The 57,712-nt window shown below is 35.3% G+C and overlaps 4 protein-coding genes and 2 long non-coding RNA genes across 13 annotated transcripts; 2 read left to right on the forward strand and 4 right to left on the reverse strand.

Moving 5' to 3' along the window:
* The first annotated feature begins 4,705 nt into the window (after window positions 1-4,705).
* Window positions 4,706-7,054, forward strand: LOC133697651 (uncharacterized). The gene is made up of 2 exons (XM_062120398.1): window positions 4,706-4,960; window positions 5,159-7,054. The coding sequence occupies exon 2, from the start codon at window positions 5,173-5,175 to the stop codon at window positions 6,847-6,849; it is 1,677 nt and encodes a 558-aa protein (XP_061976382.1). The 5' UTR covers window positions 4,706-4,960; window positions 5,159-5,172; the 3' UTR covers window positions 6,850-7,054.
* Window positions 7,055-7,913: 859 nt separating this feature from the next.
* LOC133697726 (cytokinin riboside 5'-monophosphate phosphoribohydrolase LOG8-like) lies at window positions 7,914-15,434 on the reverse strand. Its single transcript, XM_062120513.1, has 7 exons — window positions 15,288-15,434; window positions 15,106-15,203; window positions 14,950-14,980; window positions 14,779-14,878; window positions 14,576-14,646; window positions 8,314-8,457; window positions 7,914-8,235 (listed from the first exon to the last, which is right to left on the reverse strand). The coding sequence occupies exons 1-7, from the start codon at window positions 15,381-15,383 to the stop codon at window positions 8,161-8,163; spliced, it is 615 nt and encodes a 204-aa protein (XP_061976497.1). The 5' UTR covers window positions 15,384-15,434; the 3' UTR covers window positions 7,914-8,160.
* Window positions 15,435-21,639: 6,205 nt separating this feature from the next.
* Window positions 21,640-25,523, reverse strand: LOC133697804 (uncharacterized). Of its 2 annotated transcripts, XR_009842935.1 has the most exons (6): window positions 25,333-25,523; window positions 24,590-24,717; window positions 23,603-23,908; window positions 22,479-22,719; window positions 22,065-22,209; window positions 21,640-21,990 (listed from the first exon to the last, which is right to left on the reverse strand). It is a non-coding gene; the product is annotated as an uncharacterized LOC133697804 (long non-coding RNA). The 2 variants fall into 2 exon arrangements; XR_009842945.1 differs by lacking the exon at window positions 22,479-22,719 and having other exon boundaries at window positions 25,333-25,517.
* A 4,593-nt stretch (window positions 25,524-30,116) lies between these two features.
* On the forward strand, window positions 30,117-37,712 carry LOC133698056 (uncharacterized). 5 transcript variants are annotated; one of them, XR_009843038.1, is made up of 5 exons: window positions 30,117-30,397; window positions 32,898-33,018; window positions 34,617-34,673; window positions 35,794-36,343; window positions 36,990-37,712. It is a non-coding gene; the product is annotated as an uncharacterized LOC133698056 (long non-coding RNA). The 5 variants fall into 5 exon arrangements; XR_009843023.1 differs by lacking the exon at window positions 34,617-34,673 and having other exon boundaries at window positions 30,119-30,397; window positions 35,794-36,112; window positions 36,227-36,343; XR_009843027.1 differs by lacking the exon at window positions 34,617-34,673 and having other exon boundaries at window positions 30,119-30,397; window positions 35,794-36,112; window positions 36,242-36,343.
* LOC133697975 (transcription repressor MYB5-like) lies at window positions 35,480-37,271 on the reverse strand. Its single transcript, XM_062120857.1, has 2 exons — window positions 36,979-37,271; window positions 35,480-36,413 (listed from the first exon to the last, which is right to left on the reverse strand). The coding sequence occupies exons 1-2, from the start codon at window positions 37,269-37,271 to the stop codon at window positions 35,765-35,767; spliced, it is 942 nt and encodes a 313-aa protein (XP_061976841.1). The 3' UTR covers window positions 35,480-35,764.
* A 2,141-nt stretch (window positions 37,713-39,853) lies between the features above and the next one.
* On the reverse strand, window positions 39,854-42,314 carry LOC133697929 (peptidyl-tRNA hydrolase, mitochondrial). Of its 3 annotated transcripts, none has more exons than XM_062120764.1 (9): window positions 41,719-42,314; window positions 41,552-41,636; window positions 41,376-41,443; window positions 41,141-41,191; window positions 40,981-41,054; window positions 40,596-40,631; window positions 40,443-40,501; window positions 40,287-40,363; window positions 39,854-40,141 (listed from the first exon to the last, which is right to left on the reverse strand). In XM_062120764.1, the coding sequence occupies exons 1-9, from the start codon at window positions 41,839-41,841 to the stop codon at window positions 40,010-40,012; spliced, it is 705 nt and encodes a 234-aa protein (XP_061976748.1). In that variant the 5' UTR covers window positions 41,842-42,314; the 3' UTR covers window positions 39,854-40,009. The 3 variants fall into 3 exon arrangements, with proteins under 3 accessions (XP_061976748.1, XP_061976764.1, XP_061976756.1); XM_062120780.1 differs by having other exon boundaries at window positions 41,715-41,852; XM_062120772.1 differs by lacking the exon at window positions 40,596-40,631 and having other exon boundaries at window positions 41,719-42,304.
* Window positions 42,315-57,712: the final 15,398 nt, after the last annotated feature.

Below are 57,712 nucleotides of genomic sequence, written 5' to 3' on the forward strand. Positions count from 1 at the left end.
TCTCCATAATCTTTTTAGCTCTCTTCACATTACACCAATTATTTTTGAAAAAAATGAATATATTAAAAGAGCTAAAGTCAAAAGTAAGAAATAAAGAAAATAAAGAGAAAAAAATAGAATAAGATATAAACAAAAAACAGATAATAAAAAATAAAAAGTCAACAAATACATATCAGATAAAAAATATCACGACTGAAAAAGTTGATGCACCACACTTAAAGGTTTCATTTGATATTGTTAGACTAATTTATAATGCATTCAGACCGTATAAGTAAATATGTTTTAATAATCATAAAAAATTTATTTGAAAACTTGAGCTAATTCAAGAGATAATATAAAATAAAGATAAAGCTATCTTTGAAGTTTTAATTTCATAAATTCTATCTCGTTTATAAACTATTTAACTTCTATTTTCAATGTGATGAGCTCTTCTTTAACAACTCCATCACCTTATTTCAAATCTTTAATACCCATTTTGTTTTTAACATTCTTTTTTTTTTATTACCATTAAAATAATAGAAATAATATTTTTATCATCTGAATAGTTATAAAATTAGTTTTGAAGTTAAAAATTTGGTAAATGGACACTTTGACTGTTGAGAAATTAATCTAATACTGATATGGTTCTTTCAATAGAAGTACAAGTGGAGATAAAAGTATAATTATTGAGACTTCATTAATTAAATTTCTTATATTAAGACTATAGTTAATTAAATGAAAGTGAATGTATAAGTGGTAGAGAGAAATATAAGGAATAAGATTTTATTTATTTCTAAACAATCAAAGGAATCAGCTTGCGTTCATCCCACTAATTATAATTATTATATTAATCCATTTCTTTTAAGAAGTTGTTTTCAGCACAACTGATGTGCTTCGTTTGGACCATGTAATATAATAAAGGTACATTTTGACCTCTGACCTAGAACAGAAAATTTGATTTGGATTTTCTTAGACATGTGCAGCACAAACACTGTAATATAATAAAGGTTAAATTTTATTTTTTCAAGGTTTTTTTTTTGTTTTTTTTATAATTTTTATAATTAGAGTTGTAGAGCCCATTTGTTTTTGTATTTTAAAAATGCTTTTAAAAAATTTAAAAATTCTTTTTATTTTTTTTGTTTCAAATTAATTTTTTTCTTTAAATTATTATAATATATTAATATCAAAAATAATTTATTAAAACAATATTATTTTAATAAATTTTTAAATTAAAAATACTTTTAAAAAAACCAAATTAAAGAAATGATTTTGGAATGGTGCGGTGATTTGTTAGCCAGGAAAGTGTCCAATAAATAAATGTGTGTGACACGTGTTTCAAGGTGGATTCAACACTATCTTAGCCCTTTTTTGCGAGGTTAAATTTTATAGCCATGAATGGCTAGATTGTTGTTTTTTGGGCTGCTTGATGGGCTCATATTGGGCCTGGCTGCGCTGCGTATTTGAAGCTTCGAGTATAGTCCCAAGATCACAGTAGCTGTATCTGCAGCCCAACTTTCTCTTGCAAAACGGTGGACAAATATAGGCCTAATCTAAATATGTAAACAATCTTGAAGGAGTTTTGATGCTCTGTTTGATTAATCACTGAATGATAAAAAAAAATAAAAAAAAAAGATGTTTTTTATTAGAAAGACAGAGTCATAAACATACAAAGGATAGAGAGATGTTATTCCACAACAATAGTGAAATGCCATATAAAAATTATTTGTTTGTTTACTACTGTGGTGGATAATATTATTTAAAAGTGTTTTTTATTTAAAAATATATTGAAATAATTATTTTTTTATTTTTAATATTAAAACTATTTAAAAATAATAATAATAAAATAATAATTTGATACTTTTCCTAAATAAAACATACTTTTAAAATACAAAAAATAAATAAGTACTTTATAAGGTATAATCAAGCATGTGGTATAGCGATTGATGATGTCCCATTGGCAAGCCAATTTGTGAATAAGTTTGCTGTCAATTTCACTCTCAACGACCTAGAGAGGCACTCGCCAACAACAATTACACCTTTATATATTTAAATTTGCCCTTATATTAAGAAATAATAGTGGATTATCTTTCCTTTTCGTACTGGATCGGTCCATCTTGGATAATTTACTAACTTTAGAAATAAAATCTCGTACTCACGATAGTTTGAGAGGGTTTTTTTTTTTTTTTAATCTCTAATGAAATTCTTAGTTACAGTAATTTCCTCTTAACATCCTATCTAAGTTGGAGATATTATGATTTCATACTTCTACATGTGAATGTTATTAACATTTGATATGTTTAAATAGTCGGAAAATGAATTGTTTCACATTACAAATTTAGTCATTAGTCTTCTTAGTCTTCTTAATTTTGACAAGGAGCAACTAAACTTTTTTATTTATTTAATAATTTTTATTTGGTTGGGTTAATTGATAATAGATGTGACTTCTTTTTATGATTCTAATTTATATTATTATGTGATGATGTTGCGAAATACGGTATGCTTGCGAGTGAAGTTTTTTGGTGTTTGGACAATGAATAATCTATGTTCATGTTAATATTTAATTTTCTAAAACTTTGAAAGTGGATGGCTGGTGATTTAAAGTCTAACACCTGTAAAATAATCTTTTTTTATTGGGTTTAGGAACCCTCGGATGATTAAGTCAATAACTTTTAAGAGAAATTGTAAAAAAATAATAATAAGCTTTAAATTTTCATAACAAAAGTGTTTGTTCTTGTTTTGATATAATAAATGCTTTGGGATTAAAAAGTATTATTGTCTAGAGAATAAAAATTGTTAACCACTTTACATGGGTGGTTCAGAAGGTATTTATAGCCCACGAACCTTATTGTTTTGTTGGAGTTGAGGGGCCAAAGAGTCATTTTCTTCTAATAGCATTAATGAAAAATAAATATCCTTTACGCAATATTATTGAGGTGGAAATAATATAGGTCATACTAATGGATAAAGGGAGACAGATAAATATCTTTTACACAATATTAATATGGTGAAAATAAGGTAGGTTATGGGGAGAATTTTTATATACATTGGGTGTAGGGAGACAAATAAATATCTCTTATACAATATTAATAAGAGATAAATATCTTTTATACAATATTAATGAGATGGAAATAAGTTAAGTCTTTGAAATATTTTTTATAAACCTATGGGTGTAAAGAGACATATATCTTAAACATTAACATTAACATTTTATGTTAAAAGTTATAAAGATAAATAAACGGAGCCTTATGAGTTATGGCCCAACATAGGGCTTATAATGATCTACAGACCTTTAGTCCTTTACACTTAGCACTCTGCCAAGCTCAAGGTCAATGAGTATGGCAATGAGCTAAATTCATGCCTTGTTGGGCTCGCCGCTTAGCCAAGCCGAGGAGTTATGAGTTTGGCAGTTCACTAGACTCATGTCTAACTAGGCTCAGCACGCAACTAAGTCTAGGGACGATGATTTTGATAGTTCTCTAGATCCATGCCTAATAGGGCTCGACGAGCAGCCAGCCCAAGGGTGTTGGGTCTGGCAGCTCGTCAGATCCATATCCACTTGAGCTTGGCATGATGTTAAGCGTACTGGGGGTGAGTCTAGTAACTTGCCAGATCTATGTCCGCTTGAGCTTAACAAGTAGTTGAATCTAAAGAAATTGAGTCTAACAGCTTGCCAAACTTATATTTACATGTTCGTTTGGATTCAACATATAGTTGAACCTAAGGATGTTGAGTCTAACAACTTGCTAAATCCACGTTTGCTCAGGCTCAACACGCAGTTGAATCATGAGGATATTGGGTCTTGTAACTCGCCAAACCTATATCCGTTTGGGGTCGACACATAACTGAATCCAAGAACATTATGTATGACAACTCATCAGACCTATGCCCACTTGGGCTCGGCTCATAGCCACACTTAAAAGCGAGCTATACCTATATCATCTGAACCTGATATTCTTCCAAGCCTAAAGATATTAAGTATGGATGTAAGCTTATTCACTTATCATTAAATCATCACCCTGCCTTTAAACCTTTTAAAAAAAGACTTAGACTCAAACTTAATTTTTTAAAATATATTCATCCATTATTGTGGTTTTATTGTGTTTGAAGAGTTTATTAGTTGATGAAGAGTTTATTAGTTGATTTATGTACGATAATATAGTTAAAATGACAAGTTTAATTTTACAAGGATTGAAGTGTTTTTACTTAATTATTTTTCCTCAAATTATCATAGATTTATTTTTAAATATATATTTTTTCAAATAGTATCATAGATCTATTATTAAAAAAACTTATTTAAATTTTTTTCTCTACTTTTATCCTTAAAAACATTTTAGATTACTTTTAAATAGAAGTGTGAGTATTCCTAAAATCTCATTTATTATAATAAATATAAACTTATTTTTTTTATAATATAGATTTCTCTTTCTTTCTACTTAGACTCATAAAGTTTCTTTCAGTTTTATAATACAAAATAGATGACATGTTTTTTTATTAATTTAAAATATTTAGATCTTATTTGTTTACATTAAAATAATATCTTTTAAATTATAAATTATGGTTAAAAATTAAAATTATTGTTTTGACTAATTTTTATTTAAATTGTAATTTACAATGCAATATATCTAGTAAATAAACTTGTTTTCAATAATTTTAGTGATTGATTTTCCCCCAAGGCGGTTGAGTAAGAACCAATAGGTACAAATCTTTGATTCTAACAAGGCACCTCTAATCTAATCTTTAACTTGTAAAACGCAAGAGCCTGTCCTCCTGGCTACAACTCACTCTTGTCTGAGTTCACTTTCAGACAAGGACACCCACAGTTGACAACAGAGTCTCTTGCTTTCCTTGTAACCAAAGCTTTACACTTTCAACACAAACACTCCATCCTCTCTTCCTCTCCATTAAAGTTCATAACTTTATGCTGAATTCCCATTAGATCTCACCAAGTTTCACTGCTTTCATTCTCTCTATTTCATTTCAAGTAAGTAAAACCTTATTTAGAGCTTTCCTTCTGGCTTTCTTTTCCTATTTTTCCATTTACTTGATTCAGTACTTAGTTCAAAAAGGATTGGATTTTGAACCAAACCCATTATTGGATTTGGTTTAAGAAAACTTAGGTTGGTTTTATTTTCCTGTTTGAGTTCAAGATCTGAGTAAATTTTGGATTTGGGTTTTATAGGTTAGAGAAAACCCATGAAAGAAACTAATCCTGGAGCTGATCCTATAGGGCAGAACCTGATAAAGCTGATAAGTAATGTATGTTTCTCAGTGTTTGTGTTCTCAGTTTTGATATTTACTGTTATTGCAATCACTTACCAACCACCAGATCCATGGCTGGAATCAGCTCCGGCTTTAACAAAACTCTTTACACAAACTGAGAATGCTACTTTTAAAATTGATGATACTGTTGCCAAAACTGGCGAGGATTTGCAAACTGAGATTGCCCGTGCAGTTTCTCCCACTGCGGATATTAAACCAATTACCGAGGAGGTGATTGAGAAAGAGGAGGTGGAAGTGAGCAACATGACCCTCAAATCATCTGGCTGTGAGGATTTGGAGGTAGTGAATTGTTCAGACCCGAGGGTTTTGATTACGGTTGAGAAGTTCAATTTGAGGCTGTTTAAGTCAATTGTGTTTTTGGATTATCAAACTCCTGTTAATGGATCGAAGCAGGACGAGTGTGATGTATCATGGAGGTTTAGGAATAAGAAGGAGAAGTCGTGGAGGAAATATAGGGATTTTAGGAGGTTTAAGTTTGCAATTGGAGAGAATTGTTCTTACAAAATTGTGCATGCTGGTGGTTGGCATTCTGGTATTAATGCCAGGAGGATGAGGATTAGAGTTAATTCCACTAGGAGTGGTGGAAATAATCCGAGAGCTGCACCATTGGTTCGGGATGATGAGATTAATGACACAATCCCAAGCTTGGGATCGGAAACGAACTTTAGAAAAGGAAAGTACTTGTATTATTCAAGAGGAGGGGATTATTGTAAGGGAATGAATCATTACATGTGGAGTTTCTTGTGTGGGTTGGGGGAGGCTATGTATTTGAACAGGACATTTGTCATGGACTTGAGTATATGCTTGGCAGGTAATTATAATCCGGATGGGAAGGACCAGGAGGGGAAGGATTTTAGGTTTTATTTTGATTTTGAGCATCTTAAGGAGGAGGCGTCAATTGTTGAAGAGGGTGAATTTTTGAGAGATTGGAAGAAATGGGATCGCTCACATAAGAAGAAAGTTCCAGTTAAGAAGGTCGTGACCCATAAGATGACACCGATGCAACTAAGGAAAGACAAGAGCACAATCATATGGAGGCAGTTTGATGGTCAGGAGCCAGAAAACTATTGGTATAGGGTGTGTGAAGGGCAAGCTGCAAAGTACATTCAGAGGCCATGGTATGCACTTTGGAAATCAAAGAGATTGATGAATATAGTTACAGACATCAGTGGGAGAATGGACTGGGATTTTGATGCGGTTCATGTGATTCGTGGGGAGAAAGCGCAGAATAAAGTGCTCTGGCCACATTTGGATGCTGATACATCACCTGATGCACTCGTTGCAAAGCTTCAAGGGATGATTCAGCCTTGGAGGAATCTGTATATAGCAACCAATGAACCATTCTACAATTACTTCGATAAACTGAGGTCTCACTTCAAGGTCCATTTACTTGATGATTACAAGGAATTATGGGGAAATACAAGTGATTGGTACAATGAGACAATGCTTTTGAACAGTGGTCGTCCTGTTGAGTTTGACGGATACATGAGAGTTGCTGTGGATACTGAGGTTCTTTACAGAGGAAAGACTCGTGTGGAGACATTTTATAATTTAACCAGTGACTGCAAGGATGGAATCAATACATGCTGATGAGGTTGGATGCTACTTTTTTCTTTTCCGAAAATTGATTCATGTCACTTGTATTCTTGATTCAGTTACAGAATGATACAAATTCAGCTCCTTTTATTTTTATTTTTCCATTTGGTTCTTTTATTCTATTGGCCATTGGCATTTTCCTGTTTGATCACGACAACCCTATATCTGTAAAATATAAGTTCAATTTTTGTGGCGTTCATTTGCTCTGTGCTCGTTTCTCAAAGTGAATGAATGTCCTCTTCATCTCATCATACCTATGAAGTGTTGCTGTATGTGCATCCGTGTTCAATTTGTTATCCCTTAATTAGCTTCTGAAGAAGTGAACAAATGTTGATTTTTTTCTGGGATAAATTTGATGATGATTTTGAAGTAAAATGTACTGGATCTCTTATAAATGGTTGATGAAAGGTCGAGGGAGAGCTCCTTTAGGTTTTCCTTAATTCCTCTGAAATCGGGTTGCATGTTGTACCTCCTACTGCTCAAAGAAGATCTGAAACAGGAGAGACCAGCTTTTAAGCTAATCTGAAACTGAATTGGAGCGAAAATCTTATCCTTTTTTCTTAGTGTGAGCTTCATGAGGCTTTCCTGCTCCTCCTCTTGCTCCTGCATGCAGTGTTGACAATGTACCATTCCAGCAGTATAAGGTAGCTCCTGCTCATGAAAATTACAGGAAATTTTGAGACGAGTTTCACAAGAGATTATTGAGATGCTTATGGCCATAAGCCGACTTTCATTTGTGTGGTTTTATCAGTGGTAGAATTACGAGTGGTTTTTTACATCAGCATGCTTAAATCAGTTGATATTTTGTTGCTTTTGTCATGCAATCAACTCTGTTTTGAGAATTCAGGCATGGTTCTGAGTTCCAGAATCATCGCCAAGGGTCCTCCATCAATTTGATTTTTTTACGACTGATTTCCAAGTCATTTTGATGTGTGCTTTCAATAGGGGCTTTTCTTTGCCGATGCCTGTTTGCTAAGCATATCCTATGCTTTTCACAAAAGCATATGCAACCATTGATTCTTCTGAGGAGTTAAGAAGAAAAACTAACAAAAGCTAGATTGCACTTCGCATCCAAGTTATATGCTCTTTCTGAAGTGAGAAATATAGCCCACAACCACATCAGGGTTTTCGCTTACACAAATACCAGTTCATCCTATTCAACACAATTTTTATGCATCATGTCCTCTACTTTTGGGAGGCTTGCACACGCAATGAAAATAATCAATTGTAAAGATAGCATCACAGGAATAAAAAAGAAAAAAGAAATATTTTTCCTCTTTGAAGATCATCAGGAGCAGCAAACAACTAAAAATTTGCATTGCACTCTTCTACATTGCAGCTTTGACTTGATGTCACTTGTTCATGGACAGGTATATAATCCTACATAGAACACATGAAACAAGAGTTAAGGCATCAGAACTGACATATACTTTTGAGATGATGAGTGCATGTCAGTACCTCCATTCTCTGGATTAGCTCTCTAGCAGTCCTTGCAGACACGACAATGTTCCTTGCAGAAGGATTAACAAATCCTTCTTCTACACTTTTGTCAAATAATCCAAGCAAGCTATCATAGTACCCATCAACATTTAACAGACCCACCTGCATGTTTTTTTCCCCAACCAATTTGAGAACGAGGAAGAGAGAGGTTAAGAATGCAGATGAAAGAAATGGCAGACATTCAGCAAAATATGGGAAATCCCTTGCTGCTATCCTACTTTAATCTCATGAATATTCATTGTCTTCCCTTTTCCCTATTTCGTTTCTTGGCAGATAAATGTACAAATACATTTGAGTTCCATACATTGCATCTCATATGGATTGCTGTGACAATGAACAAACACACTGAAAAAGTGAAAACAACACTTTAGAAACCAAAGCTTAAGTTTTAATTATGGGCCTAAAAATGGGTGTCAAGTCTAATTCATGGCCATCCATCTAACCCCCTCAGTATTTGGACGGCTGTCAAGGTTACTGCCAATATATATCTATAGCCAGATCGGACTGCTAACCGCAAACTGCTTTCCAATGTCCTTGCCGATTTGATGGTTTTTTTAATAGCTTTTGATATTAACAATGTTTATATATATATATAACTCTATTTTAACTTGACAAAATAATATTATATAATATAATTTTTTTTTAAAATAGCATAATTTGATATCGTGTCACATTTTAAAATGCTCATAGTGGAAAACACAATATTTCAAAAAATATTATAAAAAAAAAGGACCTAAGATATATCAATTCCAATTACGGTATCATTGACATCACAAAGAATTGTTTTTACCCATGATATTGGCCAATATTCTTTTCAAGTAGTGTTAATAAACTAAAATACTCGTTAACAATGCGATTACAAGATTCGAAGAGTGATTAAAAATACATATTTTTCAAATTATTATTATTATTATAATCATTATCATCATAACAAAATGCATATTTATAATTAAAAGTTGATCAGCTCTCCAGCTAGCTACCAAGCTTGAATCTTACTTGAATCCTCTCAGTACTGTACCAATGTTAACATCCCACCCTCTTGCAAGACACGATTGCATTTTCAGTGGCTCCTTTGCATGTTTGTTTTTCTTTTGGAAAGAAGTTATGTCCAATATAGGCAATAGCTCCTCCTCCTCCTCCTCAGAGGGAGGGAGTGTAGGGAATTCCGATCGGTGATGTTCTGATATTTGCCCATTGGAGGCTAAGCACACTGACACAATATTTAACGTGGTTCGGCAAACCGCCTACATCCATGGGAGAAGCCATTGCATTATATAGGGAGAGAACAAGATTTACAACAATAGAGGAGGAGGAATCATCCCCTCTTTGGCAACTCTCAACCTCACTCTATTTCTCTCTTTTCAGTGCTGAAATGGCAGCTACTGCTGGATGCTTTGGCAGCCCACTCTCTCTTACATCTCTCACATCTTTGGCTCTACTTTCCTTCTCTTTACTCTCTTATTTTGCTCTCTAATGTATGCCTCTATTTATAGGCATCCATGACAGCCCCTCTTGCTCTTTTGTCAACAATGGTGGCTGCCAAACTTACCAAACTTTGACATTAGACAATGGTTGTTGGCTGCCACCAACAACCCACCATTGCAGCCATCTTCTTTGACAATGACAGCCACATAATTGGCAATATTTTAACAATCACCCCCTTTGCCATTTATGTGGGCAATTGTTCTCTTGCTTCTTTAGCACACGCTTGCATCCTGCAGCTCTTCCAAGCTTACCATTCCGAGAGCGTCTTTGGCCAAGTTTCCAGGTACTTGCCAAACCTTTCAATCACCAGAGTCATCCAAGCACCCCTTTGCTCACTCCAAAGGATCACTTCAACCAGATGGTTTGTCATATCTCATCTGAAGAGTGTTTAATGTTTGTCTCTGGAACAACATCCCCCTTCAAGCATATCAACCATGCTTGGCCCGGAATGATTTATCAAGCCTTACACCAAGGCTTACAACACCCCCCTCAAACGGATATTTCCAAGTGCGACAGTCATTGAGTATTTTAATGTGATCTCGAGCTCACCACTCTTCCAAGAGTCTACTCATCCCAGAGTTGCGTCTGCCCTCTGTTCCTCCCTAGGAACCACGCCTTACTTCTCCGTGAGTCTCCAGCTCTTAGTCTCAAGAGTCCAGGTAGCTCTTCACCTTTAACCATGGGGACAGCCCATTAAAGGTTGATCCATCTCTATCTTCATACTCTGAGTATTACAATGTCATTACTAAGCTCACCACCTTGACAAGAGTCAACTTGTTCCCGGAACCTGCGCATGCCATCTGCTTCTTCATAGCAGCTGCGTCTTAATGCTCCACAAGTCACCCACTTATTGTTCAAGGCAAATGTCTTCTAGCTCATTGATCTTTAGCATGGGGGCAATATCCATGAAAGTCAATCCTGCATTTGTCTCCATACTCATCATAGCCTCTTCATTGGCTATACATTTGTCCACTTATACCAGCCATCACATTGGCTCTGGGGCATTCTGTAATTGGGCTCCTATCATGGCCCTCACACCTTCTCCTGAGGTGTCTTTGCCTGTCGTCATGAGACGGTCTGAACTTGGACTCATATCATGGTCCTCACACCTTCCATCCGAAGTGTCTCCGCCTGTCGTCATGAGACGGTCTGAACTTGGACTCATATCATGGTCCGCACACCTTCTCCTGAGGTGTCTCTGCCTGTCATCATGAGACGGTCTGAACTTGGACTCATATCATGGCCCTCACACCTTCCATCCGAAGTGTCTCCGCCTGTCGTCATGAGACGGTCTGAACTTGGACTCATATCATGGTCCGCACACCTTCTCCTGAGGTGTCTCTGCCTGTCGTCATGAGACGGTTTGAACTTGGGCTAGTTTCATGGCCCACACACCTTCTGCCTGAGGTGTCTCCGCTCATCGTCATGTGGCGGTCTGTACTTGGGCTCGTTTCATGGCCCACACACCTTCTGTCTAAGGTGTCTCCACTCGTCGTCATGCGACGGTTTGTACTTGGGCTAGTTTCATGGCCCACACACCTTCTGCCTGAGGTGTCTCCGCTCATCGTCATGTGGCGGTCTGTACTTGGGCTCGTTTCATGGCCCACACACCTTCTTGCCTGAGGTGTCTCCGTCCATCATGAAGCGGTCACATCCTCCTTCATCGGGGATGTCTCCAGCGACTCTAAGATTCTCTACCACCATATGGACTTGGGAGAGATCAATGTCACTGATCACATAGAAAGAGAGTTGCGGTGCACTCTTCGCAATCTTCCATCTCATTTTCTATGTTTGGAGCTTCTATGCCTTTCTGCTTGATAGCTCCACCCACACCAACTCTCTTTGGTGTCTTCGCCTTTCATCGGCGGTCGCACCCCCTTAATTAAGTGCTTCTGCAACAGCTCATCTTTCCATCATTGCATGCATTGGAAAGGTCCTCGCTTGTTGCCTTTATCAAGAGCACAAGAGACTTCCTGTTGTACAACTTTTTCATACAGTCTCTACTCTGAGCTTCATCTAGGAACTCTTCTTCTCCTTGCACCTATCGCCTCATTACAGTACCTCGTTGGATCCTACGAGTACTCCTGCACAATCTCCGTGTGCTCTCGTGCAATTTCGGTTCTCCAGATTTCTCCCTATTCTTTGCTTTTATGTTTAACAGCAGCTCATCCTGTCACAACATTTATCCAAGTCAAAATAGGGTGCCAATCTTTATCCCTTGTTGTATTTCTCTTCCATTATCAGGGTCTTCATTAATTCTCCCTTCGAGAAATTACAGTCGCCGAATCTAACTTCTTTGGAGAAATCACCACTCCATCAGATCCTTGAACATACGGAACCCAACTGTTCCTTTGTGCCGTCATCTTGCTAGTCTTCAACAGTTTCATTACAAACTGTTACATATACAAAAATAGTACTGTGTGGATGATCCTTCAACTAAGCAAGTTCTCAGGAAAGATTTGGAGGGGTCACACTGGTCCCGCTTAAAACTCAATCTCCTAGACAGAACTTCTTAGAACGTATCTATCCACCGTACTGCGTTTTTGTATATACAACCATTTGCTAGCTTTGTTGCGGCTTTCCTTTACAAGTGATCTGGGGTATCCCGGTTTTATACCTGATTTCTCAACATCTGGCGAGACTACCAGTTCTTAGATTCGTCAAGATTGGTCTTCATCAATTTCCACTCTCCACCTCACATCGTCCACATGATCGGGTGTCCAGAGTATCCCAATTTTGCCTTCCTTCAAGGCAATTAAAATTTCTCCGCACTTAGCAGTTCAGCACATGTAATTGGGCAAACATGTGCACTTTCTCCTTCTTCATCTCTATCGACCACCATGATGACCTTCAGATGCCTCTTCATCGGGCAATCTCTTTCAATAATTCACCACTACCATTTTCGATCTCAAATCTCAATGATCGGACCATATCATTGCATCCGGAACGATCAATTTAGCTGGAAACAAGTCTGAACTCGTCCAAATCGCATTTCAGACGGCTAAGATTTGATCAAAACAATTTTGGCCTGATGAACGGCTCAGATTCAATCTCAGATCCAGTTGCACATAGGATCAGCTACGCTTGATCCTATCCCTCGGCTCGCGGCTCGGCTCGACTCCATTCGGCTTGACTCAACTCAGCTCGGCTCGCGGCTGATGACGTGGCAGGTGGTCCCACTGTGCTGACGTGGCTGCTGATTGGGCACTGACATGGCATGCTACTATATATGCTGATATCACAATTACAGCAGGATGACGTCATCCCTATCATGTCTACTGTACATGCTGACATCATCTTTATCCGGGTCAGTCACATGGATCGGGTCAACTGGTATTCGGGTCGAGTCAACCCATCCGGGCGAAGAAGACGCGTGGCATAAGTTTTCGACGTTCGATTTCGACGCCGTTTTCACCAGTGGCTTCGTCTCTTCCTCCTCTACACGGTGGTATGGTCAAAACATAATTTTGACAACTTTTATTTTTGAGCAAAAATCAAACACCACTTCAAACCATATGCTCTGATACCAATTGTAGGGAATTCCGATCGGTGATGTTCTGATATTTGCCCATTGGAGGCTAAGCACACTGACACAATATTTAACGTGGTTCGGCAAACCGCCTACATCCATGGGAGAAGCCATTGCATTATATAGGGAGAGAACAAGATTTACAACAATAGAGGAGGAGGAATCATCCCCTCTTTAGCAACTCTCAACCTCACTCTATTTCTCTCTTTTCAGTGCTGAAATGGCAGCTACTGCTGGATGCCTTGGCAGCCCACTCTCTCCTACATCTCTCACATCTTTGGCTCTACTTTCCTTCTCTTTACTCTCTCATTTTGCTCTCTAATGTATGCCTCTATTTATAGGCATCCATGGCAGCCCCTCTTGCTCTTTTGTCAACAATGGTGGCTGCCAAACTTACCAAACTTTGACATTAGACAATGGTTGTTGGCTGCCACCAACAACCCACCATTGTAGCCATCTTCTTTGACAATGACAGCCACATAATTGACAATATTCCAACAGGGAGGGATTGTGGAGAATCATAAATCAATTTCGTGACTCTTATTTAATAGGAATATTAATTCAATTCAATTACACATAATATTATTGTATTGAAACAATATATATATATATATATATATATATATAGTAGAAATAAAATGAGCATGTTTCTTTTCACCTTTAATTTTAAAATAATATAAATTTAATTTAAAATTGTTTCAGATCGAAACATATTTATTCTATCAAATATATTTTTATTATTTTTATATATGTTTTTTCTTTATCCAAAAACACTAACCAAACATAACATAGCTGATCAAATCCTAATTATATATCTTGGTATTATAAAGCATGAATATTAATTTTGATGATTCCATTTATCATGTAATTAATGCTATTTAGCTTAATCATATTTTACAATTCAGCCCTTCTCTCCAATCATAATATCAAAATATTATGACGACTGTACTGCATCGATCATCATTCATTCTTTTTATAAAAATGTTATCATTGGCCACACTAAGGTTTTATAATATCATCCAAGATTGTTTACAAAATTTTCTTTTTCCTTCGAAGATGAGGGTGCCGAATTGTTAGCTTAATTATTTCCGAGTATAGATGTTTTGAGAAAATCACAAAATATTTACAAGTTTTACGTGGATTTTCTATATGTAGCACGAAGGAAAATCATATGGAGATCAAAAGAAACGCAAATTAATAACTCACTGGCTTGTTATGGATTCCAAGCTGAGACCAAGTTATCATCTCAAGCAACTCCTCGAAGGTTCCATACCCTCCTTCATTAACACACAGAATAAAAGGGAGCAATCAATAGCCAACAATATATCTTGTTGAGGCAGGCATGTTCTTGTCTTTTCAACATTAAAAGTAATGCCTGAAGGCTTGTGAAAATGTGATCGTGTAAATACCAGGAAGAGCAATGAAAGCATCAGCTCTCCGAGCCATCTCTGCCTTCCTTTCATGCATATCGGATACAATTAATACTTCTCCAACAGTTTCACCTGAAATCTGAGAAGAAATCATTCATGCATGTCCATGAGAGGAGAGGGTGATGTGAGAGGAGATGAAGCCTCACATACCTCAATTGGTACAAGAGCTGTTGGTATAATTCTATCCAAAAGAAACAAAAAACTGAAGTGAATTAAGATTATAATATGACTACGTACATGATGATATTCATGTATGCAGACACACAAAGATTAGCATAATAGAACAAAAAGAAAAAGATTTCTTACCCTAAAACATGACTCCCGCCATCATAAACTGTTTGAGAAACAAGCCCCATCAATCCAACACTCCCTCCTCCATACACTAAATCCATCTTCCTCTCAACCTGAGAATTCCCTTCTTCATATAAAAAACCCTCCAAATTCTGATCAAAAGTTGAAAGAAAGAGAGTGAGGATTAGTATACTAACCAGTTGTCTTCCAAGATCAAGGGCTGCATCACTGAATATCTTTTTATTCCCTGACTTGCTTCCACAAAAGACACAAACCCTTGTGAACTTTCCCATGATTAGCTTCTCTATTCACTTCCAAAGAATACTAGAATTGATCACACTATACAGAACTCCTCTAACTAACAAGTCTACACATTTTTGTGTATTATATATGTAGTCTAAAGAAGTGCTTAAAAAATCAAGAGTAAATTATTGTTTAGACCTTAGGTTTTCATCACAGTTGTAACTTAGTCCTTCATATTTGAAAACCTAAACGTAAGTAGTCTTTCAACTCTCATTGACCATTTTTTTTATTTAAAACACCTATTTGGGATTTTTCTTAATCCTATGTCCGATGCACCATTTAACAATTTAAGCTCTTGGAGAAGAATCAATATTATGGTCGGGTTTTAGAGAATGGTCAACAAGAGTCAAGGGACTAATTTATAGATTTTTAAACATAAAAGACCGAGTTATAGCCACATTCAAAACCCAGGAACTAAGAGTAATTCACTAATCAATGAGCTATTTTTTGTACAGGATTATTAGGCCAATCACACGTGAGCCATGATTGATGCTTCATGCCCCACACGATGAATAATAATGCAAGTGTGTTTGAGTCAAAGCTGATTCCAGCTTTCTTTCTAATCTTTTGTTTTGTTATCCGGTGGGTGCACCAATAATATATACTGTTCATTTTTTAAAATTATAGAGATGTTCATCCTACTTTAGATTGAAAAATCCCATTCGGGTTTATGTTTGGTGGATAGTTTGTATCACAGAAACAAAGTCATATCGTATTTCCCTGTTTCGAGATAGAAAATATAAAAATAGTAAAAAGAAGTTTGGTTTTTAAAGGATAAAAATAATCCTTAAAACTATTTCAAAGATAATTTTATTTTATATATTTATTTTTATCCTTTCAATTAAATTATGTTTCTATCATTTATATATATTTATCCTTTTTATTTTAAGATATTAATCAAACATGATTAATTGTAAAGCCCTATTGTGCTGGTTGAACATTGAAAGCACTAGGGTATGTATAATTTCTTGTCTTTACCATCCATGCATGTTTTTGCCAAGATTTCTTCTTGAGGAGGGATCAACTTGGAATCATTGAGAAATTCATGGAAAGGATGGTTAAAGTAATTAACCTTTTATCCTTAATTTCTTGTCTTTTCAAACTTTATCAAGAATGTAATCAAAATTAAGCAAGCTATACTTCATCAATTATGGATGTTTTGATGTTGACACGGGTACTTCACAATATCTTCACTGATCGGTGACAATGAAAGCTTTGCTATAAAGATTTACTAAGGAGTAGAAATTTCAGTGTTGAAGAACACCTAGCAAATGGAAGGAGGCTGCGCGGCATTTGACTTCGAGGAGGTTATTTCATGTAATAATAATTTATTGATTTAATTAATTCAAGTTTTCTATTTCCTTTCTTATAAGAATTTTTTTAAAAAAATGTTGTCTTATCATACAAGAAATTAAATAAAATAAGGTTAGGTCAAAAGAAGCAACAAAAATGGTTGTCAACATCCATATCTTTCTTTTATGAAGAAGACTTGGTTTCAATCTTCTTTTCTATTCTATTTCCTTTGAATTCTTCAATGGCATCGATCGGCCATTCGGCCTGCTTAGCCCTTATTTAATGATCATCTATATTATGTTGAACCTCCCTTTGATCTCGAGAACACAAATTAATGTACGTAATCACAATTCATTATTTAATAGAAACAATTAAATTACATAATCACAATCATTACTTAATTACTAATATAAAGAATCCCTTCTTAATCTTCTTTTAATGCAATTGAAGTGGAATCTTTTTTAAAAAACATGCTAGCAATAAGGATGTTTTTAAATCGATTTTCATGATTACAGATTAATTAAGTGCTTCTCGATCGGATCTTTAATTGGCTGCCTATCACTAATTTGTTCCTCCACAAACGTGCACGCACAAGAGATGATATATATAAGAAAATAAATGATTGGAGAAAAGAGTGAGATCCTCTTATGCCAGCAAAATCTCTTGAATATAACATATGCTATTTGTTGGTGCTCTTGGAAATTAATGGGTTCCACACCTATAGGGAAGCAACGTTGATAAGCAAAAAGATCAGCCTGGTATTAAGAAGGGTCCAAGCGTGCATTAAAGATGATGATGCTTTAGTGGCCACAGTAAACCCATCACTGATTTACTGGAAAGATATTGCATGCTCTAGCTATATCATGAATATTGCTTGATAATCATGGCACTGGCCACGCTATTGGTGATCTACAAGCTAGCCCTAATATTTTAAAAGTCTATTTCATTAATTTCTTCTTCTAGCCAGGTTTGGTGTTGTTGTTCCTATATATATAGCTATAGATCATGAAAATAAGGATCCCTAAACATATTATATGTGCTTTTCGGACCTCCTTTCTGCGCATATCGTCGACCAATCTTGAACTAGAAGGAAGGCTATTTTCATGCTCAAAACCTTATTTTCCTTGCGGGTTAATTAATTTGGTGTTAGTTTAGCTGAAGAACATAATGTGTAATTAATTAAAGAGGATGTTAGGGACAGTTTTACATCTGTTGTGGTTGTCGCATCTGGGCCGGGACCATTTATATATGATTCAATAAGAACTCGTCTATATATATATATATATGAGATAGAACAACATAGGATGTCAACCTAGGTAGTATATACTGGAACTGTTTGTTACACATTTATAAAGGGATGTAGGCTACCAACAAACGTGAGATTATTGTTTTAAGATTGAAGAGATCATGTAAATAATTGAAATATAAAAAATATGTTTTTTTTTTTATCTTTTAAGTGTTTTAAAATGATAAAAATTTCTTTCAAAACTGTTTCATAAAGAAGTTTATTTTTATAACTATATCTTTTTTCTCTTCAAATAATCGGTATATTGGTTTCCTCTGTTTTATAACACTATATAACTAGCCCGAAAACTAGTTGATGAACAAATGTAAGGTTATATCATGGTACTCCATTGACTCTTGTTGACTAATATATATTGTCTTGTTAAAACATATTGTTTGCTTTTTTTGTTTTTTACAAGCTCTCATTATATTGGTTTTTATCTAAGAATTTAAATTTTCAAATATTTACCTTGGAGTTTTAAGGAGAAACAACTATAATAGGATGTCAAGCAAGAGTAAAGAGACTATGTTCTATGTGTTTTCAAATACTTAGGACTAAGTTATAATCAGGTTCAAAACCAGGACCAAAGTAGAATTTACTCAACATAAAGTTACTTAATTACTTTACTTTTACTATTAGGCACATGATTCATCCAATTTAAGCTTTATTATATAGTAATATTTGGCATATAATTCGTTTGATGGTTTCCAAATGATTCATCCAATTTAAGCTTTATTATATAGTAATATTTGGCATATAATTCGTTTGATGGTTTTCAATTGTTAACTGAAACAAATTATTATATTATACAATATACTAAAAGGACTCAATGTTCCTGTCACTGTTTACCTAGACATAAAACATTGTGGATTTGAGCAGTGTAATGACGGAGCTGCCTTTGCCAAAGAGAGTTGGAAAAACTGTAGGGGAGGGTGGATTTGTCTTTTTCACTAGGATACATGTAACATTGAATGGATGGCTATGGAAAAAATAGTCAGCTCCAGTTTTGATGAGGTCGCAGACACTTGGCACTGGGGTTGACAAGCCCTGGACGCCCGCGAGTCAAGTGGGGCTGCAAGCTCAGGCTGCAGACATATGGCACTGAGGCCAGACCCGTGTGCATGGCTGCAGACTCAGACGAGTGGGTCTGAAGACCCGCTCAGGATGCCTTAGCCTTGGGTCCGACGTCGGGACGCACTACTCTTGGGTCCTGCATCGGGATCCATTTCGCTTGGGTCCTTTGTAGAACCCAATTCTATTGGGTCCTATATCAGGACTCAAGGTTCTTGGGTCTTGGCTTTCTTAATATAATTATTTGTGTTATAAATATTATTATTTTTCTTATAATTCAGAGTATTCATATTAAAAATATTATTATTTGTCTTATAAATATTATTATTTTTATTGTAATTCTAAGTATTGATATAAAAAATATTATAATTTGTGGTATAAATATTATTATTTTTATTATAATTCAAACTATTCATCTCAAAAATATAATTATTTGTGTTATAAATATAATTATTTTTCTTATAATTCAAAAAAGGGCTCAATTCCCCTATTACGGTTTACCTAGACACAAAACACTGTGGATTGAAGTAGTGTAATGACAGAGTTGCCCTTGCCACAAAGAGTTAGAAAGAATGCAGGGGGAGGGTGGGATTGTCTTTTCACTGTGATGCACATGGCATTGAAGGGATGGTTCAGGAGAAAATGGTCAACTCTAGTTTTGGTGAGGTTGCAGACACCTGGTGTTGGGACTGGCAAGCCCTGGGTGCTCGCGCGCCGAGTGGGGCTGCAAGCCTCGGGCTACAGACACATGGCTCTGGGGCTGCTCTAGGCGCTAAGGCTAGACCCACATGCATTGCTGCAAACCCAGGCAAACAAGTCTTCAGGACGCCTTAGCCTTTGGTCCTGCGTCATGATCCAATTCTGTTGGGTCCGCGTCAGGACCCATTGTTGTTGGGTCCTGCGTCGAGACCCAATTCTATTGGGTATTGGGTTTATTAATATAATTATTTGTGTTATAAATATTATTATTTTTCTTATAATTCAAAGTATTCATCTCAAAAATATAATTATATTTGTGTTATAAATATTATTATTTTTATTATAACTAATAATATTAATATTAAAAATAGTATTATTTGTACTATAAATATTATTATATTTATCTTGGGTCCTGCGTCAGTCCTCAAGGCTAATGGGTCATGCGTCATAACTCAATGCTCTTGGGTTTGACATCTAGACCCAATCCTCTTGGATCCTGCGTCATGACCCAATGCTCTTGGGTTTAGCGTCAAGACCAAATCCTTTTGGGTCTTGCATTAGAACCCAGGTCTCTTAGGTCTTACATTACGACCCAATTATCTTGGGTCATTTGTCAGGACTCAATGTTTTTGGATCTTGAGTTTCTAAATATAATTATTTGTGTTATAAATATTATTTTTATTTTTATTATAATTAAAAGTATTCGTGTACAAAATATTATTATTTGTGTTATCAATATTATTATTTTTATTATAATTAAAATTATTAATATCAAAAATAGTATTATTTGTGTTATAAATATTATTATTTTTATTATAATTAATAGTATTAATATTAAAAATAGTACTATTTGTGCTATGAATATTATTGTTTTTATTATATTTAATAGTATTAATATTATAAATAGTATTATTTGTGTTATAAATATTTTTTTTATTATAATTCATAGTATTTATATTAAAAATAGTATTATTTGTACTTTAAATATTATTGTTTTTATTATATTTCTCTTGGGTCATCATTAATAAATTTTAAAAAATTATTATTACTATAAAAGAAAAACCGTAATTTTTTTTAAAGATTAAAAAGTATAAAAATTTAGACAAACAAGTTAAATTTTATTATTAATATTATAATTTTTATTATTGGATCCGTCGTTACAGACATTCCCAACACTTTTCTGTCTTAGATTTTAATAATATTTTTTAAGAAAATAAAAAACGACGGGCACCTAACTATTGTATTCTAAAAGTAAAGAAACTAGTCAATAAAGAAACTAGTCAATTATCTGCCTCAAAAACTATTTCCTATAATTGATTGTTCATGAACCAGTTCAAGTAACGTCAATTGTCAAAATCAAACCTCAATGTTGTCGATATATAAGGTAGAAAAAGGGTTGTTTACTTTAAACAGGAATCCACTTCCTTCCTGTTAGTAGATTTGATGTCGGTCATGTGTTCAAGAAAATAAGATGCTGGCTTCTATGTTCTCTAATTTGTCTCTGCTAGGCAATTGCGGCATGTGAGTGTTACGGCTCTTTTAACTTCTTGTATACCTTGAACATGGCATGTGTGCCAATCTTTTTGCTAATTTGTATGATTGCCACTTTGATTGATTACGGGCATGGAGCCGACAAAGAATTGCTGTCAGGGGCCATCAGAGCCTTAAGATCCAGAGAGTCAAAATGATGAGCATCACCACAGTGTTCTACAGGAACTTTTACAAGAACCAACAACAGGATGTCAAACTCGGGTTGGTTGTTTGGTAAATCGCAGCACGCCATCTTGAATGTCAACCCCACATTTGTATAATTACTTGCGATTCACGGTTAGGAAGATTGGACTCAGGATTTTCAACTTGGACTAGTAATTATAGAACCATTGAAAGAACCCAGAAGATGTCTACTATCAAACAGTAGAAACACTTGCTATGATTGCAACCAATGACTCCACGAGGGGTTCACAAGATGAGGTGCTGAATCCTTCATGCTCATCAACAAATATAATCAAACGGTTATCTTTTCTAGCACAAGGGTAAAAGTATCCACCATTTGTTAAGAAGCTCCATGAGAAACTTACTTTGGATATCAGATGTAGGGCTCTGCCAACATCCAGTAAAAAAGAAAAAAAACATCGTTCTTTGAAAGGAAAATACTTAACATGCCACCAAACAACACCAGACACAGAATGTTTCTCACAGACTCTGGAGTGGCAACTGAGTTGAAGCAAATTTTTCCCAAAGCAGCATTCCTGCAAAAACAGCTAAAGTTAAAGATGGCAAGTTTAAAACTTCGTGACTAACAAAAGAAACCATATCTGTTTACCTCAGCATACTTTGGAATGATCTGATAAAAGGCCTACCAAATCATGGCTGCCTTTTAATGTGTAGCAAACGCAAAGATATAATTTACAATATAATGCCTTCACAGATCTGTGGGTCTATAACTGAAGCCTGAAGACCAACAACTTCTGCATAATGACCAGAAAACAAAGATGCAAAAATTATGATCACCATGAGTTTCCAAGCATTCATCTCACTGTATTTAACTAAAATGGCAGTCCATATAATTTTTGCTCAGACATTTATTCTCGGCAAATAAAAACTGTGTTGCTATGACATCTAAAAGTACTGACAGACAAGCATATATAACTAAAATAAGCAGCAAACATTTGCTAAAAATAACAAGGAAAAACCAAAGGATTCATCTACATAACCAAAACATCAAAAAGATGATTACCTCCTATGGAATTGCATAGGAAGAAAGCCTCATCTTTGACTACATCGACACAGGAGTCATATAGCTGAGTAGCCCATGTCTCAAATGTACAAAAGGATTTATCTCCAAATTCACAAGGTTTTGATGAGAGAATCCATAACCAATGACATCAATTGAATATACTCTTATGTGATTTTGCAAGAACTGGGATAGTTTTTTTCCAATGGTCAGTGCAAGGAAGAAGTGAGTTGTCAGTCATGACCTATACATATTAAGTTCAAAAACAAAGAGATTAGAGAAGAAAACTAATACAAAATCATCACCAAGTATATCACGAGACATGCATTATTCTGTTAAATTTCTTTCTTTCCTATGGCAGCCTTTGGATTTCAAGATAATCTTAGAAGCTCGTATCTCTATTAAAGCAGAATTGCAAACAATCCTTCTATAATACGAGTTCTGAATCATGGTTTATAGCAGCTCTATTCTGGAATGAAAAGGACTGCAATAGCTAAAAAGGAGATATTTTTCAAGCTCAGACATTTACAATACACTAGATTTGGCTCCTTGTATGAGAATATGACTCCAGTTTCTCAATCTCGAAGGTAGCAGCTCTCTGGCAGTTACTTCATGATAAACACTCTTTTGACCTCAAATTCCCTATTCTATATCTATGCTAAATGTTTACAGACTAACACGGTAAAATAAGTTCAGCCTCTTTGCTTACATCATATGCTAGAGAAACACATTCAAGACCAAACAGAAACATAACTTCAGTTTTATTGCCATATTGTGTACAAGACAGAAAGAATACTGACACCTATTAGCCTCTGAAAAGGTGTACCAGCCAGCATTAACTGTTACCATAGCAACAATTCCATATAAATGTTCAGTCAACCTGATGAGAACCAAGGATTTCTATGATGTGGAAGAATTCAATTTGAAATCAGAAACAGAAACTGACAGGAATAGGCTCTCTACTTAAGGAATTCTGAGTTCTGAAGGAGTTATCTAGCTTAGATTAGAATTATTTTTATTAGTGTTGCAATTTTCTTTTTATCAGAATTCTAGTTAGGCTATAATGTAAGGCTATAAATAGCTTTCATAAAAAAAAAGCAATAAGCAATAAGCAATATATCACACACCTTTGAGAAACTTTTCTGAACCTATCTTTCTCTTCTTGAGTTTCCATAATTGATGCTTTCATTGAGAGAACCAAGCATGGCATCCCACATCCAAACTCTGAAGGGGAGCGTTTGATGAGAACCAGCCAGGAGAAGCTACGGCAGAAATCAAGAGGAAACAGCAGCAAAGATTCGGCAGCAGGAGGAAGTTTCCAGCAGCAGGTCGGTGCTGGAAGTCCTTGCGGGAGGTGGATTTGTTGCTGGAATAAGTTGGCAAGAGATGGCAGTTTCCAAGCAACAACTGGAGAGGAAGAAAGAGGAAGTGTCCTACAAGAAGGAAAGTCAAGAATAAAAAAGCTTTATATGTGGCAGAAACAGCCTTGAAGTCAGCAACTCAACCTGACAGAACTAGATCTCTGAGTTGAGGAGTTCTAGGTTTTGACTTGAGTTCTGAGTTTTAATTTGTTAAAACTATCTTAAATTATATTGGGATTATTTTATTAGTTATTTTCCAGCAAGTAGAATCCTTCTTAGGCTAGGCTAGGATGTAAGACTATATAAATAGCCAAAAGTGTATTGAACATTCAATCAAGAATTAAGCAATAAGAAAATACCAAACACCTTAAGAAACTTTTATGAATATATTATCATGTATGGTCTACATAGTTATTTGAGCTACGAAAAGATTCTGCATGGCAATGCCTTGAGATTTTTGCAACCAAGAATACGAAGACAGTGAGCGAGGTTGAATCCATGCTTCCAAAAGTTCTGGCATAAAATTAGAATACTAAAAACATACAAGACTAGAAAGTTTAAGTCTTGATCTAAATAAAACATAACCCAGTCCCATAGCATGCCAAGTTAAAAACAGAATGAAACTTATGAAACGTATATGCAACAGGCAATGCGAAAATAAATGAAACATGACAATATGGAGAATTTGGTACATTTAATACCTATATCAATTAGTTGTCTGCTAATGGGAAGCAAAATGTCGATGATGTTTACCTGTTTGCTCCAAAACCATGAGCTAAAACTAGAGAGGGGCCACTGTTCCCAGCATTCTGATAGCGGATCGAATAACCCTTCCAATTCCATATTGCAATGATAAGAAAGACAGAGTCCTTGAGTTCAAGCTAACACCAACAATTACAAAGTTATCAAACAATATAGCAAAACCGTGCATAACAGGTTCATAGACAAAAAGATTTGGCAAAAATGATGAACATTTCTACTATGGAAACTCCCTTCACATTATTTGAATTCAATAATTTGAGGGGGAAGACTCAAATAAAACAGTTACATTCGCTCCGATGCTCCTTTCAATCGGATAATCAAGGAGGTGAGCCACTTCACCCTGCCTTTAGATTCCATGTTTCCGGCCAGAAAGATGAGGACATAGAATAAGGAATTAAAGGCTGTTAAACTTTGTTTGCTACAGTAATGATCTACGGTCTGATGCTTTCCATTGTGAATCACTCCATCTTAATGCTAAATCCTAGAGTATGTTCAAAGATTGAAGCTCTATAGATGTCATTGGACAATTGCAGAGAAGCAATTAACTACTCCAAATTAATCAAATGCAAAAAAAAAAAAAAACTACTGTAAAAATAATGATAAAATACAGCTTCCTAATCACTCAAAATCAACCAAATTACTGCATAAAGCAACATAATCAACAACATTCATCAATCCCTTGAAACATAAATTGAAAAGATCATCACTTCAAAGTTTTGAAGAAATGAACAAACCAATTTGATGAACTGCTGTTCTTCACACCAATCTGACTGTTATTAACTGAATAATCACTTGAAAAAGAATGTACAAAAAACCCATTTCAAAGTTTTGAACTTTATTGAGAAGCAGTGCTGAAGACTGAAGTTATTGTGAAAAGGGAAATTACAGGTGAAAGGGAGAGAGAGGAGCTTTAGAGATGACACTGTTGTCCATTAAAATAATATTTTTTTATTTTTAAAAAATTATTTTTAATATTATCACATTAAATTAATTTAATAATATTAAAAATTAAATTTTAAATAAAAATTTTAAATTTTAAAAAGTACAGCACCGCTGCCAAAAAAAAAACAACGAGTCAAGGATAGTCGTAAATATTATGGTAATAAAATATGTTAAAATAATATTTTTTTATTTTTTAAAATTTATTTTTAACATTATGACATTAAATTAATTTAATAATATCAAAAATTAAATTTAAAATAAAATAAATAAATTTTAAAAAATACAGCACTGCTGCAAAAAAACAAACAATACGTTAGAATTGAAAATTCTAGTGTAGTTAAGGATAGTCATAAATATTATGGTAATAAAATATGTTAAAATAATATATTTTTATTTTTTAAATTTTATTTTTAATATTATCATATTAAATTAATTCAATAACATTAAAAATAAAAATAAATAAATTCTTAAAACATTGCAGAAAAAAACACTACGTTAAGAGAGAGATTTCAAACACATGTAGACGAGAGTGGAACCATTTCCTGTTTCATGTGTATTTTGTCTTTATACACGTCGTCAGACATTCTGTTGTCTTAAGTTTTAAGCCTCTTATTATCTAAATTGATTTGGAATAAAATTTAGGTAATTGATTTTTCGAGTGAATTTATATATTATTTATTGATTAAAGTTAGTTATTTTTATTAAAATATTCTCATTTTATATTTTTTTCAAATCCTATAATTCATCTCTCAAATTTGAATTAAATTTGAAAATTAATATTTAATTTAATTTAAACATGAGCTTTAAATTACATATTTTTTAAACGAACTTATCAGTAGGGAATATTATGGTCTAGATTCTCTAAATTAGACGTTTTCTCTTTCTTTTTTTTTTGGAATATAAAATAAGTTTAAAGGAAATACGTGTATTAAATATAAACTACCAATTAACTTACATATAACTTATAAGATTAATTAAAATACGTAAACTGTTAAATATTCATATTAATTAAAAAATATATAGACACACAAACTAGCTTCAGTAGGGTCTCCTAATGCCTGCGCCTCTGTGCTCGGACCCACTGCCCCATCAAAAGGTTTGTATTTACAAGGAGAGGAGGGGGAATTGGTACGAGCAAATAATTATTGCCTTTTGCATTATCGATCTTAACAACAGAGAAAGGCCATCTGCACATGTTGTGCCATTTGAAGCACGTGCATTCTTCACATGTTTAAAGGACACGTTCGGAAATTGGGCATTTTGGCATCCAGGCTTGACTCGTGGATCACATGGGTAGCTAAGCACACATGGAGGTGTTTGATGTAGTGTTTTTTTTTTTTTCAGTTGAAAAAATTTACAATTTAAGGTTGGAGCTTTAAGTTATGGTTTGAATTCTAGATTTAGTTTTAGATCTATTCATGTAATTCTAAATTTATATTACAGATTTATACAAGTATTAATATAATTAAATCAATTTCCACATGGATAGCAATTCAACTAAAAAATAACTAAATAATTAAAATAACTTGAATATAAATTAAACTCAATAACTTAGAATAGAAAATGAATACTTACATGACAAGTTATATTTCCTAAGCGTGCAAGGGTAGGTTTTCCACTTCCACACGATGAATGTTCCTCGTTAACCCTAAAACATGATGAACAAAAAAAATAAGATTTTAAGGAAATAAAGACATGGTGTTGTTCACAATCATTTATAGAACAAGAATCAAAGGTTTGTTGACATTAATTAACATTCAGCAAACATGATTTTGTCAAGAATAGATTTCGGTTCGAAACCAAAACCTTAAAATTAAAATTTACTAAAGCATGTTATTGATGCATAAAAATCCTAAATTATTGAATAATAATCGCATGCCAACTTGCACAAACCATCACCGAATCAAAACGGGTTCTAAAACTAGTACCTAAAGTCATGTTCATATGCTGAATATTATGACCATAAACCCAGGAAGAAGACAAACAGACTAAAAACCCAGAAAACATGCATTCAACCTCTATAACATGTATCTTTAACCCTAACAAAACACATCATCAAAACTAAACCTATTTGGATCTTAAATAAACAAAAGAACAACATAAAATCATTATTATTTATACACGAAATGAAAACTTCAAAGCTGCCAAGTCAAAACAAAGATTCATTATGCAAAACATGGATCCAAACCAAGTATTTCAACATCACACAAAAACTCAAACACAACCAGGAGCAAAAACATGCTTCAAAGAAAACTTAAAATCAATGTAACAATACCCACCCGAAATTAGCATGTAGAGAATTCACCTCTCCATTTCGTTAAGGATTCTTTTTTTTCTCTCTCTCTTTTATGTTAGTTTTCCTTGTTTTTAGGTCCCTAACAAACTATGGGAGCTTTTAGAAAGGTTGGCAAAAAGATCTGAAACTAGTCCAGATAATGGCTAACTGAAGGTGTCCCTTATTTGATTTAAGTGTGGTTGATGAGTTGTTATTGGAGTAAAATCGATCATAGATGTTGTAGAGGAGATGTTTCCCTCCAACTAGAATCAAACCACACTTCATTTGTAGACTTGTAGCTCTTTTGCCATTGATTCAAAATTGGACAAAAAATAATCAAAATTTCTAAACGAGTCAAAGCTAACTTGGTACAAGAAGTTGAAGGCTTCCCAATGGCAGGTTATGTACAAATGTCGAACAAGGGTGGCACCACCTTGAAGAGAGGAAACTCTTCTATCGATCGGTGGTGGTTGGAGCCCAAGAGGTGGTCGAAATTTTCATATTTATTCGCTCAAAAATATCTACTCAATCAGCCAAAATTGAAGAAAGAGGATGCATAGTGCCCTGAATGATGTCGTTCTGCTAAACCCTATGAGTTAGGGTTCTGTTAAATTAGGATTTGGAAAATTTCAAATTAAGTCCTTATCATTTTGATTTCATTATTTATGCCCTCAATTAGCCTTTAAAGTTTTAATTTAATTTGTGCAATCGTGTCCCTGAGAAATTCAAATTACCTCCTCTTATTCGAGCATTTTTTTTCAAACTAGTCCTTGGTTTTTAAATTGTTCAATTTGATCACTAACAAATGTCAAGCTTTTAATTTCTTTCAAATTGGTCCCTACCTTGATCAAGTTAGGTCCCTAGCATTGCGCATGTTTTACAAATTGGTTCTTGGTCATGAAATTTTTCAATTTTAACCTCCAACAACCATTAAAATTTTAATTTTTTACAATTGAACCCCTGATTGTATCAATTTAGCCCCTCAAAGTATCAATGAAGCCCCGATTCTTTCAATTTATGTGAATTGACTCAAATTAAGCCCTAAGAAATTGATTTTTTTTATCAATTAAGTCCTTGATTTGAAGCCTTGAAACCTGTTAGAAATTTAATTGAGTCCTTGAACTCAATTAGTTCTTCCAATCTTGGCCAAATTGACCTTTAAAATTATTTGTTTTTCAATAACTCCTTAATTGAATCAAACCAACCTATTAAAAGTTTAATTAAGTTTTTAAACTTAATTAATTCTTATAATTTTAGTAAAAAAAAATGATTCCAATCTTACTTTGTCTCAAATCCAGTATTTCTTCACCCTATTCTTAAAATATCCCAATATTGTCATCTTTCGAACTTCTTGATCTTCTGTGGTTTATAAGTTGTCTCCTTGTGTTCCGAATTGTTGTTATTATTAATTATTATTAATGCATATTTTTTTTCTGAATGAATTAAAGTAAAATAGTAAAAAGGTGTGTATACATGAGAAGAGATAATTTTGGGATCCTAAAACTGAGTTATGACAACATCCACGAATTGAAACTCTTGAATAATGAAATATCTTTTTGATTTTTTTTGGTTTATGAGATTAAAAATGCAAGCCTATTGATTACAAAAAAAATTTCAAACCTACTTGATTATCATCTATTATTATATCATTTGCAGAGTTATCCCCTAAGAACTTAATAGAACTGCAATGTAGTGATTTAAGGTTTTTTTATTGAATTGTTGATGATGATCTTCCCTGCAATCCGTCTTATATAGTAACGTCAATTGCTGATTTCCCATCACCTTTCAGGGTTCTCCACTAATTGCATGTTAACTGCTGATAATCTCTTGTCTGTAATTTAGAGTTTTTTCCACGATCTCATGTTCATAATAAATGGCTTGTTATACATGATTGTAGAATTAATTATGTATTCATGGTAGTAACTCTTATTTTCTGAGTTTCTTTCAATTAATCTAATTATCATATAGTTATCGTATAAATCTATTTCCCATTAATATCTATAGTATAACATAAGGTACGCCAAACGTTTGTCCATGGAGGATGCTCAGGGATATTAACAGACACTGGTTTCAAAATAGCAGGCCATTGACCCTTTGGCTGACACGCATTAGGGAATGTATCGTGATGGCAAGGAAAGGTTGGTTTGTCCAACAAAATCTGACCATTTCACCATAGAACGTTTGGTTAGTCCCTATTGTCAATTACCTGCTTAGCCAGTACGCCCACCAAAATTATTCACAAATCTACTGGTCAAATTCAGCCGAGACATACCAATTTCCCATCGTATAAGGCCCCTTTTGCCTGGCTTGTAGACATGGAAACCTACAGGTGTACCAGTACTGTGCTTCATTCTTCATACAAAATGAGAATATTTAATTTGAAAATCAGAACTCTGATACTTTCTCACATGGAAATTAAAACGCAAGAATTCTCAGCCTCTTCTTTCTCTACATAAAAACATTTTCATCATGCATGATCCCATTTGATCGTTCTTCCATCCTTTACCAAAATGCATTTCACAAAAAGCTTCGGATCTTTCCATTGACTTCATTTAAATGGTCGATTTTCACGGTATACCCAGGTAAGCCACTCCTTCCTAGCTAGCACCTCCTAATTATCTCTTGTTATTGTTCTTGGTCCATTTCTTGCTTTTTCTCTTGCTTGTCTCGGTTGTTATCAACGAAATTAAATCAGTTAACAAATATCAATGGAACTGTTTTGTAATTTTGATAGCTATACATGGATGTTATATTTCATGAAGAATTTGCTTATTTCATGTGTTTTCTCATATATATAGCCTTCCTTGTTTCTGATAGAGGCAGCTTCGTTTTCCATGTTAAATCACTCTTGCCCAGGGGGTCTGTCATGACATAAATGAAGGCATGAACATGAACATGTTGGTGCTTTGTTTCTTTTCATCTTGATATATATTAAACCATCAACTTCTGGGGAAAAAAGAGCTCGAATCATCAAAATAATGTTGCACTAATCAATTGAAGAAGGAAGATTAGCAAAACTATTATGATGATCAAACTTTTATCTAGTTTAACCGATTGTATTATAATAAGCTTTGTTGGAGTAGATGGTATTGTACATAGATGGCCAAGAAGGCTAGGTTGCAGAAGCCCAATATATAGGTCTACTCCATGCCTGTGTACCGTATGATTTAAGTTAGTATATTTGAGTTTACGGTTTGAAAAATAAAATAATTCCCTATATATCTTGTACGACATTAGAAATTTTATGTGGGACATAATTAATTTTTCCTATCAGAAAATTTAAAAAATGTATCCAAAACCATGCGCAGGCCCCCCAAAACCACCCCATATATATATATATATATATATATATAAGAACACCCACTATAACAAAAAAAAGAACAAAAAAAAAAAAAAGAACACCCACTATACATGTCTGCGCCCGCGCGTGTATACATACATGTATATATACATAACTAATATTGCTGGGTTTCCTTGTAAAGTTTGGATAACAGAAGTTATAAAAGGAAACATAAGGGTCAACCTCTGCATATGCTTCGTAACTCGCTTTTAACTCATGTTGGGGCAACAAGTCAACCAGCCAGCTACCAATCCGATGCTGTACTAGAAGACTGGTAGTTAGAGTGGAGGGTCAGATATGAGTCTTGTGGATATCAGGTCAGATGATTTTGGCCTGAAGATCTAACAATAACTGCTATAAATTAAGCTCTTGTAGCTATTCAAATTTAGCAAAGGTATGCTGTGTGTGTGTGTGTGTGTGTGTGTGTGTTCTTCTTCTGCCTATATTTTATAAATATGTAAATTAAAGTCAATATCATCTTTGAGGTATCTTGAAGTCACAATATGCAATCGACCAAAAGTTTGAACATGGTCCCCTCGGAATTTTTCAATTTCTCATTATAGTATTTAATTCTTAACTTATTTAATTTTTGTTTATTTTTATTTTTAAAGTGTTCCGGAATGTAATAATGGTTGTTTTTTACAGTATTTTTCGCTTAAAAATACATTAAAATAATATTTTTTATATATACTTAAAAATCATTTATAACATCAACATGTAAAAAGGATCCAAAATTAAATAAAAAAATTTAAATTTAACAAAAATACTATTTGAAATTCAATTTCCAACAGTATCTTTCACGTATCCCTAAAAAAATATTTGTGTTTTATTAAACTCCCATCTACTTTGTCACCCAAGAAAGTAATTTACTCACCCTCGGCCACTATTTTATGGACAGTTTTTAATTAACATAATCGGTATTGTCCATGTCTTTTTTTTTTCTTTTTTTTTAAGGGAAGTTCATCTTGGAGTTGTGGATGCTGTGCTGTACTAGCTAGTGGATATTAATGCAAGGTTGTTAGAGTAATATAATTGCTAATGGTTCTGACTGTTAGTTATATGCATCTTCCTAGCTATAAATATTTAAAATGGAGAGGCTAAGTCGTCCATTTGTTGGTGTGTTATAAGAAAATTATGTTTAAAGTCGACGGATCGAGAGGGGGTAGGAATATGAATCAAACTATCAGTCAAGATCGATTGAGTTTCTCACACAACCGGTTCAATGCAGAAGGTTAAACTATTTATTGTGTGAGGTGGAATTCTAATTAAGAATGTTTTTATATTATTCTTTAATGTATATTTTTAAATAAAAATCTTTTGGGGTGGAGATTTGCGATCGTAATTATTTATTGTCAAAGTTTTTATATTATTTCTTGGGTGAAATTCGAAACCTAGTTTGAATGTTAGAAGAGAGAAGACTCAGAAACTGACCTTGGGATTGGTTGTTAGCTAGGAAACAAATGAGATTTCGGTTCAGCTCGGACTGGAAAAAAAGACCCATATCCTCGAGCCCATGACAATCCAAGAGAGGTGGACTACAGACTGCTGGCCCTATTACAAATCTAAGTTCAGTGTTGGGTACTTGGTTTGTTTTTAATGCATGAAATTTACTTGACTAAAACCCCTTGAGAAAACAGACATGCATGGCTGCATCATATATTAATTGCCTGAATTCTTACAATCTTTTTACCTGCGACTGCAGCTAGGTTTCTTGATGCTCTTACTTTCTTGATGTTTTTCAGGAGGCTGAATTTGCAACCACATGTGATGTACTGTCGAGACAATTGAACGTAGAGGGCAACGTTTATGCAGCATGTCTGTCTACCCCATGCATGTACTCAAATCTCATCCAATGTGCGACTAGTAAGTGTTTTCTGCACCCAAGATAGTTATTTATATTATGAAAAATAACGTGTAGGGATATTTTCCTAACAATATTTAAATTAAGTATCTTCAATCTCTTTAAGAAATCTCAAAGATATCATCAAGACATTTATAATAAGATCTCGTGTATTTATATGATCCAAGATTTAAGTTATTCAATGTTGGCATGCAGCTACGTCAACATTCCCAAACATGTCCTCATTGATCTTTGGCAATATTACAAACCCAAATTATATTTCCCTCATTTATATATATATATATATATATATATATATATATATATATATATATATTACATTCAACTGAACAACTAATCACATGTATGTTAATTAAAGGATGCATAATTTAAATTTGTAGCCTTAAAGCCCTCGTTTTCATTTAATTGTTGGCAAATTAGTGCTCGTATATGAAATCTGAATGAGTTAGACAGTATATAAGACATAGGAAAGTTTAGAATGCCTAGAGAATATCAAACAATCAAAATTAACATGTTAATTCTTAATTTTCGTAGAAACAATTACGTGGTATGTACAATAGTATATGGCATATGCAGGTAGTAATCTTAAATACATGTTAATTATATATAGGCCACATGTATAATGTACACACTATATGCCTCATGTGCATGCACAGAACGTCAAGCAATTTTCAGATACAATCAGACTGAAGTAGGATATGTCAAATTAAGGTGCGTAGAAAGTAGAGGATCGCATGAGTAGTCTGCATGCATGGGAAGCCCAATCACCATTCATTTAACTTTTGCGAGTTGCAAGCGTACAATATTACACATTTATAGCATCAGAACGTAGTTGATAGGTGAGCAGAAAGTCTGATTGCATGCATAAATGTATAATGCTGCGATGTCACTGATCAACTTGATCTGAAATAGAAGCTGGCTAGCTAGCTAGAGCCTTCTGATCGATTACGTTCACAATAAACTTTGTAGTCTTGCTTTTCATGATCCTAAAACAGTCCATTCCAAATTAGTTTCAAAATTCCAAAACTTGTGTTTGATTCTTGTATAAAACAAAAATGAAAATATAAAATAAAATTCCCAAATTAACATTTTGAAGTTAATCTATCTTTTCTACTCTAAAACAATAAATAAAAGAATTACAAAACAATAAATACAAGAAATTAAATGCTACCCAAGTGATGGGACGAATCTAATAACAAGTGGTAGATCTTACATATACATGACTCTAAACTTTGGTAATATTCTTAAATGGGAGACTATCGTGTGCGTGCTCTCATAGTGATATTAATTACTCGAGCGAGAATAATGGTCTTTTCTTCCATCATATTAATTAACAATCATCGTCTTGTAACCACCAAAACAAAGAAAAAACAATCATCTTTTCCCTTTTTGGAGTCTTCATGTTCTTAGCATTAGGTGAACTCAATTGCTAGCTCATGCTTTTTAATCTGTCCACATCTTTGCATTACCTTTCATCAACCGTTGTAGATGGTACTGATCAATAAACAACCTCAAAGTTACGAGGTGTTAAAACTTATTGATGTATCTTTGTTGAACAAAACACCAACAAAGTGTTCTTGATAATCTGTGACCATGCTAGCATGGAAAGCGCTCCAAACACCAGGTTCTCTCTCAAGCTCTCATCATTCCAGAGAAGGTAACAGCTTTAATTACTATCATTGAGCATCTCATAGTAATTACTTATAGTGTCCAACATTCGCTTATGGTTCTATCATTGAATCAACATGCAAAAAAGTTCAAGTATATATCTTAGTAACTTGTTTGGAGGTTGGATTTGTGAACCTAATTACAGTTTTTTATGAGAGATTGGGAGTTTCAAGGTTCAAATACCTAGATTCCTGTTTAAATGAAGCTCGATCGAGCTACGTGATTGATTTAACAATATTAATTAAATGTATAAATCATTATATATATATATATATATATATATATATATATATATATATACACTTCTATTTTCACATGCATATACGAAGGGATAGATGCTGTGGTGATTAATATTCTTGAAAATATAAATACACTCCCTCCCTTAATTCTCCAATATAAATTTAGTTACTGCATTTGAAATTATGGCATGTTTATTTTTATTTTTTATCCATCTATCTGTGAATCAACAAAAAATTAATGTCTAAAAATCAGGAAATGGAAAATATTACAATATAAAATCCTCCCATATTTAGCATAGCATCTAAGAAGTAGGATCCATGGATAATGAAAATATTTCTTTGACGTGCGTACCTTTTATTTTCTTTGATTTGAACAATAATTGCTAGAACAACCTAGTGTCCGTTTGACAAAACAGTGCACTACGTACGGTTGCACCTAGCTATGTTTCACCAGAGTATATTTTTTTATACTATCTCTATTTGATTTCAAGAGAGATTTGATACAAGCTGACTTGCAATCATAAGAACTATAATTATGAAATGAAAGATATCCACATGCACACAAATCTATAATATCATACATTGTTAATTTGGCCAAGATTTTGGATACGTACAAGAACAAATTATTCATTCATGTTCTTACAAATACAACACAACAGCAAAAGATAAACAGGATGCTGATGTAGAACAATAACAGTAGATAGAGTTAATACATAATTAACAAACCAAATCCTGGCATTTTTTTTTTATGTTTTTGTAAACTGATTACCAAATGTAATTTCATAGCTTAATAGAAGCATAGATGACTATGATAGACTACTCAACATGGTCATGATAAACCCTATTTGGAATCATTTTTGTTAAAAGCAGAAGACATGAGAGTAGATTCCCAGCCAGTTCCGAGTCCAAATGTTGTGGCAGCAATTGAAACAAAAGGATCTGAACTGGGTGGTGCACAATTCACATTAGGCACATTAAGGATTTGATGTTGTTGCAAAGCCTCCTCATTTATGAGCGAATTGAGGAACGAAAACACATCGTCGGTGCCGGAATTGATATCTTGATCAGCTTCTCCAATACCAAGACTTTGATCGCCTCTCAAATCCATCCCAGAAGTACCATCATAATTCAGCAAACTTGTATAGCCATGACTTGCAATAAAATGGTCGGCGTGATACTGATCATCCAGGTGGGAATTAATGTTGTTTTGAAAATACGCATTCTCTCTGTTGATTATGCGAGTACTGCCACTAGTAGCTTCTTCCAAACCAGAAGAAACAATATTCTTAATAGGTTCTTTTAGGCGTGCTTGGTGCAGATTCGCCTTCGACAAAGAAGGTTTTGATTGATCAAAAGATTGAGGATTGAGAGGCTTATGGGTTCTTGGATCAATTCCTTGGTTTATCAGCTTCTTACTCAGGTGCGTGTTCCAGTAATTCTTTATTTCATTATCTGTACGCCCTGGAATTCTCCCAGCTATCAATGACCACCTAAAGAAACAACCCATTGACCAAATCAACACAAGTAGCTAGTCCAAGCTAAGATCGATCTAGCTAAAATTTGTTCAAAGTAAAGTGATATACATTAATTTCCTTTCTAGCTCAAATCTTCAACGAAGAAGAAGGTGGAATTTAAGAACACTGATCGTTTACAAGATTCAAGCACATGATTCATTGTGAAGCAGATTCATGCAGGTTAAATTCGAGCTAAACTAGCTATAAACTAATTGAAGAGTTCACGTAAATTATATATGGATCAAAACCAGCTAGAAGGTTAATTGACCAAACTCTAATAAGAAAAACAAGAGTGAAGGAAATCTCTTTCACGAGCAATCCACAACATATATACAGTGAAACCCTAAACCTAGCTAGCTAGACTAACTAAACCAAAAAAACAAAACCCTAAAAGAAAGAGACCCAATTCAGAAAAAAGGAATTTAAGACAAACCCAGAAAAAGACTGTATTAAAAAAGACTAAAAACAAAATTAACCGGTGCAAATATTTGTATTTGTGTTAATTCCTGTGTGTGGGATATATAGTATATGTAATTATTACCTATTGCCTAGGAGTCGATGGAGGCGGAGAATGAGATCTTCTTCATCATCGGCGATCTGGCCACGTTTAACAGAAGGGCGGAGGTAGTTCATCCAGCGGAGACGGCAGCTCTTGCCACAGCGGAGGAGACCGGCTTTCTTGGGTAAAGTTCGCCACCGACCTTCACCTTCTTTCTTGATATAGTTAACAAGGAGTTCATCTTCTTCTGGTGTCCACGGTCCTCTCTTTAACCCTACCTTGATGCAGCATGGGGTGGTACTCTTTGCTGCTGTAGCTGAAGCTGGCTTTCTCATCTTGATTAATAATGTATTGGAAGTACTCGATATGTCGATGGGTTCAATTACTAAGCTTTAGCTTACCTACCTTTTTCTTGTTTTCTTTCTACATTTGTTTTTTGAGTTGTAGTAATATCTAGGATCGATGTTGTGTATGTGTATATGTAGAATGTCGTGTAATGATGAGCTTGAGGTTTGATGGATAGAAAGGATGAGGATGAGGATGAGGATGAGGATGAGGATGAGGGTAGGGGACTCTCCTCTCTCTTCTTCTTCTTCTTCTTCTTCTTCTTTCGTGTTGGTGTACTTTCTTCTTGGGATCAGACGGTGTGAGGTTTGTTGGGTTTAATGTGGAATAGGAAAGATACTGATAAATAGGCAATCGCCTTCTAAGGGGAGTGCATGTGACGACACCCTAATATCCATCCATCTATATATAGAATTATCAGTCATTTGATATGATTTAATTTTCAATTTAATTATATTTATGTGTGTGCTTGCATGTTAGTTAATATAATCAATTAACAAATTAAATGGGATATTTGTTTTGACGTGCTGGCTGGATTATTAGGGTTAAAAAAAATAAAAAAAAAATATTAATTAATAAGCTAGAGGATATATATATATATATATATATATATATATATATATATATATATATGAATTTAAATTTCTTATTAATTGGAGATGGAAAGTTTTTTATTTAAATTATGAATGGATAAAGATTTTAGAAACGAATGGATACTATTTGCTATTGTACTATATGTGAGATTATTACTACTATCCACTTTGAACAAATTCAAGAGTATGTCGTATGGATTGTACAGAAAATATATGGCAGAGAACATATATATATATATATATATATATATATATATATATATATATAGAGAGAGAGAGAGAGAGAGAGAGAGAGAGAGATAGAGTTGTCACCAACCATGCATTGTTATGAACAGAGGAGTCCGAAAGCTCCTCTCCATGACATATTTTCTTTTGACTAAGTAACAACTATAAAAGCTAGCAGATTCTTTTCTTGGATAGAACAAGGAGAGAGGGGAGAGAATAAAACACTGAAATTAATGAGAGGATTATTTTTGAAAAAATTGAGCTTTTTTGTTTGTTTTCCGTAGCATCGAGAGTCGGAGAGAGTGGATGTGCATGTGCGAGTGGGACTGTAATAGTTCCAAGAAGTAGGAAGTAGAGCCGAGAATGGAGCCCGCACAGGCTCACCCATCTTGAGGAGTTAGGAATGAGGTGCGCACGTGATAACCACTCTTCTCCTTTGTGTTTCTGCCACAGAAGTTCTGGTAGCTCACTAATTGAGTGATGCTTGCATCTACATAAATTTAGGTTACCATGAACATCCTTCTTCTAACCATAGTTGCTGGCCAGGGTTTGTCTGCTAAAGGGTTTGGGGTTGATGTTTTTTCTTTTTTTATCAAAACATTGTATTTTATTTTTATTTTTTAATATATATATATATATATATATATATATATATATATATATATATATTATCCAGTCATGTTAGAACCAAATTAATTAGATAATGGATGAACCTGCTATGTCATATAAATTTGATTTGGTCAATATCAAAATCAAATTCAAACAATGTAAGTGAAAAGATCGACACTGCTAGATGAATTTCTAAGACTAATTTTACATTCCAATTAATGACTCCACAGGTTTCTATCAAGTTGTGGGCTGCAATATTAGGACGGGGCTCTGCCCTGGTTTAAGAAGCTGCATTAATTTGTTTGTTGCACGCATGCTACCTACGACAAGAGTTTTTGCACCATGGGAAACCTGTTAAAGGTCATATATATTTTGTAACCAGCTAGCTTTTTTAAATTTCTGACAAGCACGACAATTTCTACTACAAAGGCCGGTGACTCGAGAGCTGAAAACTACAAGAAATTATCCAGTTACGCTTTTCCAAAGAAATTATATAAGATAAGAAGCCCAACTTTGAAATTTTCTGCCGACAAACATTCAAAATGAAGCACCCTTTTTTCTCTTAGACCTAACCTAGGAGTTCACCTGGCGGGCAAGTTAACCCACGGGTCATCAATCAACACCAACTATATTTTTTTTAAAAAAAAAAAACTTAAAATGATTTTATTGTGATTAAAAAACAAAACAGTTTTTTTTTAACAGTTTTAAATAAATCTCAACTCAAATTAGACTTCGAGGTCAAGGATTGACCCTCGGTTTTCTGACTGCTCTTTTCCTTTCTCAAGATGGCCTAATTTCAGTTTCAAAAGTCGGGAGAGTTGGTCCAGCTATATATTGAACCCGTCCTCCTATCAAACAAAAATATTGGGCCTACCCGACACAAGAAAAGGGCACTAAAAGCGGCAGTCGACCAAAAAAATGGGGACAGACATTCAATTCTGTTTTTGTTTTTTTGTTACCAAGGAAGAACTTGAACCCGAGACATCCTCTTCAGAGAGAGGGATCGTGGGTGTGAGTTGTGAGCACTTGAGCTACAACAAAGGAAAGCACCTGAGGAACACACAGGCGCACGTAATGCAGGATTCACGCAAAAGAAGGAATCCTCATCGCATACCAGTGAACATGAAGGCCCTAAACTGTTTGAGTAAGGTGGAAGAGTTTGGTTATATTGATAATACAATCACACTATCAAAAGAATGCTCAAGAAAACATATACCTTACAATTATGAAAGGATTTCCCATTAGATAAGAATTGGGGCGCTCTACATGTAAATGTCAGAAAAAGCTAATCCTTGAGTTTGTTATGTCGACATGGTTTCCGATCTTATATACTTGTACTTCTGTTCCTGGTTGAACCATCTTGCAGTTCTTGTCAAGCCTTCAAATAAGATGCACCTTAATGCAACAACCCCCTCTGGTAAGGCAGCATCAATCTTGTCCAACAACAGCACACAACACCATGAGGAATGAAAAGATGCCATTCTAACTAGAAAAATGTGTATGAACCAATGACAAACAGATAAATATAAGCCAAATCCATATGAACCTTATTATGAAAATTTGGAACTACAAACTTACTCGTTCTCGAGCTGTTGCATTGAACTTCTGCAGCAAGAAAGCCTTGGGATCCATTTGGCCAGGAGGCCTCCCAATTCCTAAGAAGAACGATAAGAGATTTGGCCTTCAGAAGGAAGTTAGGAAGCAAATCAATGCCAATTGAGGTTTCACACTAACCGATTCTTAGTCGAGCAAATTCTCTGTTCCCTCGAAAATGGTTGATCACACTCTTCAAACTGGTTAAAGAAAAGGAATAAAACATTATGCTCACACAATACTTCCCAAAGCACAAAAAATGTTTTGGAAAAAAAAAAAAAAACAGGGGTTAACCCTGAGCCATAAAAGCTCCACTGGTTATGCAGCCTCCTGTAGTCACATCAACAGCAACATCAATATTGGCTGAGGAACCAGACTAAAAGCCTTAGTTAGGACTTAAAACTACTGCAAGAGCGCAAACAGCAGTTGAAATAATAATAAAAATTGCAAACAAATATTATTTCAAATGTACACAGGGCATGGCTTTATCTCTCCATGATACTCTGTCCATCATTTCATTTTTAATTGAATTCTTGGAGGTTGCACTGACATGGTACTCATCAACCATTTCTATTTATCTCAAACATGCACTTTCAGTAAAAGAAATCGTACATTCTTTACACAACTATCTGCAAATTCTAATCCTGGGAATAAATACACAAGACTTCACGGTCCATACCCTCTGTGGCATCCATGACCGCCCTTCTCTTGAAGTCGAAGCACTCCACATGGCAACTCCATGTCGTCATGAAACTATAGTTGCACAACTTAGACAACATCAGTAAAGAAAAATACTTACATCATCCTTCAGTAATAGTGGATAATGAGAGCAAACTTACCAAAATAACACGATTAAGAGGTAGCTTATAGTAAGCAGCAAGCGGTCCTGCCTGCATTTGAACAGAAAAAAAATATACTACAAGTTATGTGAAGATTAATTAAATTCCTCCAAACAAAAATTTTATATTCCTAGAAACTATTGATTACAGTCGAGACAAACAATATCCATCAAAATTGAACCTTTTTTTTAATTTATACCATGGAAAAAGAAAATTATGTGGATGATTCACTCACTGATTCACCACTCAGATTCATGTAAGTTTGAGGCTTCGCAAGAAGAACAGGTGCGTCACCAACAAACCCTGAAATTACCAAACCTGTATTAGTACTTCCACATAGATAAAGTTCGTATCTTTTACAAAAAGAAGCAAAGAAATGAACCACAAGGACATGCTTTGGGACAAAACCACCTTCTCCAAAAAGAGCTTTACAAAGAGGTATATTCATAGAAATCCCTAGTGACCCAGCAAATGCATCAATCATCTCAAAACCCACCTGCATCCATCCAAGTTTGAGTCAAAAAAAATAGTAAAAGAAGCTAAATCTCATCGGGGTTCTTCGAGATTTTGATACATGCATTGTGTCGAGTTCCTTTGAATTTCTCGCCTGGATTTCCCAACCCAACAAAGAGCCAAGGCGATAGTGTTGTGGGAGCAGCAGCAGCAGTGCAAAAACAGCGCCTTGAGACTCTATTCAACATCTCTCTTCATAAAGGAGTGTCGGTGTCCTTTAAATTTGTTTTGCTTTGCGTTAAGAGAAATGGAAAGGAGTGATGAGACAAATTCGTTTAGGCAAATTGTTGAACAGTTGGTATGCACTTTGGTTAACCGCAAAGATAAGAACAAAAAAAAAATCGAGAAAGGAAGATCTTGAGAAAACGAGGTCGAAACTGCAGATACAAAATCCGGTTAATTTATCGGTCCCAGGAAAAGAAGAAGGTTGCGTTTGAAGAGGGAGGGTGGGAGGGAGGAAGCCCGGCCATAACTTCGCTGACTCTTTGCCCTTCTGCTATAGAGAGTAGAGACCAAGAGGCATGCCTGCCATTTTATGCCAGCGGTAGAACGCACCGTTTCCTCTCAATCAAATCCCGGCTCTCCCTTCTATGCAATCCTTTATTTATTTATTTTCTGTGTCTCATTCTAAAATCTCTATACAATGGAGGTGTTCTATCCATTTATATTGAAATTAATAAAATTAGATTGATTGAGACTCAAATCTACTTCGATAAATAAATACCACTATTGGATACACATTCCTTAAATCAACTTTATATATATTATTGTTTTGTGTTGAAAGATTGCTCTCGAGTCTTGGCATGTTTAAGAACAGAAAAAAAGAAAAGAAAAAACAATGCATCTAGACTTATGCTCTTGGCATAGTTTTAAGATCCGGTCCGGTTCAAGATTCGGGTTTCGAGTTTTGATCGGGTTATTGGGTTGGCCAGGTCAATTTTTTTAAAAAAAATCATAACGACGTCATTTTAGTAAAAAAACAAAAGTCAACAGGTTTGTAACCAGGTCTTGCCGGGTCACACCTGATTTTTTCTTCTCATGTTTTTTCTTCAACACGGCCCGATTCCAACCCCAGGTCAGCTGAATTCCGGGTCAATCCATTGGGTCGGGCTGGGTTTCAAAACTATGGCTCACGGGGCTTGTATACAATTTTGTAGATGGGTTTTGTGTTTACTAGCCTTCGTTACTGCGATTCTTTGCAAAGCTGGACTTTTTGTTCTTTTTTTTTGTATAAAAAATAATGTTCATGATTTGAAATTGAGTTAAAAACATATTTAAAAAACTGGTGATGATAAACTCGTAAGCATATACATTAGAGTTGAGTTAATTTAAGATGTTTTATTAAACTTGTTATCCAAATCATGTGATTAGAATAACCCGATAAAAATAATCAAAAGAATTATAAAGCTTTTTTAAAAAAATAAAAAAAATATGTTAACTTTTCAAACTCGCAACCCAAATTAGTGGACCTGAAGCACCCAATCTAGAAAAAAAATGAAATCCAATTCTCAATCGATTAAGTATTGAAGGATAAAATTAAAAAAATATATACAAATTAATTTTAAAAAATAACAATTAAAATAATGAGGATCAAAACTAAAATAAAAAATAAATTTTATGTTTAATTGAAAAAAAATTAATTTAGTAAAAGGACAAAAAAACTAAAAAGAATGAGGATCAAAATTGACATAAAAATCAAAACAATTTTGTAATTAAAAGGTGAAATTAAAAAGAATAATAACTTTTACAAAAGGGCTGAGAAAAAAATAAAAATTAAAACAACAAGGACTAAATTAAAAAATATAATACCATCAATTTGAATTGAAAGATGAAATTAAAAACCATTAAAACTTTTACAAAAAGATCGAGGAAAAAAAAAAGAAATCCAAAGAATGAGGACCACTCTAGAAAATATGATATTTGGTAAATTAAAATTGAAGAATGAAATTAAAAACAGATAAAACTTCTACAAAAAAGCCAATAAAAAAAAAGATATCAAAAGAATAAGGATTAAAATGAAAATATCAACAACCAAAAGGGCTAAGTTGTAATTTTCAGGGAATGAGAGAGAGAATAAAGACAAAAGAAAGGAAAGTTTTATAGATAACACACGTCTCACCAATAAAAAGAGGACATAACATCTCTTTCAATGACATGGCGAAAGGATATTTTTTAATGTTTGGAGGCGATGCACATGTCGTCTTAAGGGCGCAAATACCTCTCATGCATGCACGCTCACCTTTTTGTTTTTTTTGTTTTATTTAGTTAAATATATAATTGCCCCTAAGATGACATGATAATTATAAAAAAAAATTGTGAAAAATCAAGAGGGGGAGAATTGTTGATTGAATTCTTCTCAATTCTTGTTAGATTCATAAAAAAAAAAAAAAAGTTAAGTCAAAGTGATTAAGGTATAGACAATTGATCAAAAGGAGAAATTGAGAGCTTTGGTGAATGATTTTGAAGAAAATATATAGGCCAGGGTTTTGGAAAGGAAAGGAGAGGGGAATTGAAGGGAGTATTGGATTTCCTGCAGTGTTTGTATGTTTGATTGATGTTTGTATGTATGGAATAAGGTTGGGTAATGACTCAATTTCAAGAATGGAAGGAATAAAAATACCTCCCTCACTACCCACGGGTTTCGGCCAAGAGGAAAGAAATTTGGAAATTGGGAATTTTGATGCAATTGAGTAGAATTGATCATGGATGTCGCATTCGACATTGCAGCGGCCCTAAAAATAATCCTTGAATATGGAAAAAGAACAAATTTTTGGCATCTTGTTCTTTTAGAAGAAAAAAAATGTCTTTTGAGGAGTCGCCACCTAGTATTATCGTCACTAGGAACCCTAACTGGTCAACAGAGATTCTATGACTCGGGATTGGTTACGTAAAAGGGAAGATATTATCACCTCTTAAACGTTCTGCCTAAGGCAGACTTCATTGTTGGTTTTGTCTTAAATTACTAAATGTTTATTAGTTTATGCTATGATGATTTGTTTATAATATTCCTGACTCTGACGTCAATGAATATTCGAGCTCAAATAATTCCAACTCTAGCGTTGGTAAAAATTCGTAGTTACAAAAAAAAAATTAGATCAATATTTTGTATTCCCTACTCTAACGCAGTGAATAAATAAATAAAAATAAATTTGTTTTTATGCATGCACATATTTTTTTATTTCTTATGTAGTTAAATAAAAAAAATTAAATCAGTGTTTTTTATTTCTGACTCTGGCGTCAGTAAATAAAACAATAAATTTACATTATTTTTATTCATGCATACACATATTTTTCTATTTTTCTATTTTTTTTTGTTTTGGGGGTTGGGTGGGGCTCAACCCACATGGGCTGGGCTGGGCTGGACCCAGCTGACTCGGTTGGGTCACTGGTTTAGACCAGTGACCCGGCTGGGTGGCAGGCGTGCGTTACGCAAGCGTGCCCAATGAATTATAATTCACTGCTACTGTAGGAGTGAATTAAAATGCAAAGGAGAGGAGAAAAGACTTGCCTGTGGTCTGCTGCTCCTGAAGATGAAGACTGGCCAGTGTTATCTCCTCTCTGTTTCTGTCTCTGCTATATGCTCCTGTGTTTTTTCCGTTCCTTCTCCAGCAATAACAAAAGTGGTTGCTGAAATTGGAGCCACAGAAGAAGAGGTCGAGAGCGTCCTCTTTTGCTTTTTCACTGCTATTCGTTCTTTTTCCCCTGTCTTCGTTTGTGTCTCCTGTTTCGTCCCTTTTTCTTTCTTTTCTGTGTGTTCTGGGTTTTTCCTCTGGGTTCTGCCCATTCGTGGCCTATTATGTTTTTGCTCGTCTTCTCTGTATCATCTTTGTTCTTGCGTCTTGTCGTGTTCCCAGTGTTACTTCCTCTCCTCTGGTTTGTTCTCTTTTCTAGTTCTCTGTCTAATCTTCTCCGTTCAAGACGGAGACAATGGTGGTAAAAGCATGAAGTGCTGCTGGTTGATGGACCAAAATTTTCCCTGGTTCGGTTTCTCTTCGTCTCTCCCCCTGGTTCTGTGATTCCCTGTCTCCTCCTTTTCTTTCCCTGCGTTTTCCCCCCCGCCCCAATTTCATCGTTGTTCTTCTGTTTTATAGAGTCTGATCGGTGGTAACGAACGACATGTAGAGGGACGACAACATTAAAATGTCCATAACTGAGGTGAGCAGATGATTACTGCCCATGACTACAGGGAACAGTCTCTGGTTAAAGAAGAAGAAGATGATAAACAGTGTTCTTTCAAACGACGTCGTTTTGGTGTATGAGGTGGCCATTTGCGTTTTGGCCCGTGAAGTTCCGAAAATTTTATAATTAAGTCCCTGGTTTAAACTGTAATTGCCTCTGCATTTCGGTGCCTTTTACAAGTTAGTACTTGGACTTTAATCTACTGCAATCGTGCCCCCAATTAACCCCAAACTTTGCTATTTCTTTAATTAAGTCCCTTATTTCATTAATTTAATTAAATTCAAATCCAATTAAGTCTAAAACTTATCAATTCTCCAATTATGCCCCTGATTTGATAAATTAAATTAATTGCAAGCTTAATTAAGTCTCAAAACTTATCAATTCTCCAATTAAACCCTTGATTGGATTAATTAAATTAATTCCAAGCTCAATTAAGTCTCAAAACTTATCAATTCTCAAGTTAAACCCTTAATTGGATTAATTAAATTAATTCCAAGCTTAATTAGATTAATTTCAAAGTTTAATTAAACCCCAAAACTTCCAATCATGTTGTCCTTAACCCAAATTTTAATTCATTCTTCATTTATTTCATTTTACTTGTTTTTTCATCATTATTATTTTTTTATCATCATTTTTTTATCCTTTTCAGTAAATAAAATAATAATAATAATTAAAATAAAATGGTCAAAAATTGAGTTATGAAAATGAAAAAAGATTAATGTTATATGAATATAAATAGATGGAAAAAGGAGAAGAAAATTACAAAAGAGAGGAGAAAAACCCTCACTTTCTTCTTTTGAGGGGTTTCGGCCAATGCATGTGATAGGAGGGAAGATTAATTTAATCTTTTATTTATTTATTTTGTATTCTCTTATATTGTATGAGCCTATGAGGATCCAAAAATAGATAAGGACAAGTATAATTGCTATGATATTAATCCTATAACTTGGCACTTCCTATGATACCCGTAAAGAGAGAGCTAGGAAAAATAGCCGGAGAATGTAGCAATATCGGGCGTCTAATGCTGTCTAGCATGCCTCCTCAAAAACAACAACGTTGACACCACTAACATTAATTAACTACAATCTAGCCAAGTCCATTCATAGTCCTACCTCTGGATGATGCTTGATGACGGTTTTCAAATAGTCCTCCCTCCCTTCTGTTTCTCAATTTCTCCTAACTGTCAGCTTTTTTACACGAATTGTCATTTCCCCTCACTGCTTTAGATAAGAACAGGAAGATCAACCATGTTTCACGTGGCATGCCATCAGGTTACGCAAAGCAACTCTCTCTCGAAAGTTGCCTTATAGCTAGGCTATATATATATAACTATATGTGTGTGTGTGTGTGTGTTTGTTGTTAAGTACCCTTGTCAACAATGTGTTCATCGGGTGGCTCTCAACACCAGATGGGTAAGTGGCATTTTGAAGAAATTAAGTTTTTTCTTTCTTTTTAAGAAAGTGAATTAAGCTATCTAATATGATCTAATGATGTCCTTAGTGTTTTATACATTTTTCTTGTTCTAATTTGTTGGTGCTAGATCCTGTACTACTATCCTTTCTGACTACTACCGGTCTCCTACATGACTGCTCCAATGGAACTGGCATTGAAGAAATGCAAAGGCAGAAGGGAAGCGAAACGCAGAAACAAAAGAAGAGGCCGGGAATGTTACAGGCGTTATCGGCTAAACAAGATTGTAAATACTGTGGCTATTGGGCATGCCTCAGATTAACCCTCCAATATAGAGTTTTTCAGTTAAATTCCTAGAAATATTTTTTATGTTAATTAAATCCTCAAGATTCATGAAAGTTTCAATTTAGTGTCCATCCATCCATCCATCCATGTGTGTGAATGGATTAAGTTGAATCTATCCATTTATGGATAAGAAAAAGGTTGATTCGTGGAGAGCTTGATGTTAATTTTATTACACGTTTTGAAAACATTGATTGAGAATTTTTGAAAACTTTGTGGATTTAACTAACATCAATTTTTCTTTTTTTGAATTTTGTTGAGATTTGATAACAATGTTATAAAACTCAGCGTGGATCATGGATCGAACATGTTGACTTGATTTGTTCTTGGTTAATATAAAAATCAGTATGTGATCGGTAGACATAACTCTAAGAAGGATAAAAATAAAGAACAAGTGCCAATTAAGAAACAGAGCCCAACGCCACCCTCAGCTGGCACTAAACTAATCCTTGTGAGAAACCAGACACTTCTTGAGTCTCTATAAATTCAACTTCTCTGAAACTCTACCCCCGCCCTTCTTCTTCTCCTTAACAAAACCCTAAAATGCTATTGTCTTTCAATGAACTCAAGTATCTCTATCTATCTATCTACCGAGTACCACACCTCGCGTAGTTTGAAACAAAGTACTGTAAACTTCATATGTGTAAACAATCCTAGAAAATAAGAATCGAAAGTTTGATTTTTTAGAAAATCCTTAACATCCCTTCACTTCTCTTGTTATACTTGATAATAATGGAGGAAGATTGTTGCAGTTTCCAACTGATAAGCGATAACGGAGTGTTTAACTTGGAGGGATTCGAATGTTAAAGTAATTCAAATAAAACATAAAAGGAGGCTAGAGCGACTAACATACATCCTGCTGTTGAGACTCGAGAACAGAACGATTAAGCCAAAGAACAATTAGATCTCATCACAGACGGAGATCCAGACGGAGATCAAGGTTCAATATGCATTACCGGATCCGACAGAAGATGACCCTCTATTGATTCGCATTCTCTCAAAACAGCCAAGGGACGTCTACGACATCATGCCGGAGCAAGGAGTTAACGAAGCAGTTGTTACTAGATAATGCCCAATTTGTGGCGATCTTCTCTGTACTGCACCGTGAGCAAGTAACAACAAGAGCAGCCACTCTCTCCTCAGCCGTAGTCTTCACCAGCCATCCATCGTTCAAATTAGTTTCCTCCTACGCACCATCGATACACAACCAGTAGAGAGAGTGAGAGAGGACAAAGAGACAGGGAAGAGCCAGAGAGGAACAGGGGAGAGAGAGAACAAAAAGACCTAAAAATGCAGATTTTGTGTATCATCGTATCAGAAGATCAAGAAGGGTATAAGGCACATCTTGTCCAATAATTTGGTAAAATATCCACAAATCTACCTTCAAACTTTAACCTTCACCCTCAGATCTACCTCATCAACACCTATTGAAAGATCTGTGTGCAGAGTAAAAGTTGATTTAGTAGAAACGATCTAATTCTCCCAAAATAACACCCTCTGCATCCTTTGCACCCTTCACCAAAAACCACCCCCCATCATCGCATTATCAATCTTACACCTCTACAAAACCCCTTACCAACATCTTTAGACCCTACCTCCACTACCCGAAACAACACCTCCTTACCTAAATCCAACAGATTATCCTGTCACTTTTCCTTCAAACCAGACCGCCTCCCTTGTCCTTCCATCTGAACCCACAAAAACTTTTAGCCCGACATCTTTTGTCAATACCCCTACTAGTACAGACCAGCTTAAGTTGTTCTTTGAGAGATTCCCCTCGTGGGTGGAATATCAAGACCTGAAAAAGACTTTCGGGAAGTTTGGCCGAGTTGTCAAACTATTTTCATCCAAACAAAAAACAGTTATTGGCCGACATTTAGGTTTTGTGGAAATACTATCGCCCCTGCCTGTGTCTGATCTTTGTGACCAAGCCAGTAATGTTTGGTTTGATTCCTATAAGTTGAGAGTGAACCCAGCTAAGCTACAATTCTCTAAACCTCCCCTACCAACATCACCTCTCAAACCCTTATCCAAACCTGCATCACATCATTAACCCCAACTTATGTTCAGAGATAACAGATCTTATGCTGAGGTACTCTCATCCAAACCACAACAAATGGTCACAAAGACAAGGAGAATGATACAGTACAACTCCACGGATGAGGATAAGGAATGGTTGCATAGGAGCTTAGTGGAAAATATCTTGCCAAATGTGGATGTGGCAACACTGGAGGCAACATTTTTAAAATCAAGTGTCAAAGCTGTGAGGTTTCGTTTTTTGGGAGCTAGCCAGGTGATTATTACCTATGTGGATCAATTAGCCTCAGTGAAAGAGCAAAGGAATAAAGTATTTGTGCTGCATTCTCTATTCAGCAATCTCAGACAGTGGGAAACAAGGACTAGAGCATATGACAGATTTGCTTGGTTCTTCATATTTGGTTTGCCAATGGAAGGGTGGAACAGAAACTGTATCAATATTTTGCTTCAGAGCTGGGGAAATATTGTAAGATACGACACTTCCTGTGTTAGTCAGGGGTCCATATCAGGTATTAGGGTTCTTATTCGAACCACAAAGCTGGAACCTTTACATGATCAAATGTTGATCCAGCTCGATGGAGTGCAGGTTGAGGTCAGTTTGAAAGAAATCAAAGGTGAGTTTATCCCCTCTCTCACAACAGTCAAACATTCCATGGATGTATCATTGTGTTCAACATCTGTGCTATCCGATGATGATGAAGATGATTTTTTTGAGGAATCTAATGGAGCAGCAACGACGCACAAAGAGACAAAACAACAACCCGAATTTGAATATAAATTCACTGGTTTGTTGGGCACCCAAACTCCAATTGCCAGCACATTCACCACGTCTGAAGTTTCACCGTGGTACCTCTACCAAAAAATTACTGAAATCTGCAAACATGCGGTTTTATCTGATGAGAGTACGCACGAAGGCGATAACCAGTTAGCCTTGGTACCTTACGTATATGTCAAGGTTGATTCAGTTGCATGCAGATAGGTGGCTACGCAACAAGTTTCTTGCTTTACTGCCAAGGATGGGCTGGATCAACATATAGATTACGACAGTGGACTCCTAAAGAAGATATGTCGTAAGAAAAAGCAGAAATCAACGAGCATTAGGCCATCTTTTACAACATCCATCACTCCTATTGCTGATCCATATGAGCTTAGTGCTCTGGCAGTAGGAATAAGGAAATCCCACAGAAAAAAAAAGCAAAGAAGCTCACATGCAGATCACAATCTCTTAGGAGGAGGAAATCACGTCAAATGGGAAAACAAAGCGGTAAGCAATAAGAGATCGTAATTGTTGAATACTCAGTTTCTGATAATGGGATAAAGAATAGAAATGCTATTATCAAAGCTGGTAAGGAATTGATTGGTGAGGATGAGGCAAGTAGTTCAAGATACAGACCCGATACCAATGCTGGTGATGAAGCAAATGAGCCTGCACATTCTAATAACAGGGCCGAAGCCACTGCTTGCTGTGAAGTTGGACAAGCTATTCTCCAAGGGCATGATAATAGCACACTCATGACTCAGACACTACAGGGATTCCTTGACCGAGAGAAGGAAGAGTGGATCCTAAGGAAGAAGCTGTGATTTGCTTCTGTAAATAGTCTGAAGGTATGGTCTCTGTAATCACTTCTATGGGTAGTATAATTGTATGGAATATATGTGGCTTAGGGGGCAGAGAAAAAAAGAGATGTTTGAGGAATCTTGGTAGAAAATTTGATCTTCATATCCTGGGTATTTTGGAAACAAAATTGGAAACTTTGAATGATTTCACTATTACTGCTACATGGGGTCGTCATCCTAGGGCTTGGTATGCAGTTCCCTCGTTGGGCCTTTTGGGGGGGATATTATATATATGGAATCCGGATCTTTTTTGTGTCTCTAGCTGTTCTGTTGCTATGAATGCCCGTATTTTGCATATTGAAGGCACCTTCACTCGGTCCAATCTAGATTGCGTAGTCTCTTTTGTATATGCTCTGAATGGTGGGAACCTGAAGAATGAGTTGTAGACTTATCTTGTTACATTCAGGGATAGTGTTAGCAAGCTGTGGTGTCTTGCGAGTGATTTTAATGAAACCTTATTCCCGTCAGATAAGAAAGGCGGCTCACAAATAACATCATCCATGACAAGATTTAAAAATTGCATTGATGGTTGTAATCTTATGGAGCTCCCCTTAAATAGGAGAAAATTTACATGGTCTCGAGGTAATGCGGCGAGCCGTATTGATAGAATATTTGTATCGGGGGATTGGTTGCAGGCTCTCCCATCTTCTACCTTATTCGGTCTCTCAAAATATTCATCTGATCATAGGCCTCTGCATCTGTTGCTAGACTTTATAAATTGGGGCCCGAAACCTTTTCGCTTCATGAATTGCTGGTGGCTTGCGTCTGATTTTAGGAGTATGATTCAGAGCTTTTGGAGCTCAATCATGGTTTTAAAATCTGGCACAAGGAAAATGGTCTCAGCTCTAAAGATGTTGAAAGAGAGATGTCGGCAGTGGAGTAAAGCTATTGTGGGAAGCATGAATAACAGAATTGAAGAACTGGAACTTGAAGCTGACTCAATGGATCGTCAAAATGAGTGCAGGTTCTTGACTGCTGATGAACTGATTAGAAGTAATTCTATTGCCTCCCGGCTCAAAATCCTGTACAGAGCTCAAGAGTTTGCCTGACATCAGTAGTCAAGAATCCAGTGGTGTAAGCTTGGAGCTAAAAATACACGATTCTTTCATTTAGCCGCAACAACAAGACAGAAAAAGAATCAGCTTGCATGCCTGGAGGTTGATGGACAGATCCTATCTAAACCAATCGATGTGAAGCTAGCTGTCTTTTACTTTTTCCGCAACCTATACTCCCACTAGAACAGACCTAGAGCTTCATGTTCAAACCTGGAATTCTCAAGGCTGAAGTCTTCATCCTCGGCTGCTCTTGAATTGCCATTTTCTGCAAAAGAGATTACAGCAGTTGTGTGGGATTGTGATGGAAATAAAGCTTCAGGTCCTGATGGTATTAACTTCCTTTTCATCAAGAAATCATGGAACATTATAGGTGAGGACATTATCCAGATGGTTGATGAATTCTATCGGACTGATCTCCTTCCTGCAGATATCAATAACACCTTTGTTACTCTTATTCCGAAGATTAAAAGTGCTAACAAGCTATCAGATTTCAGACCTATTAGTTTGGTGGGCAGCCTATACAAGATCTTCTCCAAGATTCTAGCAACCAGGTTGAAACATGTTATGCCAGAGGTCATCTCTCATCATCAAAATGCTTTCATCAAAGGAAGGCAAATTTTAGACAGCGTCTTGATTGCAAATGAGGTCCTTTCTTTCATTAAGAAGAAAAAGGGTAAAGTTTATCTCTTCAAATTAGATTTTCATAAAGCCTTTGATTCGGTGTTATGGGAATATATTAATGAAATCATGGCTAGTATGGGCTTTGGCAGTAGATGGCGAGGGTGGATTATGCAATGCATATCAACGGTAAAAATGTATGTGCTTGTTAATGGGTCTCCCACGGAGGAATTCTGCTTAGCAAAAGGCCTACGCCAAGGAGACCCTCTCTCTCCGTTTCTCTTCAACATTGCAGTCCAGGGGTTGAGTTGTATGTTGCAACGTGGCTGTGATTTGGGTTTGACTTCGGGTATAAACATCGGCAATACAGGGCTTGTCATATCTCACTTACAGTTTGCGGACGACACCCTTATATTCAGTTCAGACTCTTTACATAGCATGCAGAACATTAAACATATCCTATTATGCTTTGAACTTGTCTCGGGGTTGAAGGTCAATTTTTATAAAAGCAGCATTGTGGGTGTGGGTGTAGCAGCTCATACATGTAACTTCACGGCTCAGCTTCTCAGATGCAAGCAGGATCAGCTGCCTCTCATGTATCTTGGGCTCCCCATCGGTGGAAACCTGGGCAGAGCTACAATGTGGAATCCTATTTTACGCAATATCAGTTGCTGGTTGTCTTCATGGAAATGCAGGCTCTTATCTATTGGGGGTCGTTTGTGCTTGATTAAATATGTGCTCAGCAATCTCCCCATCTACTACCTATCTATGTTCCCCATGCCTGCTTCGGTAGCCTCCTTTGGTCTGGAAATGAGGAAAGGTACAAAATATGCAATGTCAGCTGGGCCACTGTTACTCTTCCAAAACAAGCGGGTGGTCTTGGGATTGGTTCCTTAAGGGACAAAAACACAGATCTGCTCTTTAAATGGTTATGGAGGTTTGGGTTGGAGGAATCAAGTATGTGGAAGGATGTGATCAAAAGCATCCACATCACCAATTGCTCTAAACTGCTGCTGCAAGCTCCTATTCCAGGAGCTGCAACTACATGGTCCCGGATTGTCAATCATTGTGTGAGAAATAATAAGCTGCAGGATATTGTGAATGAGCAATCTCTAGTTCTTATCGGAAATGGCAAGAAGACTATGTTTTGGCTTGACTGCTGGCTTAATAACCATTGTTTAGCAGAGCACTTCCCTACTCTTTTCCAATAATCCAATTACAAAGCTGCTAACATTGCTAAGATGGGAATGTGGGAAGGGTATGAGTGGATTTGGGTTTTTTCCTGAATACGTCCACTACGGGGACGCAACATTGGCTTGCTCGATCAGCTTTATGCAATCCTATCGACAGTACACATGGACAAAGATGGAGAGGATAGACTAATATGGAAGGACAATAATTCAGGAAGATTTTCAGTTAAATCTCTTTGTGGATTGTTAAGCCCAAAGCCTTCCACAAACAATGCCTTCTTGTTTGCTGGAATTTGGAAAGGTATTGTCCCTCCTAAGGTAGAGATCTTCTACTGGATGGCTATCATTAACAGAATCAACACCCGATGTATGTTGGTTCGAAGAGGTATATTGGGTAGCTCGGAATCAAATTGCCCTATATGCCTAGTGGAGGCAGAATCGGTGGACCATATCCTGCTACACTGCCATAAGAATTGGCTTATTTGGTCCAAAATCATTAAGTGGTGGGGTTTAGTTTGGTGTTGCCTAAAGAGCTTCTCAGATTTGTGGTCTCAATGGACTTCCATGGTGCATGGTCATTTTCAGAGGAAGGCATGGCTGATGTTGTTCTTCTCAGTGGCATGGTCTCTTTGGCTCCTTCGAAATGATATGATCTTCCAACAGAAGACACCTGACTATGATTCAATATTCTTTCTTATAATCACTCGTCTATGTCTATGGCTAAAAGCTATCCATTCTGATTTCCCATACTCCCCTACAGATCTGATCAGATCGGCAGATGGCTTACTTCGGTGGTCCAATGCCCACTCTTTCAGGATTAATAATATGTGGTCTCCTCCTATGATTAATAGCCTCAAATGGAACGTGGATGGCTCGTCTCTTAGTAAGCCAGGCCCCTCTGGAATAGGTGGTGTGCTGCGAAATCACCATGGCCATCTTCTCGGTGTGTTCTCTGTTCCAGTTGGTATTTTAGACTCTAATATTGCTGAGTTAAGGGCTATTGTCAAAGCCATTGATCTATCAGCATCTAATTGTCTCTTCCCCCATCAACACCTCATCATAGAATCTAACTCTGTCAATGCTATTAGCTGGATGAATAAGCCTCATAGCCGTCCCTGGAAGCATCATAATCTGTTCTCCTCTGTTAATAGGCTGAAAGCATATTTTGGTTCAATCACCTTCTCCCATATATTTCGTGAAAGTAATTGCATGGCTAAACAAGGAGTGCAGAGATCAAGTGAATTTGTTGCCTAGCTTTGACTCCACCATTTTTCTGTGGCTTTGCTCTTGCATCTTCTGCCATTATGTCTTTGAGTTACTTTTGTTTTTGTTTTGTAGAGGAATGTTTAGTTTTGAGCTCATTCGGATGGATATTATATGGTTTCCTTTGCTTTTGTTTTTCTTAGACTGCGCTTTATCTTATATATGGCTTTTTGCCATAGTAAGATATTGTGTAGTTTCTGTTCTACTCCCGCCAGACTTTGGCGTTTAAATAATATACCTATCTTTCAAATAAAATATAAAACTCAGCGTGTTTTAATTTTTTTTAAAAAAAAAGTTAAAACACCATCATTAACCAGAGGTTGGATTGGCCAAGTTTCAGTCGATCCAGTATAATAGATGTGTTTGGTAGCTTGAGAATAATATCTGGTTTAGCTTTTTCTATGTTCCTTTCTTTGATCAGTATTTGCTGGGTTTTGTTGAAAGAGGCTAAAGCCAAAAGAAACATGAATTCAGTGAACACATCAGACTCTGAACCCAACAGACCAGGCTTACTGCTTGTATTTTCTTTATCTTATTTTCCTTCCCTCTTAATAATCTGATCTCTTTATTAATCCTACAGAAGACGGCCATAGAAAACAAGAGCAAGTTGGACACGGCCATGTTTGAAAACGAAAACTTGATAAATGCACCATCGAAAAACTCCAGCAAGAAATCTTCCAACTTACAAGCCAGCTAAAACCGATATATTGAGCTTAGGGTATTTCTTTTTTCTGATCAACTATTAAGATTGATGTAAGCAAAGGAGAAAGAACTGAGCACAAAACCCTAAGCCTACGTACTAGTACTTTTAATTGTTTCTTCTCTCTTTGTGTAGCAGTACAGGAGCATGGAGGAAGGAATCGAACACTTGAGGATATATTGGAAATGAAATGACCAAGTGCCTGTTGAACTATCCCAGCGCTTCTAACACCTCAAATTAACATGATTAAGGTTCCGAAAGGAATCAAGAACTGAATAGGAAGAACAGATCAACACAAGGAGGTCATCGCAGGTCCGACTGAAAAGCTAGACAGAGACCGAGAGTTTGACGAGGCTTTTTTGTTCAAATTAGACTGTCTTGTATGTAATAATATCTGGGCTGTGTGTGTGTGTGTGTGTGTGTGTGTGTATATATATATATATATATAAAGATCAATCGATTATGGTCGTTCAATAGAAGTTGAATTTTATTTCATGTTCATAGGATTTTCTAGTTGAGTTAGTTTTAATTACGATATAAAGTACGTAGAGAGAGCAACCACTTGACCTCTGTGGGCTTAAATAAGGAGTTCATAGATTGACTTAACGCTAATTTATATGATTTATTTAATCAACAAGTACAAGAACAAGCTGCCTAAAAAAAACACCATCTAGATTCTAGATAGCAAGGGCACGCCACGACTTACAAGTCAAAATTTACCATCACACACACAATTAAACAAAAGCACAATGATTGTATATTCCTCCTAATAATTCCCTCAGAAATCCTGAGTTATTGTATACTAAAATTCAATTACAATTTTATATAAATATTTAATTTTTTTTAATTAAAATAAATTATATATTCAAACATCACCTAACAACTTAAAATATTAAATTAAAATAATTATTCGATAAACACACATTGATGACAATAACTCATCTAAATCCCAACAATTAACTCTAACTCAAGAAATTAGGATTTTTATCAAAATTCATTCGAACTTGGGACGGGTGGGTTTAAATTCTTCCCTTTTTCCCCCCTTAAAAGCCCTCACTCTCCCGCTCTAACTCAACTTTTCTCTCACTTACATGCATTTTTCTTTTTATTTAATTCCTCTTGATAACCATTTTTTTCTGCAAGAGAACTTCCTCTAAGAGGACATCATTGCATGGCCTGGTTGCTTAAAGTAATGGTATAGGACGACCAAGAATTACAATGTCAAACGTACGATGATATAATTACGGTCCGGAATATATCTCTGGTTACATGTATATAATGGGTGGAATTTTTCCAAAACCCCCCACTTATTTATATTTTTTTAATACCTAAAATTAATGGGATCTTGCTGAGCCCATCGTCGCTGTGTAATATGCTCGCACCAATATTGACCAAGGTCTAGCTTCATACATGCACACCAAGCTTTTACATGATTGAGATTTGGAATTTACAGCAATCCACAATCCATCCACTCTTTAGATTGAATTGACTGCTCCGACGCGTTTCTAAAAATTTTAATTTTTTTTTAATGTTTTTAAATTATTTTGATATAATAATATCAAAAATAATTTTTAAAAAATAAAAAAAATATTATTTTAATATATTTCTAAACAAAAAAATATTTTTAACCACTACTCATTTCACAATT

Source organism: Populus nigra, chromosome 1, assembly GCF_951802175.1.
Source record: "Populus nigra chromosome 1, ddPopNigr1.1, whole genome shotgun sequence".
Classification (NCBI taxonomy): Eukaryota; Viridiplantae; Streptophyta; class Magnoliopsida; order Malpighiales; family Salicaceae; genus Populus; species Populus nigra.

Excerpts from the sequence above, each read along its gene's own strand:
- LOC133697651 (XM_062120398.1), top strand. The coding sequence starts at position 5,173 with ATGAAAGAAACTAATCCTGGAGCTGATCCTATAGGGCAGAACCTGATA.
- LOC133697726 (XM_062120513.1), bottom strand. The coding sequence starts at position 15,383 with ATGGGAAAGTTCACAAGGGTTTGTGTCTTTTGTGGAAGCAAGTCAGGG. Across the intron at positions 15,204-15,287 it reads TTGATCTTGGAAGACAACTG|GTTGAGAGGAAGATGGATTT; the intron begins GTTAGTATACTA and ends GGGAATTCTCAG. Across the intron at positions 8,236-8,313 it reads AGCTAATCCAGAGAATGGAG|GATTATATACCTGTCCATGA; the intron begins GTACTGACATGC and ends TGTTCTATGTAG.
- LOC133697975 (XM_062120857.1), bottom strand. The coding sequence starts at position 37,271 with ATGAGAAAGCCAGCTTCAGCTACAGCAGCAAAGAGTACCACCCCATGC. Across the intron at positions 36,414-36,978 it reads CATCGACTCCTAGGCAATAG|GTGGTCATTGATAGCTGGGA; the intron begins GTAATAATTACA and ends TTGTTTCTTTAG.
- LOC133697929 (XM_062120764.1), bottom strand. The coding sequence starts at position 41,841 with ATGTTGAATAGAGTCTCAAGGCGCTGTTTTTGCACTGCTGCTGCTGCT. Across the intron at positions 41,444-41,551 it reads TAAAGCTCTTTTTGGAGAAG|GGTTTGTTGGTGACGCACCT; the intron begins GTGGTTTTGTCC and ends TGGTAATTTCAG. Across the intron at positions 40,502-40,595 it reads TGGAGCTTTTATGGCTCAGG|TTTGAAGAGTGTGATCAACC; the intron begins GTTAACCCCTGT and ends TTCTTTAACCAG.